The 72,089-nt window shown below is 36.0% G+C and overlaps 1 protein-coding gene across 1 annotated transcript; it reads right to left on the bottom strand.

Moving 5' to 3' along the window:
• Positions 1–3,071: 3,071 nt before the first annotated feature.
• LOC129273934 (rap guanine nucleotide exchange factor 4-like) lies at positions 3,072–43,971 on the bottom strand. Its single transcript, XM_064108691.1, has 17 exons — positions 40,882–43,971; positions 38,172–38,355; positions 24,239–24,384; positions 23,500–23,723; positions 22,370–22,488; positions 20,719–20,880; positions 19,383–19,536; positions 18,765–18,902; positions 17,039–17,108; positions 15,239–15,385; positions 12,670–12,767; positions 12,053–12,178; positions 9,813–9,991; positions 7,482–7,572; positions 6,384–6,587; positions 4,013–4,122; positions 3,072–3,227 (listed from the first exon to the last, which is right to left on the bottom strand). The coding sequence occupies exons 1-17, from the start codon at positions 41,000–41,002 to the stop codon at positions 3,155–3,157; spliced, it is 2,346 nt and encodes a 781-aa protein (XP_063964761.1). The 5' UTR covers positions 41,003–43,971; the 3' UTR covers positions 3,072–3,154.
• Between the last annotated feature and the right edge of the window lie 28,118 nt (positions 43,972–72,089).

Here is a 72,089-nt window from a genome sequence, read left to right on the forward strand (position 1 = left end):
TCAAGATAACAATCACAATCTCATGTTCTCGCAATTTTACTGGACTCGGTAAACAACATGCACTCATTAGACAAAAAGGGAATTGTTTTGATCAGAAGATATACGAGTAAAACAGTCTTCCAAATGCTTATCTTAAATGATTAGGAGAGAGCAAAATTTAAAATTTGAACAATGAATGCTAAGAGCTCAAGGAAAGACCTTCTTCTGGATACTGAGGCTTATCGTAGAGACACACTAGTTCCCTTTACCAATGAAGGCAAGCATTAGTTTTACAAATAAATTGGTTTCAATAGCTTTACACTATGAAGTACGAAGCAGATCAAGGATGTTAAAATAGAGGGGGGGGGGGCACAAGTAGCAAATTTTCAAATAGAAGCGGTGCAGATGACAACAATAATCGGGTCATGTGGTCCAGTGGTTAGAGCAATGGACTCACAATCGCAAGGTTGTGAGTTCGAATCCCCACTCTGCCATTGTCTCCACTTTGATAAAAAGGCCAGTGAGATATATCTGTCGTCTATAAGGTCAACCGTTATCACTGATTAACGTGGACGTAAAATGTTTCCTATAGGTAATTGGTTACCAGCTTGGCATTTACCAGCAAAATGCCGAGTTCCTACGGGAGTTACCAGAAACAGAAACAATGTCTTAGATTTGAGCTATATTAATATGAATGTTTAATGGGCAATCTCAAAATATAGGGGGGGCATATACCCCTTGTGCCCCCGCCTGCATCCCTGTATCTGCCACTATACTTTGGGAAACACCCCCTGAGTAGGTAATGGAATTGACCTCTATAACTTGTTGGTTTAAATACCTAATGAATGGTTCCTAAATGTTTCTACCAGACCTGGGTCCCGTAACACAAAGGTAAGCGATTGATCGTAAGCTTGATTTTCAGGATCGATCGTACATTGTAGCCAATGCAATCAATCGTAAAGATAATCTTCTACGATGCTTGCTAAGGTCTGTGTTACGGGCCCCCGGCAACATGTAAGTATTAAAGGCATGATATCTTGTACAGCTGCAAGTCAAATCTTATACATGTAGATGATATACAGTATCAGAAAACCAAGTTTTGTTTATATACAGTGTGTCCCATAAAAATGGAAACCAAGATTTATCAAAGGCAAATGAATTATGACATTTCATTTACATCATCATATAGTTCAATTATTCCTGATTATTTTGATACCGGTACCTAATATGAGACAAACACTTCACGCATTAATGAGCAAGACGAGTTTGAAATTTTTATTTCAAAACCAGCATGCGCAGAAAAACTGGACAAGATTGGTTTGTGATACGACGACCTTGCATATTCGACGATTGGCTCATTAGCATTTCTTTTGTATTCTTTGTTGAGCATCTCTCACTGATCCCTGAAATGAGAGTGGATTCAGATTCACGCGAAAGTTTCTGCGCAAATCGTTTCTTATATGCCTCAATATTCATTGTTTGTAATCTGCCATGCGTAAACGATTTGCTAAGCTGTTGGTTTCAAATGAGAGATGAGATTCCACTCTTGCCATGAGTATCAAATTTATAGTGAAAATATATTTAATTGTAAAATCTATCTCTCAAAACGGGTTTCCTCTTTTGTGGGACGCACTGTATATTGTACAAACAAATATGATGATTCCTGCCTGATACCAATTGACTATCCAACATCATTCTCATATGCTACGTACATTAATCCTTTGATCTTTATGCTTATTTAATTGTTCATCATGACAGGCTGATGTAATGATTTATTGGCTGTTCAAAAACATAATTCAGACGTTGTTTATATTTGTTCAACATTATTTTGATAAATGGAACTGAAATGAGGAAGTATAAGAAGATGTTATGACTACTACAACTGTCATGCTGTCAAGTATGTACCCACTTCAAACCTACAAGTCTAGTTTCAATATCATATAATTTATGTATAACTATAAAATATATAGGAATAAAACTGTCAATATGCTCTGATCGAAAGTTCCAAGTAAATCTGCCGATGCCTAGCTACAATAGGAACCAGATATTTCTTGCATAGATTAATGTGATCGTTTATCCTATGATAACACTCATGCATAGATTCATATACTATATAACTCTCACTCCCTTACGGAATTCTTTATGCAAAAATTTTGTTTCAATCTGACAATCTGGTAGGATTACATAATTTGTGTATTAAACCATGAGGGGGAGCATTTGATCCATTTGCTAGTTGGGGATTTATTAATAATTTTTATTTGATTCTTCTGATTTAATATGCAATTTGATTATGGCTAAGGTCCAATTAGAGCTGCAATGCTACTTGTACTTAAAAATAATATTATTTATGATGATGGCAGAAAGAAAGGTGACAGATGTGGTGTTTGGAATGGTAATGATTGTTGTGATAATGAAGGTGATGATGATGATGATAATGATGATAATCATAATTTTGATGATGATGATAATAATTATACTTTTGATGATGGTGTTGTTGATTATGAGGAAGATTAAATTTTAAAAAATGAGTGAAAATTATGAAGTTTATGATGATGAAATGGTTGATGATGATGATAATGATGATGATGATGATAATGATGATGATGACGACGACGACGACGACGACGACGATGATGATGATGATAATGTCATCTTGATAAAGATGTTAATGCAGAGCTGCCAACCTTAATTGTGAAAAAATTATATTCTCTATTTCTTTTTATCCTATTTTCAAGACTAAAATCCAATTTTTCTATAAAATTTTGAAAAAATATCCCCAAAATAATCATTCTTAAAATTTTAATAATGCTATTTCTACAGGAAAAAGTAGTTTTTAGTGTCCCCTAATTTCCCCTTTAAAATACCCTTAAATAGAATAAAATCTGACTAATTGGCAGCTGTGATAATGTTGATACAAATCAGATGATGATGATGATGACGATGGTTTGATGATGATAATAATGACGATGATGGCATTGCTATAGCTGATGATGATGAATATGACATAGATACTGTAAATGAAATTAGTAATGTTGATAGCTCATGGAAGATGACAAAATAAATAAAATACAAAAGTCTGCCAATGATCAATGCCCAAATACAGCATTCAAAAGATGGAAGCCATTTTCGTCCTGTTAAAGTAATACTATGGTGTCTTCAAATGACAAAGTAGATATCACGTTTTTGGAGGCTCCAGGTTATATGAGAGTTGCATTAATCGCTTGGTGTTATCAATCACTTGCAAATTCCTGGAAAGAAAAGAGGGACATTAAAAAAACAATTATTCTAATTAATTGTTAACATGGAAGGAAAGTAGAGATGAAGTTAAAGTCTTAAATCATATCTACAACAAACAAATACTTACAATATATCACAGAAGATTACAGAGTGTATGAACAGTATTATCATGACACAATATTTCCCCATTGATTTCATTTGCATTTATTTTGCCCTTACCATGTGGCCTTTATATTAAATACTAAAGCAAACAAAAATAATAATAACATAAAATTGAAAAAAAATATAATAATATGGAAAATATGAAAAGGAAGGTGAATTGTACGATAAAAAAATACAGCAGACCGCACTTATTACAAGCCTTTGATACAGACTTTGGATAGGTCTATGTTTTAAAATTAAGTAATTTAACCTCTTAAAAGTAGCTCAGGGCCATACAAACTGCTTTTGCTTGACAAATTCCTTAGGGTGTCGATCCAGTATGGTCAACTGTTTGTTGACAATGACGAGAACCAATTTTACAGACAATGCGGACTCCCCCTTCCAAAGAAAGTGAGCCAGTGGGTAATTTATAAAGCTTTTCAAAATTAAGAGCGACTTTACAAAAAAATATTGATCCTTTCTTAGAAACTATATCAATACCAATGAAAATATGGCATCATTTACCACAAGAAAGGATCACCAGTCATTCGTATAGTCTCTCGTAACTTACAAACAGTTTTATGAAATACCCACTAGGCTTGTAGCCATCAATTAATTTCTATGCAAAGACATCAGACCCCTTTTTATTTCCTACCTTACATAACTAACAATCTCCTTGACGTTCTTAACGGCTGGAGGAGAGTCTAGTTTAAAGTTTTCACTCCGACAGTACTTGACCACTCTCATTATTGATGCAACCAGATGCTTTAAAGAAATAACATGGGGAGACAATCAATGCCAAATGTCGGGTATGCTTTTAAAAAGTGTATTTCTGCATTATGCAATCGATATGTGAATATGTTACATGCCATCCCAAAGCAACAATAAGTCACCCAAATGCATTTGAGATTTTTATAATTTAGCTTGATGAAGTCCAGCCTAAGCTTTAAAATGATACATAACTTTTCAAAATTGATCAACAATCACCCATACTAGTACTTGATTGAATGCAGGAGAAATTCAGAGAGACATGCAGAGACTGCAGTAAAACAAGGTTTGGAGCTCGGGGTACGCTCAATCATGAGATTTGCACATATAGTAATCTTTTGGGCCCGTATTCTGAACTCGGGTTTCAATTAAACCCTGGTTTAAAGTTGTGGTTTGACTACGAGTAGCCATGCAATTGGAGCACGAGTCCCTAACACTAAACATTCAATTGATGAACTCACATGACACCCAAATTGTTCGTAATTGTCTGGGAATGATAACTGAAGTATTTTTCTTCGTTATGAAAGCAAAATGAAACAAAATAGTAAACACAAGAAATATACAGTATAAACAGAGTTTTTGAATTTTTGCACAGAGTTAGACCATGGTCTATGTTAAGCCTGACTTCAGAATACGGGCCTTTGAAGCTAATTTTCACATTTTTACTTTTGGAAGACCAAATTACTATTTTTGCTATGTACACATAATCTTCCCCAGCGACTTATTGTTGGTCTGGGGGTGGCTGGTCACATATGGTTTATTAATCTAATTATTTAATCATTTATTAAAATATATTTCTAAGGAGAATGCTAGTGCTAGACAAAGTGCAAACAGTACAACTAAATAATGATGAAGGTTAAGATTGTTTACCCATTGATATTAGTTGATCAATAAGGAAACGGAAAACACTTACAGTAAATTGACATTTATTTGAGTCATAATTATATGAAGTCTGAAAAACAAGCACAAATTAAAACAACACAGGATATTGAAATACATTCAAAGAAATCCAACATTACAGGATATGGCCTCAAATGGACATTTCACAAATATTGATAAAAGATTCAACATGCGGATAATTTTTCTTTTAAATACATGTACATTGTATTCTCGGAGTTGGGTCTCATCTATCAGATGGAAGTAAACTTTTTGACAGAATGTAAACGCTTGAGTGAACTCTATGTCCATTTTGGTAAAGCTCACAGAATAATTTGTGCAAAAATGTTCATTTTCATGCTTTGTCATGAGAAAAAGGCAAAAAACAAAGTGATTGTGCTATACATTTATCATATTTTTCTATTTCATTTTTATCTAGCAAATGAAAGATTAGTCTGATGGGTGTTTCATAAAGCTGTTCGTAAAGTTACGCAAGACTTTACACACGACTGGTGACTTTTCTTGTGCTACACTATCCCTTTGTAGCTCACTTAGCACCTAAGATCATGTTCCAGTCGTACGTACATGTAAAGTTGTGCGCAACTTTACAAACAGCTTTATGAAACACCCACCAGGTCATATTGTCATTTGTGCAAAGATGCCTATAGCAATGTGATAAAGCTGCAGGATATTAACAAATTTTCTGGGATTATTTCAAAGTGTAAACTTGTTTGAGGATACACACTGCATAATGGAAGAGGAATCGCCTCCAGTACAGTATGTTAATATCTTCAGTAGATTTTCAGAGGTGCCATATCACTCTGATTATAGACAAGAGATTAGAGGGACAAGCCAGGGTTTATTAATAGGAAGTTTTCGCAAATGCGGCACAGAACACTTTTGGGAACATATACAGAATGTGTGGTCAAACGCGGCCCTTCATGAAAATGGGGTCTTTGTTGAGGGTTGGTGAATCGAAGCAGCAGTTTCATCCTGAACTCTGACAAACAACAGTTGCAATTTTTCGTCAGCTATGTATTACGTAGGATGAAACTACTGCTCCGTTTTACAAATTTTCGACAAAGAACTCCCTAGCCCTTCAATGTGATTTGACTTTCATTTTCAATACATTTGCTGCATTCAAGGATCCATGGCCTAGCGTCCTTTGGCAAGGCGTTAATCCACACTTTGCCACTATCCACCCAGGTGTTAAATGGGTACCGGTAAGATGTGAAAGCCGATATGTAGTATGCCTAGCAATTGAGTCTTGGAACTCTTGTTCATCTTCTTTCCTCCTCTGTATTCCCTTTTTTCATCTTCTACTGATCATCAGTTTTATTATTAATATTAGAAATATTCTACCTGGAATGAATACAACTTACCATTTTCTCAAAGTTGACGAGACCTTCGAAGTAAGTCTTATTGCCCTCGTGCGTGAAGAGCATGTCTTTGATAAGCAGTGGCATGAACGGTATGATTGGGGGCCTCATTTTTGACAGAGCTAGGCGGTACACACGATGGTTCCGCGACGGATCCATCAATGCTTCAAAGTCGGAGAAAACTCTCTTCAACTTGTTGGGAAGCTTCTGCCAATTATAAATGATTTTCAAAATGGAGAACTTAAAAGTTTATACTATCACTACGACTAACAATGCCATATTTACCAAGGGTAGACACTTCAGTTTCAAAAACTGTTCTCCCAGCGGGGCCTGTTTAACATGATGACACTATTATAACCCCAATTTTAGCTGGGCTGCCTAGGCAGTTCATGACATACAAACATCTCTATGTACTCCACATTGGAGGAATGGTCACAATTTACATAAAGAAAAGTAATAACATTAAGGAATAAAGTTAAAGAAACATTTCAAACATGTTATCAAAGACTGTCTTGTATTTTTGAATACTTTAAAAAAATATTATATATCTTGTTATCAAAGACTTTTATTTATTTTTGAATACTTTTTAAAAATTTTATGTACCTTTGAAATAATTTTTGGAAGGCTGTAATCCATATAAATGCTGTTAACCTCATTACCATCAATACCGTTTGGTGTAACACATTTTTTAAACAGTGTAGTATCGTACCTTCAACACAGCATATTTTTAAACAGTTTTGTCAGTGAATTTCATTCACTTATTTGCTCCCATTCAGTCAGATGCAAGGATATTGTGAAAAACATTTGACAAAAGTCTTCCATAATATGCTTCCCAGAACTACTTTCTAAACGGGAGGATACAAATGTGATCAAAGTTGGCTATCAACACAACCATAATTCTGAATTTTCAACAAAAGCATGAACATAATTTGAGAACACTCATACCAAAATGTACAATTTCTAGATTCCGTTTTAAATATCTATATCATTTACCTCCACAAAATCAAACTTTTAAAAATGTGCAATGCATTTAAAGTTTGAAAATGTGAGAGAAAAGCAATAAAGTGAGGGAAAACAAAATGGGGGTGAGGGGCAACCTACCTCCCATGTTTGTGCAAGTCTGCTAACACTCATATGACTGAGCCCCATGATGATGGCATAGAAAGAATTCATATTTTGATACTCCTTACAGCTGGAGAGAGAAAGAAAGAGGGAAAGAAAGAAAGGAAGGAAGGAAGGAAGGGAGGGAGGGAGGGAGGGAGGGAGGGAGGGAGGGAGGGAGGGAGGGAGGGAGGGAGGGAGGGAGGGAGGGAGGGAGGGAGGGAGGGAGGGAGGGAGGGAGGGAGGGAGGGAGGGAGGGAGGGAGGGAGGGAGGGAGGGAGGGAGGGAGGGAGGGAGGGAGGGAGGGAGGGAGGGAGGGAGGGAGGGAGGGAGGGAGGGAGGGAGGGAGGGAGGGAGGAAGGGAGGAAGGGAGGGAGGGAGGGAGGAAGGAAGGAAGGAAGGAAGGAAGGAAGGAAGGAAGGAAGGAAGGAAGGAAGGAAGGAAGGAAGGAAGGAAGGAAGGAAGGAAGGAAGGAAGGAAGGAAGGAAGGAAGGAAGGAAGGAAGGAAGGAAGGAAGGAAGGAAGGAAGGAAGGAAGGAAGGAAGGAAGGAAGGAAGGAAGGAAGGAAGGAAGGAAGGAAGGAAGGAAGGGAGGAAGGAAGGAAGGAAGGAAGGAAGGAAGGAAGAAAGAAAGAAAAAAAGAAAAAAAGAAAGAAAGAATGATAATGGAAGGGAGAGGGAAAGGAGAGAGAAAAAAAGTAAAGTGGGGGAGGTAAAAATAAAAATATAATAAGTGATTAATTAAGCTACATGTAAATTAATGAAAACGGTAAAACCAAGCTCATAAAAATAAAATAAAACCAAGACCATTATTGACTCAAATATTATGTTTTTTCCATTATTTTTTTTATTCAAATATATGAGAAAAAGAATTATCCATAACCAATATTTAAAGAATCTCAGATAACACAAATATCTGTGATAGCGTGGCATTTTTTAATCAATTTATCATCAGTCTCTAATTTCATAAAGGCTTGTTTTGCTAATCAATGCACCATTTCTATAACATGTTTACTATCATTCATCAAATTGGATGATTTCATTAGTTCAAAACCATTATCACAAATCTGTTATTATAACACGTTTTATGGAATATGGGCACCAGTATTATTATGATAATAGCCTGATGATGTTCATAAAATATCAGAGATTTATGATGGGAGAGGTTCAAAGTCTTAGCATATGGAATCATTACAGAACTCGTTTCAAACAATACAACTATTGATGGACTTTAGAAATCATAAATTTATGGATTATTACTGGAAAGAAAAATCATTAACCCAAATTAAACTGTAAAACAAATGATGATACAGAGTTATACTCAACAATGGTGACCTACAAAGACAATTAATGTGATACTAGTTACACTAAAAGTACTAGGCTATTTCAGAAGGGGGTGGCATGTTGGCCCCCTTCCGATCTCAGCCGCCGTTCAGGCGATCGCACAGCAATTTGGCGATTACACTCTTTAAATCACAAACTACAAGCCATTATGAAACAAAAAAAACATATTTCTTTCTTTGTTTTCATCTTTATTCAATGATATTCAATGAAGATCATTACAAACCTTTCAGCAAATAAATTGATGATCATTAAATCATATAAAAAACAGTACCCTATTCTGGTAAATAAAGGATACATGTTTGGCATAGTTAGGGCATCAAAATTGCCAAAAACCCTCTTGGGTGAAAACAACTTTACTTGATTTGAAAATTGTTCAAATCATTTCAAACTTAAGTGAAAACACTTCATATGATGATGCATTGGGTGAGCTAGGATTACCAATTCTATTGTCCCGAAGAAAAAAAACTTACTCAAGATTTTGCTATTTGTTTTGAAAAAAAAATAACTTATGTCAGTCTGGTTACCTCCTCAAAGATATAACTTTCTTTGAAATGCAAACAAATATACTGAATTCAAATACAAGACAAACAGATTTAAAAACATGCAGTGCCCTCCCTAATCTTGTACGTGTGCTTAACAAATATTGCAAATCATAACTGAAATAATTTGAAAATTCTTAAACGTTTGATATATATACATGGTTAGAAATTGTGAATTCTTTTTAATAACCATTGACTTATTGTATTTTTAAAAGTTTTTATTATGAATGATTTTATCAATCTATCATATGCATTCTCCTGTTACCCGGTATTCATTCATCTTTATCAATAACTTACTGTGCAAATGTATGTGAATAATTTTAACTGTCTGTATTTTTTTACCATGTATTTTTAATTGATACCCTGTAAAGCATGTGTAATTCAGTTTTTACTGCGATACATGTCTATTGAATAAACCATTAAATGAATGAGGTAATACATCTACTCACTGGGCAGCTATTTTGATGAACTTCTTGAGGAGGTGAACCCGTTTGCTGATATTTGACGTCAGGCAAAGTTCAGTGACAACCCAAGATTGCACTTCATTAAACCGGCGTAGGAAGACATCTAGATTTGCTGTGATGCGCCGGTATTTGTGCCTCCCAAATGTGTGATAGATAAACTCACACTTTTCATAATGTAAAAATAAAAAAAGATAATATAAAAGTAATTTGATCAGTTAATCTAAATATATTTTTGTCAATATTGCACTACATGTCTATTTCGAACAATAAATTATGGATGTTCAGTTTTTTCATTTTCATTTTTCATTAGCATGATACTTTTATTATTTGAATTTGACTTGACTAGAAGTTACCAAAACAGTATACAAGTACATGTACATGCATAATAAAAAATATGTTATGGCATTATTCTTATTTCCTTGGTCAAATATCTATAGATTTCCTCCTTAAAAAATTAAGAAATTTTTGTTAATTATCATGTGGGACTTGTGCCTATACAAGCATTCTTTCTAACAAACTTGGGTCTCGAGCTTTCTTAAGGCCACCGCACACCTTACGACTGTTCGCGATCCGATTTTGGAACAAATTGCATTTTGCTCATTTTCTGAAAATGTGAATGGAACATATCATTTTATTTGAGGTTAAAATTAATTGAAAGAATGCTAATATAACCATTTTGAAAGATTGCAAGCCTTTATTTTGGAGTAAAGACCAAATTAGCTTCAAATCGTAGCCAATCGTACGACTGCCATGACGTCATTACGACTATATATTAAATTTGCTTTTATTCTAAGAACGATGATAGCATAGTCACAGATTTGAACATAGGTATTCGTAGAACATTACACAGTAAGATTTTCCAAGTGTCAATACTAGCATCAAATTCTACTACATTTTATTCTGAAATCGGGTCGCAGACCAATCGTAAGGTGTGCGGTCGCCTTTAGACGAAGCTTTCATCAACTTCTGTCAAAGAGAGACTTAATCCTTATCTTAACCCTTACTAGACCACAACTAGACTATGCAGTTTATTGCTCCATAGGACCCCTATACATCCAGAAATATGAAATATTAATTCTATTCTCACATAGACCAAGTGTATATTAGACTAAACGGTTATAGCCTAACTGAAAATTGGAACAGAATAGACGAACTAAGGGGGTGTTACAAGAAAATATTTGCGATCAATTGCAAATATTCTGTCGAAAATTTACAACTGATAGATCAACGTTAGCTGTAGCAAATCAGATTAAACTTCTTGTTTCAAGGAGCAATTAGCAATCAATCAATAATTTGCAATTAACTGCATGACATATGATTGATTTAGGGACCAAAATTTGACTTGCAATTGATCGCAAGTTTCTTGCAACACCCCATTATTATTGAGACTACTATACACCATGTGGGATGAGACAAAACCAAAAGAAAATAAGACAAATGAGACAAAACCAAAAGAAAATAAAACAAATGAGACAAAACCAAAAGAAAATAAGACAAATGAGACAAAACCAAAAGAAAATAAAACAAATGAGACAAAACCAAACGAAAATAAGACAAATGAGACAAAACCAAAAGAAAATAAAACAAATGAGACAAAACCAAAAGAAAATAAGACAAATGAGACAAAACCAAAAGAAAATAAAACAAATGAGACAAAACCAAAAGAAAATAAGACAAATGAGACAAAACCAAAAGAAAATAAAACAAATGAGACAAAACCAAAAGAAAATAAAACAAATGAGACAAAACCAAAAGAAAATAAAACAAATGAGACAAAACCAAAAGAAAATAAAACAAATCAGTCCACCCTTGCCTTATTTTCCCTCCCTTTTTTCTCAACATATTTCTTTCTTATTTTCTCTCTCTATATCTCTCTCTTTTTTTCTTTCATACTATCTATAATACAACAAATTGGCAACACTTATCATTATTCATTGGGAAACTATAAAATACAAGCTCTGCTTTTAAATAGTTTTCCATTCATATTCTCATTTTCATATGTGCCTCTCTAATCTGCAACTTCAAATGATATTACCATTGATTTATGTCTCTTGAATTATTGTATTGTACTATTTGCTATCAATCATTTATTCTTTCTTGTCGAACGTTATTAAGTACTATATTTTGTGACATAGGCCTACATGTATATGAAAAAGAAACCAAACTGAAACAGAAACTGACAAACCAAGTGGTAATTTAACTCTTCAAGGAGCTATAATACGTACCTCATGAGTACATAGAAAGAGCTGCCAGTCATACATTGTCATTTGATAGGCGAGCTCTCTTGAACTCGTTGGCTCGAGGAATGAGACGGAGCCCTCGCTTGGTCCCTCTTGTTCAGGCAATGGTGTCTGTGAATATCAGCATGAATTTAGATCAATGGAATATTTCAAAATGACAGTCTATGCCACTGCAAAGTGAACATTGCAAGAAAGGTGACACCAGGGTAGATTTTTTTTTGTGGGGATGGGGGGAGTGAGGTGAAACAAGGGTAGCATATTATTTTTCGCAATGAAATAATGGGGCAATTGATAGAGCTTTGCGACCTTATTGTAATACGGGTGATGATGAACACATATGAGCACTTTAAAACAAGATATTTTAACAGGAGGATGATATAAAATACATGAAAATATAATGAACTTTGCCCTCTGTGTAAAGAATACACTCATATATCAATATCCTTATGCAATAACAGTACTCTCTCCTAAATATTCACCTTATATCATACTGTTGGGAGAGTAAAAATGAAAACAATAACTGTCTAACCTCTACCCTACTCTCCCTCCCTTCCCCTACCCTCCCTCCCCCTCCCTCCCTCTCCCCTGGACTTTTGACTCACCAAGGCATCTAAGTGATCTCTAGGGGCTATAAATATTCTACCATTACAGCTCAAACTCGTCGCTATGCAGACGTCTTTCTGATGGAATGATAAACGTTCTGAAAATAAAATTTACAAAAGAGCAAAATAAATCATCATCATCCAAGAATGTGTTTTTACAGTTTCTCAGCAGTTTTCTACCAAAATCAAGGGTTCAAGGTTCAAAGTTTATTCACATCAATATTTCACACTTTCAAACAGCAACAATTCAATACAAACGACTTAATAGATGATACAATTTTTGTTTAGATAAGCGTAAATAAATATCCCTGTAAAAATAAAATATGAAATGCAAACATAATCAAATTACAATAAAAAAGTACTAGAAAGTATTCTTGTAGTTGGTTCTAAAATAATGACGAAGAAAGAAAATGAGAGATGTGGATACGAGGGAGCCAAAAAATAGAATCAAAACTTGTTGGTTTGGAGACATCACACATTTCTTTATTCAAATAAGCACTTGGTTGACTCATCGCATTTTGTTCAAACTAATATTGCATTACTACTATGCATTACGAAAATACACCGTTTGGGGTTTCACCGCTGTTGGGGTCGCAAACTGCGGTAATAGACCCCATTTTTCGTTTGAAACTCTCATTTCTCATTTGAACATTTCCAAGCCCCGATAAACCCATCTTGGCCAGGTAATCCCCGTTGTCTCAATTTCACCTCCACTGGCCAGTAAAGCCAAGGACGAAATGATAAACAACAGCTGTTTTATTACGTAATACTTCTCTGCCTGAAGAAGGAACTTCGGAATTAAATTATTGTCTTCGATATTTAATCACGTTTTCAAAGGCATATTGTATTCAGACATCCAATATTAGTCCTTTTTCAATTTCGAACGAAGAAAATCGACCTCGAAATAAGGAAATAAAGCGAATAAAAATTAGGTTATGCTTTGCATGCAGGGACTGCCCTTAAAGTGCTGCGCACACGATGCATTCACCGCGTGTATATACACGGAACTCCATAGCAGGCTCTTAGACACGTTGCAATCCATCGTGTGTGACCCCCTGCTGTGCTGGGCTGTCGCGTTATCTTCAGACCGAGGTCAAGAAACAGGTGTTTTGATACTTAAATTTCTTGCTTGGGGGCAGTTCGGGATTATAGTGGTTGGAGAAGAGAATTGGTGAAAACGATCTGGGGTATAGCCTTCTCAAACGGAGGTATTTCGTCATGGATATTATGTTTCACTATTAGCAAAATATCTCCTTGGTTTTTAACTGACATGAGATCAGGGAGTCATATTGCAAAAGGAAGTGTGTTCAAATGCAACTCAATGAATAAATGCAATTGATATTCAACCAATGAAATTAGCGGCAGATAATCACCAAAATATCTTCTCTGATTGTAGGAGTTGCACTATTGTTTCACCAACATACCTCTAGAGGATTGGACCTCAAACAGCACCGGATCATTACCTTAACACACCATCTCTGATTTTATGAGCTAAGCCAATGTTTAACCAACATACCTCCTGGTTAATGACCTGACATAGCACCAGGGCATTACTAAAACATACTGTCTCTCTTTGTATTAGTTATGCAAATGTTTAACCAACAATTAAAGCAATGACCTGACATATCAACAGATCACTACCAAAACACATCTGTTTTAAATAAAATGTAATTGTTGAGCTAGTATTTAATCAACGTACATCCTGAGAATTTGACCTGACAAAGCAATATTAATGTATCATTACTAAAACAAACTGTTTCTCATTGTATGAGGTATGCCAATGTTTAACCATCAATTAAAGCAATGACCTGACATATCACCAGATCACTACCAAAACACATCTGTGTTAATGTAAGTGTTGAGCTAGTGTTTAATCAACATATATACTTCCTGGTGATTTGACCTCACAAAGCATCAGATCATTACAAAGACACATTTTTTTCTGATTGTATGAGGTATGCTAATGTATAACCAACAATTAAACAAATGACCTGACATTGCACCACATCGTTACAAAAAATAGATCTTTTCTAATTTTTAAAGTTAAAGTAGAAGTCCACCTTGAAGAAAATTTTGTTGTAAAAATGGCAGATAAAAATAGTAAAATATATTGGTGAAGGTTTGAGGAAAATCCATTTAATATAAAGAAAGTCATTAGAATTTTAAGTATTGGATTAGTGACGTCATAAACAAGCAGCTGCCTCATATGTTATGTAATATGAAATGCATAAATTTCAATTTGTCAATGGTTCATGATGACTTATTTTTGTTTTTGTTTTATGAACAGCTGTGAAATGATTTTTCTATTGATATACTGAATGTACAATTAAACAAATTTTCAATTTTCTGAGAAAATAACATTTCATCGATTTTTAAAACCATATTATGCAGAAAAGCTGCTTGCGTTTGATGTCACAAATCAAATAATTTAAATTCAAATAACTTTTTTATTCTTTGATGGATTTTTCTCAAATCTTCGGCAATATCTTTCATTTTTTTTCAGTTATTTTTACAATCATCTTTTTGTCAGGGTGACCTTTCCCTTTAACCTGGTATTTAATCAACATACCTCCTGAGGATTTTACTTCACATAGCACCAGGTCATTCCCAAGACACATCTTCTCTGATACCGTCTGAATGATGTTTGTTACTGAGGTATCCATGGTAACCCGGAGTGTTGTGTAGGTGTGGTCAGCACAATAGACCTTGAATATTGCTGGAAATATAATAAAAGGGAAGTGCTAAGAATATCATTTATATCATAACAGAAAGTGCATGTGGAGTGAGTTGTGATCTGAGGCTAATTGTTCCTAAAGACATAAAATCCAGCAACTAGAGTTTCAATCAACCACATTTGAACTTTACCCTCATAAGACGGGGGGCTAATCAGCTGCAACCTACGACATTTTCCGCGATAAATCTGCTGCAGGAAATTTTTTACTCAAATTAATTTATCATGTTTTGCAGAATAAAGTTCCTGATAAATTCCATAACATGAGTAATTTTAAAACAATGAAATATAGTAAATTTGATCAGAATCCTACAAAAAAATCTGTGAATAAGAAATTTGCAGTTTGGGGGCATTACTTGGTTAATTAGAGGAAACTTTAAATATTTCATGCATAAGTTTGCATGATTGATTAGTTATGATACTTTTCGAAGAATTTTTGATGGCTGATATCATAAGCCCTTAGGTATCAAATCAGCCCAGTCTATTTAATGTTAAGTAAAATTTTCTTACTTTCCGTTTAGATGCAACACTTTCTACAATATATAGGTCACTGATCTGAGGTTTTTATGACTATTATACAGATTTATAATCTTATTTACATAAGAATGAAAAAGAAATGAAACCAAGATTCTTAAAGGTCAAGTCCACCCCAACAAAATGTTGATTTGAATCAATAGAGAAAAATCAGACAAGCACAATGCTGAAAATTTCATCAAAATCGGATGTAAAATAAGTTTCGCTTATTTTTAACAAAATAGTTATATGAACGAGCCAGCTACATCCAAATTAGAGAGTCGATGATGTCACTCACTTACTATTTCTTTTGTTTTTTATTGTTTGAATTATACAATGTTTCAATTTTTACGAATTTGACGTTTAGGACCTCCTTGCCTGAACCGCAAAATGTTAAAATAATGGAATTCCACGTATTCAGGGAGGAATGAAACTTCATTTCACATGACAATGACGAGAAAATCAAAATATTTCATAATTCATGTAATAAAATACAAAAGAAATAGTGAGTGAGTGATGTCATCAGTTCCCTCATTTGCATGCCGACCGAGATGTGCGTATAACTCTTTTGTGAAATGAAGCGAAACTTTAAATGTCATAACTTTCTTATTTTACATCCGATTTTGATGAAATTTTCAGTGTTATGCTTGTTGATTTTTTTCTCTTTTTATTCAAATCAAGTTTTTGTTGGGGTGGACTTGTCCTTTAACAGTCAAACTAATATATGTTCGTACATGTATAGGATGCAATTAAAGCAAATTTCATCCAATGCTCAAGTGACCAAGCGGTGCTTTTAGAAAAGAGAAACAATTATTAGACAAAAAGTAAACGGGTAATAAAAAAGAAGGATGACAAAGATTGCCAAAATACTTTGATCATATTCATAGTCTCATTTTATCCGACAGTTACCATAGTAACAGTGCTTCTCAGCTCATCAAATTCAAGGAAAGATGTCAGATCTGACGATTTATCAGACAAAAATGTTGATGAAACGCCCCGAGTAGTAGCATATGAACTGCATCAGGCTAATAACAATTCAATAGAATAGAATATGCATACAGCTGAACCTTCAAATAACAATGATAACATGAGAAAGGAATAAAATAAAGATAAACAGTATCTTACTTTCGTCTTTAGCTTTGATTGGTGTCCTATGAAGCTCATCTTCCATGTGGGTTCTTGATTCACTTAATACCTGGAATTATAACGGCAGTGTTTTTTTTAAAGCAAATCATCAGTAATTTTCACTGACTTGGTTTGTTTAGAGCAAATCAGATGCAAGAATTTCAGTAGCTTATAACATTTGCCAGTGAAAATCACTGATTAATTGTTTCATGAAATGCTCCAAGGGACTGAAAAATACAAGTGTTTTAACACTTAGCTTTCCATCATAATTCCACGCCGAAAGATATGGTAACACACTACCATTGAGAAAACAAGCCGGCACATTTCAGAGACAAAACTCAAATTCATCAAAAAACAGTTTCTATTATGGTAACTTTGCCATCCAATGGCAACTACATGTAACATGATGGAATGCTGATCAACAGCCAATCAAAATCAAGGATTTCAATCAAGTCACCATTGCATGGCAGAGTTACCCTTATGCTAACTTGTACATGTAGTTCTGGGTGTCACACGCGTAAAAAAATCCCCATAGGCTTGTGTGTTAAAATGGCACTTTAGAAACATTCATAAAAAATAAATGTGAAAGTAGAGGGTCAAATGTTTACTACCTTTGGATAGGATATCTGACATTCCATATCTAACCAGAGAAGGGTATCGTAGCCAGCTCATTTTAAAAATAAATCGCCATTTATGAAGATAACTATGATGCGGTCAAATTCATCAACCGAAACAGTAAAATAGCCCCAATTCTTCCGCCAGTCAAAAAATAGTTCCAAATCATTGATATATCTTCCCAATTTGGGCAAAGGAAGTTCAGTAGTTACCATTTCTAGAATCAGTGTTAGATTTTGAATCATATTCATACACTTTTGCCAATCAGCAATATCAAATTGAAAAAATTTGAATGGGTTGGGTCGAACGAATATCTTTAGCCCTCCTGATGTAATTAGGCTCTTGGCACCCCAGGGTTCTGAACCCATAATGCATCATTGTCAGCAGTGTAGTCTTGTTATATAAACCCACTTGAATGGTAACAAACTTCACTATTCATTACATTTACACTCCAATAATAATGTTCAGGGAATAATTTTGCTTTACAAACTTGAATAGCATTTTCTATCATAAAAGAAAAGCTCTTAATGGACAGTCCTATGATAGGCTATGTAAAAATATGCTATACAAAAGACTTTATGCATAGCAGTCTTTCAAAAATGTGGAGCAAATTGCGATGCGATACCAGGAAAATTATTCCCTGAATGTTACCAAGTAGCTATAAACAGGCACTTTTCTGAGAGAGAAATGTTAGTTTCTCTTTGCAACTGAAATTATAGGCTAATTTATTTTCTGGATTATCAAGAGATTATATCTGAAAGGTTCATTTTTAGACTAGATATTTGAAAAAATGAAAAAAAAATGAAAATCCATATTTTATGTTCAAAATATACATGAAATGAAATACTCCAAAAATTAGCATTGCCCAATTGATCGTGGGCCCAGCAGCCGCTGTGCAGCGCCAGATCAACGAGGCTCTATCCCTTTAACCATTGAACGCCAAACAGGGTAGCAGCAACTCCCATCTTTTAACATCTTTTGGTCTGACGTGGCCGGGGTTTGAACCCCAGACCTCCTGGTTGTCAGACGGACGCTCTACCTTCTGAGCCAACACAACAGACACCACACAGTTCACTCCTCCTTTAATATTTCCGTAATCGAGTGATCTCACCTGAGTCTGTACTTGCCACGTATGAGAACTAGAATCCTTGGTGGACTTGACGGCTTTTAGGACCTGTTCCAGACTGGCTAGAGGGTCCTGGAGACTCGGGTAGGCAGGACAATCATCACACACTGCTGAGAACAATGTCTAGAGGTGGATCGCATAAAGATAATTCATTAGGACAAAAATAATGCACTCTATGTTCATGTTCAAGTTCAAGTTTCAATCTATTCATTTTCACTTTAAAAAAAAATTAAATAACAAACCTCTCTCTATATTTACGGATATACAAAACAAATAAATGTCATAAGAAATACTTCATTTACAAACATATCTACAGAAAATGATTGTTTAAATACATGTTTTGATAATCAAACAAAATACAGATTATACATGTAATTAACATATGAAAATGAAAAACCGGTTAATATGAAAAATTTGCCATTGTTTCATGTGGAAATATTATAGAGTAAATTCCTTTTGAAGTCTATATTTCAGCTCTAAAATTATTTATTATGTCTCCATTTCAGGAATGATTAGCATCATTCAGGGTATAAAAAAATATCCCAAAACAAGAAAAAAACAACTTTGAAAAAAAAATTATTCTATTATAGGATGGCAGAATACCTCTAAGAACTGCATGATAGTTGTGTCCTGTTTGAAGGCATACCCAGCTACCACATGCCACAGACAAACCAGCTGGACCACTCGTCTCTTGTTGTTGACTATGTAATCTATCGTCTCTTGCTCGGGACCTCTCGATGTCCTCTCTGAGTGATAGGTATGTCCTTAGTCAAGGAACCCTCATTCTAAACATTTTAGTACTTTTCAACAAGAATGTTCAAAAAGAGATATTCTGGGTCCCATAACACAAAGGGTAGCAATCAATCGTAGGCTTGATTTTTATGATTGATTGTACATTGCAGTCTCTGTAATCAATTGCAGGAAAGTGTGTCTACGATCATTGCTAGGCTTTGTGTTACGGGCCCTGGATAAAGACTGTTCAAACAACGTCAAATTTTATATGATTTAGTGTTACTGGTTTTTAGGGAAATTATTTGCTTTATATTCCTGTGAGTTTCTTATTTTGTTTAATAAAAGTTATCTTAATTATTCAACCAACCTGCTATATTATATAGACTTATTAAAATAATTTTTCCTTTTTTTTCTTCAAATAAAATGAAAAGAACTCAGTAATAAGAATTCATGATAAAGAAAGAGAGACAGAAGTATAGAAAAGAAGCTTAGGAGTAAAATATGTACACATAGAGAGAGAGACAATGTGTAAAAGAAAATTTAAGGTTGAGTGATGCTGATGATATACAGCATTTACATTGCACCAATATTCTATTCATAGGTGCAGCCTTATCAAATTAAGTTCATGACTACACATTTCCTGAAATAAATGAGTTTTAAGGCAAAATTTGAAGAGTTCTATGCTAAAAACCTTCAAGAAGCAAAGTAGGGAGGGAATCCCAAAGATGTGGATCAATAAATGAAAAAGCAGTATCCCTATCCCCTTATAATAGAAGGATAAATGAGGTTTCATGGTGTAGTGGTGCTGACTCTCGCCTTTCAATCAGAGGGTCATGTCTTTTAATCCCACCCGGTGCTAGCGTCATTTGGCAAGGTGTTGATCTGCCTTTGCCACTCTCCATTCAGGTGCTAATTGGGTACCCGGTAGGATGCGAAAGTTATTGTATATTTGAATTTGCCAGCGCCATTATGAGGCTGCGATTAATGCAAAAAATGCTCCCCAGGGAGTGGAAATTGTGCAATTTCGTGTGGGATGGAAAGCGCGCTTTGAGCCGTATATGGGAAAAGCGCTAAATGAAAATTAGCAACTATTATTATTATTATCATAGATGAATTAGAGACAAATAAGGAAGAGGGGAGACCATCCATGCAATAAATTACAAGATATTTAACAAATGAAATATGACTTTAATTTGTTTGAGGATATTGTTGAAGAAGGGCAGGGCACAGCTTCTCGCTTGGCATGAAGACAATATGCGTTAATAAGAAATCTTCCAGGAATGTGTCTGTTGGGTCGTACTTGCTATCTATCCTTGTCTCTAGAAGATGCTCCAACATCTTCTCTGGAACACCGGCCATTACTGAATACCTACGAAAAAACAAACAGCGAAACCTGTGTTAGTGGCCACCTCTCTATAGAGCAGCAACCTACCGGGGGTGGCTGCTTCAAACCTTTTCCCTTGGAGGCACATCACAGCGGTGCTCAAAAGTTAGTGAACCCCACCACAAAAGGAACATTCTTAAAAGGATTCAAGTTATTGTATGTTTTATATATTTAATTGTGAAGTCAGGTGATAAAATGCACTTTGAATAGCTGTAATCCCCCTGGTCCTTACCCGATGCTCGGCCGTCATACCAGGCCAGCAGCGCCTCCGTTATGCATTCCCCGATATCTGCCTCACAAAGAAAAGTTGCGCTAAATGTCAATAAAGCTCAAGATTGGATCAAAATAATGCTGAATTATGCTGCTTTAGAGCTAGAATTATGATCAGAAAATACAATTTCGTCGCTGAAATGTTAATTAAAACCATTCGCAGATGGGGAAAAGGAAGTGACCTTGTGATTATGGAGTGTGCAGCCCAAATTCAAGAACCCGCGAATATGTTTTGAAGCCGCCAAGTGCGAAAAATTGATCCCGAGAAAATAACAGCGTTTACAGTATTCAATTATGAAGTCAGGTGATAAAATATCACATTCAATAAAGTTTGTCTCTCTGGGCTCGCTGAACATTGTAATGTTGTCGTCTACACTCAACACTTAACATGAAGGAGTTCATTGTATGTTATGGTTCACTAAGTTTTGAGCACAACTGTAGTTGTATTAGAACTTGTCTATAGCCTGTCTATAAATGCCACATTTTGTGTTTTCCTTTGTTGATCACTATTGACAGGTTACACTGTAGGACATTTTTGCATGAAATACACACAACTCACCACATATTTTTAGAAACAAAATGCAAAAACATTCATCGGTTAGAAAGGCAATAAAGGATATAACTTTATCCAATATAGATCCTTTGTATCTAAACATCTGCTGGGGTATAATAATAATAATGATGATGATGATGATGATGATGATGATAATGATAATAATAATAATGATGATGATGATGATGATAATGATAATGATAATAATGATGATGATGATGATGATGATGATGATGATGATGATGATGATGATGATGATGATGATGATGATGATGATGATGATGATAATAATAATAATAATAATAATAATAAAGATAAAGATAATAATAATTTAAAAAAATGATGAGGTACATGGGTACCAGCCGGATGTAATGCCTCAAAAAGCTGTGAGCACCGGAACTGGTAGACTAGCTTAGCCGGGGTAATATAGGAGCAACTCGAGCACCTAACAAGGTGGAAACGTGGCATTATTTATTTATTTCTATTTAAAGCATTGGAAATTGGAGAAAACCACTGTTAAAATCCTATTTGTGAAAAAGATTTCTGCTTCCTCAAAAAGTGACCACCTTTAACTGTAATGCAAATTTATATCATAACTTTTATATATGCTTGAATAATGACACATTTTTCAAACTGTATTGTAATACTTACCTATAACTGACATGATGATGCTTGTTGTTATTACTATGTTGCGTATTTGTTGGAATCTTCTCCAGAACCAGACTATCCTGTCCATGCTCTTTTAATCTGACCGTATTTGCTTCAACATCCTATAAAAAGGGGGAAAAAAGTTCCTACAATTAAAAAAAATATATCAAACTGAACTATCTACTGTAGATGTGAAAGAAGCCTGTATATGTATTTAATTTAATTTTATTCATTTGGTTTTGATCTGATCAATCATACATGTAACTATTCGATTCCATCTCTGTGACTATACCAGGGTCCATATGATATATTAAAAGCTCCTTGTAAATTACAAAAGGATTTAGGCATGCCTGATTGACCCTTCCTTGTGCTAAATGATAAACCCATATGTAGTTGACTTAGCACCTATCCTCAGACCACCATTTTTTTCTTGTGAAGTCATGCATAACTTGATGAAGTAGTAAATGTAAAGAGAAACAAAACAGGTACGTATTTCATAAAGCTGTGTGTGAAGTTTTCTGCACGACTTTACACACAAATAAAACATGTTCTTATGTTATAAGCAAGCAACATAGGTATATTTCGTATAGGTCATGTTACTATCGGAATATGCAAGGTAAACTTTCTGTGCCATAATCTTTTCCTATTCCTTTTCTACCACCCCACCACCACCATCATCAACATCATCATCATCATCATCAACATCAACATCATCATCAAAATCATCATCATCATCATCAACATCACCATCAACATCATCAACATCACCATCAACATCATCAGCTCCTTCATCATCTTCCTTTTCACCATCATTGTTTATTTTCCTGATTATATATTAAAGGAAGTGTTAATTGTTTGATTGTTTTCTTTAATTCTTTTTACTTAATTCATCTATTCTGCTCACTATTAATACATGTTTTGGTTTGTTATATTTTCAATAATTTTTTTGCTTACAATGGCAATCCATCTTCTGCAACTGATTTTATATTCAATGATAAATTTGTCTGATTTTTTGTCAAAATGTATTTGCTATACACTGTATCTATGTTATCATATCATATTGTTATGTAGAAGAAAAAAGAAAATCCCGAGAAGGGGTCACCAGTCTTTACGAAGCACCACCTTAGACTCACCCTAAGTATCCTATTGAAATCGTATTTATCGACCCTCAGAAACTGACAGTTGTCTTCTCGCAGGACGATGGAAGCCGCTCGCGGCGCATCGTTGACCAGGGCCAGCTTGCCGAAGTCATCCCCTTCGTGGAGGGTACAGACGACGCCCTTGCCGTACTTGACGACGTTGACGGATCCTCGCAGGATGATGAACCACGAACGACCCTCGTCACCTTGGTGAAACACTGACGAAATGATAAACAATGTCAGTTTGAGAAAAAAGTTGAACAAAAAATGGATATTAGGGTTTCTTTGTCACGAGCTTTTGCAGAGTGCTTGTAAGTTTCACACAGATTGCGCAACGTGCACCTCTTGTGCATGAGTGAACCAGGACACGTTTTCCAAACGTTGTTTTCTCCTTATTTTCAAAGCTCTTGCGTAATATCTTTCGAATTCTATCACGCACAAATGTGGGTTATTGTTGATCAACTTTGCCTAATTACATATTTCAATACTTAGGAAGAGCATTTTCAAACTTACTGAAAATCTCATAATTCATTTAAGGTAACTTAACGTATGTTTAAAGGTGGCTGGCCATATATGAACATAGATCTGTTTTACTCAACATTTTTTTTTCTCTTCTTAATCAACCTTTTATAGTTTTTGTACAAAATTGAGCATTCACTGTCTTGTCTTTAGACAGGCAAAATGAACCTTTAGTAAATGAATGACAATTCTGAAGAGTAACTTTCCAACTCACAGACTGTCCCTGCTTTCTCGTGGCACTCGAAGACGAGGACACTCGTGAGCTGGCGCTTGACCATAGTAGAAAGGTGAGCTAAGGCCTTGATATGAAGAAGTTCTTCATAAATGATCTCAAGATCGTCGACACTCCTTTCCTGTGGACTGAAGAACAAAAACAAAGAAAGAGAACATGAATTCAGGCCTGTGTTCTAAAATCTTGTTAATAAATAATAAATAAAATAGGATTTGTATAGTGCACATATCCACCTTGCTAGGTGCTCAAGGCGCTTCTATATTACCCCGGCTAAGCTAGTCTACCAATTCTGGTGCACACAGCTTTTTGAGGAATTACTTCCTGCCGGTACCCATTTACCTCACCTGGGTCGAGTGCAGCACAGTGTGGATAAATTTCTTGCTGAAGGAAAACACGCCACGGCTAGGATTCGAACCCACGACCCTCTGTTTGAAAGGCGAGAGCCAGAACCACTAGACCATATGCACCCATAAGTTAATCTCTGGTCTAAATGTGGGGTCGTCGTGGTCTAGTGATTCAAAATCACATCTTTCAATCAGAGGGGCGTGGGTTCAAAGCCCAACCATGGCATGTTATTCTCAGTCAGCAAGAAATTTACCAACATTGTGCTGCACTCGACCAAAGGTGAGGTGAATGGCTGAAGGGTACCTGCACCCTTGAATGCTTTAGCGCTACATGAATGGACCACAGTATCATTATCAATATTATCATAAATTTGTGGTTGAACTACCGATATAGCCTACTAGGACAGGTATTTCATACAGTATCAGTTCAATTTGTCAGATCAGTTGACAATCAAAGTAACTCGGAATAATTAAGAAAATAGTCCTCTTCATTATTAAAACATGGTGAAACACACAGGTAAAGACAGGAAGGTATAATATAAATGCAATTCTGAAATTTATTGCTTCCCATAATTTCAACACGAGTTAGACCATGGGCTAAATTTATCCGACATTCAGAATACAGGCCAATATGTTATTTGTGCAGCAATGAAAAGGGTGAAAACAGGAGGAAAAACCGACTGTCAACTGCAATTGTACAGTGACACTGACTCACACGAATTTAGAGGTAAAAAGGTAATATCAAATTTTCTGATGTACTGTATCTTCTTCCCTAATTCACCATTCACCCCTTCAGAAAAATCTTTCTATCTGCGTTGGGTTTCCCCTTTAAAGCTATAGTCTTTCATTCAACTTGAAAGAATATACCTGTCAATAATTTAGAATTGTAATAAAAGTTGCATTCTAGCCTTATGATTACAACCATAAAGCTGGTGACTGAGTATACATCAAATAGATTTTAAGAAAAAAAGTAAGAAGTAAATGCAGATTAGTAGAAGTGCTATGAAACTCACTTCACTCTTTTTCAGCATATAAATACTGTATATGTTAAGCAAAGTAATAAAGTTCACTGACAAATGTAACAATTAGATTTATAGTCAACACTGCATTCAAAGAAATAGCAGAAATAACAATTATGATTAGCATATTTTATCAGAAGAGAAAGATGGATTGATATATATAGGTTAATATAAAGAGGAGATCAGATTAAGATTCACCATTGCAAAGAAAGTGGATACAATTACTGGAAATAACACAGTGTCCCACAGTGTGTGCCACAGTGTGGAACACAATGTGAAATCACCATCAGACTGTTAAATTTGTGCATTACAACAGGGTGATCACATACATGTATTCACATAGTTGACCATGTGAACATGCCATGAACAGTCAAACTGTCGAAGTGTCCACAGTGTGAAAAAATATGTTCACACTGTGGAATTTGGCATTTTAGCTGTGTGATCACAATTTGACATAGTTGACCATGTGAACACGCTGTGAACAGTCAAATTGTAGAAGCGTACACAATGTAAAACTATGTTCACACTGTTAAATTTGAGCATTTCAACAGTGAGATCACAAATTCAGCACATACACTGTACGCTACCATGTGAACAAGCTGTGAACAGTCACACTGTCGAGGTGTCCAGTGTGAAAATATCTTCACACTGTTGAATTTCGGCATTTCAACAGTGTGATCACAAATTAACATACTCAACCATGTGAACAGTCACACTGTCGAGGTGTCCACAATGTGAAAATATCTTCACACTGTTGAATTTCGGCATTTTAACTTTGTGATCACAAATTAACATAGTTGACCATGTGAACAGGCTGTGTACAGTCAAACTATTAAGGTATCCACAGTGTGAAAATATCTTTACACTGTTGAATTTCGGCATTTCAACAGTGTGATCACAAATTAACATACTCGACCATGTGAACAAGCTGTCAACAGTCAAACTGCTAAGGTATCCACAGTGTGAAAATATTGTCACACTGTGTTGAATTTGAGCATATTAACAGTGTAAATCACAAATTCACATACTCGACTATGTGAACAGGCTGTGAACAGTCAAACTGTTTAGGTATCCACAGTGTGGATAATATTTCTTCATACATGTAGTCCACTACGTGAACACACTGTGATCACACTGTTGGACACTGTTTTCTTTCAAGCGGTTAATGCTGATTTAAATCATTTAAAAGTCGGGGGTGTACTTCTGGAGAGCTATTATTTCTTTTGTCATAACTTTTGTCATTATCTTCTAGATCGCCATGATTGTCATTAAATAATGGGTATTTTGCAGATTTTCTTTATTCTATCGTATGTATCCATGCAGGTACCCGCCCATCTTTTAATCGACAGACCAATCAATATCACCGGTTAGTTCCGAGTAAAAGACTTTGGCCCCAATGGGAATGCCCGGGGACACGTGGTTACGTATCCTCAATACAGTAACGAGAGATATATTAAAGAGACAGATAGCTGAGGAGTATAGAAGACAGGGAGAAATAAAGGAAAGATAGAGAGAAAAATAGAGGAAACAATATGTAGGCCAACCTAACTGCTTGTAGCATTAAAAAAATATTTGTGAAAAAGGGTAGTCATATGAATAATGAGTGAAACTATTATATCATTGTGTACTTCACAAATAGTTTGCAGGGTAAAAGGATATTATGACCCTTAAAGAAATTCAAAATTCTTGACTGCTGGGCAATGACATCAATTTTACATCTTTTGCATGTACATGTAATGGGATTATGGGCGTTTACAAAACCTCACATTTTTTGTGCTCGCTATCGAGAAGAGACAAAAGTTATGACAAAAAAATTCATGGAAGAAAGTGAGAAAACATAAGACATAAAAAAATACACTTTCAGAGCACCACTCCAGTATACACACAGCATAGGCGGATCCAGCTTTTTGCGAAAGGGGGGGCGCACTGCCGAGCGGCGCACAATTTTTTGCACTTCACCGGCGCCATAAAAGTAAATGTTGAAAAAGGTGTATACATATATATATACAAATATACATATATATCTATATGACTCATGAGATAGAGACACATATCTCACCAACAAATTAATGCGGGCGCAAAGCGCGAGCTGAAATCTTTATAGTATACTGACCTGAAAAAAGGAAAAAGGTGCCTGTTTAGGACTGTTTGTAGTAACTCATGAGGAGGATACATATCTCACAACACAGATAATGCGAGTGCCGAGGGCGAGCTAAAATTTCTTTATATTCTGACCAGAAATGTTTATATTCTAAGCATTTTGGTACTAATGATTAAGATGGGTATCTAAAAAAACAATAGATGCGAGCGCGAAGCGCGAGCTTAAAATTTTGATATTTCGATCTGAAAAAAATGACAGTTTAATGGACGTTTTTAATAGAGAACAATATTATATCCAACAAAAAAAGATGATTGCAAATCGAAGCGGGAGTTCTTTTGATTAGAACTGAAAACAGGACACATATATTTAATCATACAAAGTATGGGGTTTTGCTACAGAAATGATGCGAGCGCGAAGCGCGAGCTGAAAATTTTTAAATTCCAATCTGAAAAGCGGACAATTTGCACGATTTTAAATAAAGAACGAGTTGTGTAGCTCTATCTCACTTGCTGATTTCTGTGTAACATTACCATCTTATTTTATTTTTGCACATGCGGAACTAATCTTATGCAATTTGTAATGATGAGTAATTTTTATCTAGTCACTTTGATGAAACTGGATATAATGCTTATGAGCTGAATTCAGAAAGAGACCTTTCAAGACAGAGCTTTGGAAAAAGTTCTCCAGTTTTATAGGTATCGTTATCTTTGTTTTAAACTTATTCCTGAGTGATCAGATGAATAATATATTTAACTTTAATAATGGAAGAAATTTTGTGGCGTAAACATTTAAACGTTAAAACAAAGGTATTGAAAAACTGTATTTATACATTGAAAATGATATTCAGTGGTTTAAGGTCTAACGAATATACGTCTGCATGGTTGCGTAATTATACACTCCCGGTATAAGCAACGTTTTGGACTAAAATATCGAATAATCTTCATAAAACACTAGAGTAGCTGTCTTACACTAAAGGCCATAGAGGTGCCACAATGTGGAATGTGTAAAGAAGAAAAGTGACTGACCTTTTTTACAAAAGCATTGGAAAATAAGATCAAAATTAAAGGATTTGCTCTACACTTTTGTATGATTCTGGGATTTTTTAAAATAACAAGTTAAAGATTTCATGACATCTGAGGGCAACTTTCCCGCCCCAGTCCACTCTGTAAGGGCATGCGATAAGCTTCGTTATTCGTTATGACCATTCAACAATACAATGTATAACCAGCTAGATGCCGCTGATCATTCTTGACCAGCGCCGATCTAGATTTGGTTGGCAATAGGCCCTTCTTCATTATTCTACCGGCGCCTATTTAGTGGAACCAGGGAACGCTGATCATTCTTGACCGGCGCCGATTTAAATTTAGGTGGCGCCGGTTAAGACAAAAGCAGCGCCGATTTGTCTTGACCGGCGCCGATTTAAACAAGTAGTACTGATTATTTTTACAGAGGTCACGTAAGATTCAGGCAGCGGCAATTCATAATCGACTGGCACCGATTTAGAACCAGGAGGCGCCGATTATTCTTGACTGGCGCCGATTTGGATTTAGGTGGAGCTGATTATTCTTGATCGGCGCCGGTTAAGAACTCGGGCAGCGTCGATTTTTCTTTACCGGCGCCGATTTATAACCAGATGGCGCTGATTATTCTTGCCCGGCGCCGATTGAGATGTGGAGCTGATTATTCTTGATCTGCGCCGGTTAGGCCTCTATGGAAGCGCCGATTTATAACCAGATGGCGCTGATTATTCTTGTCCGGCCCCGATTTAGATTTAGGTGGCGCTGATTATCCTTGATCGGCGCTAAGAACTCAGGCAGCGTCGATTTTTTTTTTTTAACGGCGCCGATTTATAACCGAATGGCGCCGATTTTTCTTGTCCAGCGCCGATTTAGATTTAGTTGATGCTGATTATCCTTGATTGGCGCCGGTTAAGACTCTGGCAATGTCAATTTTTCTTGATTTGCGCCGATTTATAACCAAATAGCGTTGATTATTCTTGTCCGGCGCCGATTTAGATTTAGGTGGCGCTGATTATTCTTAATTGGCACCAGTTATATGCAGGCAGCGCACTTTATACCGGCGAAGTTGTTGGGAAAAAAGTAGTTTTCCTTTCTTTCCTTTATTTTTATTTTTTCAAGCGGCGCCTTTTCTTTATTTTACTTTTTTTGAGCGGCGCCGCTCAAATATTAGGGGGGGGGGCGCGCGCCCCCTGCGCCACCCCCCTGGATCCGCCGATGCACAGTGACTGAATAACTTAATATTAAACAGTAATATCGTTGGTGGTCATCCGAACCGTCATATTGCTATACGACAGTGCAAAACCCAATTCAGAGAAAAGAGATTTGATAAAGAACTTGTAATATTAGCATTCAAATCTAACAAAAGTGTAATGTCCATCATAATTGTACTCTTTCAGAGTGATTCTTTGAGAGACTTTTGTTTCGACCATTATATGAGATTAAAAGCCTACTATAAAAAAACAATAATTTCTTTTAACAAGGCACTTCAAATACAATAGGTTGGATTATTGATTATCAGAAAATTACATACAAATAAACTGAATTATAGCCTACAACTCATTACATATAAATAAACTAAATGACGTAATTCATTACATACAAATAAACTGAATGATATATTCCATCCTTGTTTCTTCAACTTATTACGTTGAATATTGCTTTGAAATTATAATAACAGTATAACCTACATGACAGACTAAGGCCCTGTGTCAAGAAGCAAAGCAATTCACCTGGGCCCCGTCTTACAAAGAGTTGCGATTGATCCAATCAATCACAACTATGGAAAGCCAGCAAAGTCAACATATAAAATGCATGTTTGTTCAAAAAAATTTCTAGATATAAATGTCTATCCATAAATTCATTGATTTCTAGATTATTTGGTGCGTTCTCCGTTGTTTACAAAGGACATTTTGCAAATTTCTTGTAGAAAAAATTATGACATGGATGGATTTTCCATAGAGTTACGATTGATTGGATTGGTCACAACTCTTTGTAAGACGGGCCCACACATATTATCAATGCAATCAATCGTAGAAATCAGCACTGCAATCAATACTTAGGCTTTTTGTAACAGGGGCCCTAATTATCTGTAACGGCTGAAGGATCCTACATGTCTTAGATGATGAGATGAGTTCCTCCATTACATTCTAAGTACCGTAGTTAATGAAGCTATTTGGCTGATATTATAATGTACCACTTCTAGGTATACAGGGGCCCCCACATGTAGTTCCAGGGTTGAAATAGAAGATTTAATAAGTACTGTATACACATACATGTATGACATTCCTAGCAGAAGACAGACAGAAGGACCATTTGTAATCAAAGATTTTCTCCTAATTCTTTATTTACTTCAGACTTATGAAACTATACTAGAAATAATACTGTGATGTGATAGTTACAACATTCATGTTTTATGATAATGAATTTGTAAACTGCAGATATACATGTATATCTACATCAATTAGAACTCACATCTGTATAATAATAATGTTAGTATAAACTTATGTTTTTAAGCATTGCATCACGCAGAAATGCAGTGTGCAACTACTCAGACCAACAGGCAATCTTGTATGTAGTTCACCCTACCATTTGTAATTGAATCAATTAACATCATTTCCCAAGATATTTGTAAGAGCTTCAATTATTCATATCAGATGAGTTTTCCAGGAATATTTTGTTTTAATGAATCACTTTTATTAGTCACACTTGCAATCATGCACAGAGCCATAACACTTTATCTATTAATCATTAATGATAAAACATGCATAGAAATACATACATTCCAGAATTACAATTGATGTTAGTAAATTACATGCAAAGAGAATAACTAAAGGGACTTTAAAAATAAGGTATGCAAAATGATATGAACAGAATGGGACTATGAGAAAAAGCAGATGGAAGAAAGAAAATTACTGAGAAATGAAAATCAATTTAAGATTTTATGAATAATCGCAATAATATCGCTAAGAAAGTGCCATGCCGTGGTGCAGATTTCTTTCCACAGAGCAAACAATGCAATTCCATGCAAATTTTAACAATGCCAATTGTGCGATCTTTGCATCATCGTGATCATGGACATTCCAAAATATACAAAAACGGAGAAAGCTTTTCACATTGCAAGTACATGTATTTTCGAAATTTTTTTTAGCCTATTTTATCAAACCTTCTCTTATAATAGATTCACCAAAGAATTATTTGAACTAAAAGGGGTTTTTTAAACCAAGTATGGCAGTATAAATTTTCTGTTTACAGAAAAAGGATCTGTCCAAGGAGATAAAACACAAATTCACCAGAATCATTAGCATGCAAGGCTTTGAGAGGGAGCATTCCACAATTGTTTTTTTTTTAATCGCATAAATTATGCTCATACAGATGGAACGAGAGAGAGGGAGAAGGAGGGGAGGGGAGGGAAAGAAAGGGTGAGTGAGAGAAATAGATCGGGGATTGGGGGAGCAAGAGATAGAGGCTGTTCTCACTACGTTCCTAAAACTAGTTTAGTGGAACTAGTTTAACGCGTAGTGAGAACGGTCGAAGCGGTCTTGGAAGTGATCTTCCAAACCAGTTTGGAAAACCACCTCGCGATGTAGTTTTCAAGATCGCTTTGCCTCGTTAAACTGGTTTTAGCGTAAGTGAGGACACAACCGTTCTTCGGGAAGCAATATTCGTACATTTTGAGCACGCTACTCCACACAACAGGTGTAGAATGCCTATGCTGCGGTTTCGAATTTCGCGCGAAACGTGTCACCCCACTGAGAGCGTTTCCATAGCAACAATAGCGCTTTACGTGAAGTGATTTTGAAAACCACTTTCGTGTGATCAAGTGGGAACGCTAGCAAAGCGATCTTCCAAAGTGGTTTCCTGAATCGGTTTCCAGTAAACTAGTTTTAGAAAGCGTAATGAGAACGGCCTCATAGACATGTGAAAAATTAAAAAAGGTTAATAGTTTAAATCTGATTCTATATGAATAAATCCAGTGCATTTGTGTATAGATCTCTAGTCAAAAGCCGTGAATGGTATGCCTAATCACGTACAAAGCTCTAAATTCAGCCATTTTGAATTTAAAAAATCACCATGGCAACATAGCGATGTACTTACTCGAACCCCCATGCTCGGACAGGAGTGCTATATGTGAGTATAAGAGTGTGAAGACAACAAGAAACAAAAAAAATATGGGGATGCTTTATGTAAAGCAAATCAAAAGAAATTCATATTAAAGTTATATATTGTATGCAACATGCAACATGTCTATGAATGTGAACTTATATATCAAAGCCCCATCTTACAAAGAGCTTACAAATGCAATCAATTCACATACAGCCCAATTTAGGGTGTAGATATATGGCGTACTCAAGAAATAAGAGTTAAGTTCAATTATAATTTGAATCAATTACAGCCCTTGATTAAAAAAATGTTCACGGTATACTTTAATTAAACATGTATCCATGGCCTTGTTGCATAAAATTCACCATATTACCACATCAATTCAAAGTAAAATTGCAACATTGTCAATCAAAATCACAATGTCTATGATTTTTGTTGTTTCGATAAAGAACATAGTTACAATCTCATTTTATGTGCATGCAAAAGGCTATGTTATCTTTTCACAAAGTTTAAATGCAAAGTATATCAAATAAATAAACTATGAAACAATTGAAAAGAATGAAGTCAGTCATGGAATATTGGCCCCTTTGTCTGTAATTAAATTATATAATACTGAAAAGCGAGGGATATCCATAACATTTGTTGGTTCAAAATGTATTTTTTTTTAAATAAGGAATAGAAAGCTTTTATGAATGTGCTGTGATTAGCATATTTGAAGATATAAGTGTCATGAAGAAACGATCGCTACTTCCATATTTCAATGAAAGAGGAATACTTTCTCATCCTTCTAAACAATCTTCGAGCTGTTGAGTATGATTGATTGTATTATATATATTTCCCGTAGATCCTAGTTTGATCCATCTCAGATAAAGGGTTCATTGGGTAAATAATCACTAATAATCAGAAAGTGTATGTTGATATATATATATTAGAGGAATAAAGATGCTAATGCTGATATCTGAACATTGAGAATAGCAGGACACATTTAGGTGGGAAAATAAAGATGGAAATGATGCTTCTCCTTTTCTTTATTCATAAAGTGCATGAGTAAATTATGATGGATCTCGTGCTGACAAAATTTTGACAATCACAGGTTAAATCAGAGTTCAAATTTTGAGGGTTACGATGACTACGATGATGATGATTGTGATGACAACGATTAGGACAGAGAGAGTGATGATGGTGTTGAAGATGACGATGACGATGGCAAAAATGATGGGCTGAGATGATGAAAATTATGATGATGATAATGATGATGAAGATGATGATGTTGGTGGTGGTGGTAATGGTGATGATGAGGATAATGATGATGACGATGATGGTGGTGGTTGTGGTAATGATGATGATGATGATGATGATGATGATGATGATGATGATGATGATAATGATGATGATGATGATGTTGGTGGTGGTAATGACGATATTGATGATGATGATGGTGATAATGACATTGATGAAAATGATGATGATAATGATGACAATGATGATGAGGAAAATGATAATGATGATGATGGTGGCAATGATGATGATGATGACGATGGTGGCGATGATGATGATGATGATGAGGTTAGTGATAATCATGATGATGGTGATGATATTGATGATGATGATGATGATGATGATATTGATGATGATATTGATGATGATGATGATGATGATATTGATGATGATATTGATGATGATGATGATGGTGATGATGATATTGATGATGATATTGATGATGATGATGATGATATTGATGATGATATTGATGATGATGATGATGATGCTGCTGATGATTATGTTGATGATGATGATGGTGAGGTTAGTGATAATCATCATGATGATGGTGATGATATTGATAATGATGATGATGATGATATTGATGATGATATTGATGATGATGATGATAATGATGATGGTGATGATGATAATGATGATGATGATGATAATGAGGTTAGCGATATCATCATGATGATGGTGCTGTTGGTGGTAATGATGATGATCATATTAATGATAATGATGATATTGATGATGGTAATGATGATAATATTGATGATGATGATATTGATGATGATGATGATGATTGTAATGATGATGATGATGATGATGATGATAATGAGGTTAGCGATAATCATCATGATGATGGTGTTGGTGGTGGTAATGATGATGATATTGATGATGATGATGATATTGATGATGATGATGATTGTAATGATGATGATGATAATGATGATGATGATGATGATGATGATAATGATGATGATGATGTTAATGATGATGATGATGATGATGATAATGAGGATAATGGTAATCATGATGATGATGGTGTTGGTGTTGGTGATGGTTATGATCATGATGATGATGTTATCAATGATGATGATGATGACGATGATATTGATGAGGAGGAGGAGGAGGTGAAAGAGGATTATAATGATAATCATGGTGGTGGTGGTGGAAATAATGATGATGATGACAACAATGATGGGGATAATGATGAAAGGGATGATGATATTAATGACGATCATGATTATGACGGCAATGATGATAATGACAATCATGATTATGATGGCAATGATGATAATGACAATCATGATTATGATGGCAATGATGATAATTACTGTCTGATGAAAATGACAATGAGTGTGATGCTGATGACATTGATAAAAGTGAAATCGAAATGACATGGTTTTCATGAAGACATTCATGATCACCGGACAATTTAGTAAAACACGAGATTTTTTTTAAACCAAATACCTGACCGCAACCATTAGAAACACAAAACAAAAATGCCTCACTTGTTATGAGAGAACAATGTGAACACTTTTTTTCCGATAGAACAATGACTACCTGCCTAAGTGCAAGTGTGACTAATTTATAGATTGCATGAAATACATGTATCTGCTAATACTCCAGATAGTATCACAGCCTATGAGATATACATGTACCACTTTTCCTTCTTTTTCAGATAAAGTAGCTAGTAATTTCCTTCAAAGCTTATGCTTCTAATCTCCCTAAGTAACTGATCTAAATTACATAATTCAAAATTTATCATTATAAAAATAAGGAAAACACCCCTAATCATCTTGATACTTATTCATATCAAACCAAATTCTTCCAAAGCAAAAATCAACTGATATTATAATGTGGGTTACAAGTAACAGTAGCAAACAAGCATAAAACTCATGCACGTTATTATAAGGGGAAAATCATTATGTTACCATAGCAACAACACTCAACAAAAACTCACAGAAACAATTATTTGACAAGCACCACACATAAAGCAGCAGCCGAAGCAACGTTGTAGCTGGCCAACATTGATAATGTCATGTAGTGATATAGTTTGTAACATTTTTAGAATTGTAGGTAGCTACTAATATTGAACAACAATTTATATCTTATTCTATTCTTATATTACTTCTGTGCAATAGTCTTTATTCTTGAAATGAGGATAAGTTTATTTCCTGTTCTTAGAACACTTCTCCCATTCGTAGAGAAATGCATATGACTTTTTCCCATTATTTTTTTTAATATTTTTTTTTACAATACTTGGCATGGAGGGGGAGGATGAAACTATATTTGCATAATAACTTCTTTTTTTTATTGTATTATATAATCTTCTCAACAGGACAATATTCACTTTCAGGTCTCTATGAATTAGCAAAATATGGGAGGAACAAAGGCATTCATGATTTTTTTTAACTTATTTACATATTTCTTAATATGAAAGGAAATCTTTCTAGTAAAGTCAACTTTTCATAGTGTTTGTTTGGTCATTTAGCAGAAATCCCGCTACTGGGAGCTATGCGTCTTTTTATTGCAGCTTTGCCAAATACCTCTTTACTTCATCTATGATGAAATATGAGAATTGGTCATGAAAAGGTGATTCCTGAAAAAAAGACGCAACTGTGACTATCGACAAGGTGCCTATGATGACAAATCATGGATTCTACTCTGTATCTCAACGCATGACTGCATGAGCTTGAGAAGAAAAAAGACAGCAATTTTTTACCAATCCAGTCTAGTATCTATAACTTCTCATAATTTCAGACAGAAATAGCAGTCTATGGTTCACTGAATCCTAGTTATTTTCATTATTCTGAAGTATTCTTTTTCAAATGTTTTTTTTTTGGTCAAATGACATGTAACACTGTTTTTTTATGTTAAAACATAAGCAGTTAGAACATGGCAATATAAATGGAAGTACGCAATATGTTAGTTTGTCAGGTTACTCAGTCTGATAAAATATAGGTTATCCTTGTGTTAGAAATCGGTTAGATATCAGAAAAAAATCTTAGGTAGTTCTAAAAACCTTACCCATCTAGAGATGTAGATAAAGAGGAAGAAATAAGATGAAGAACATATGAACAACAAAGATATAACAGGATGTTAAAATGAGAATAACCAACTTTAAGATAACATAATCTCTTCATATAGCAATCATCTGAAAGTGTAAACATCTTTTTTAAGTGTGTTCAAATGGTATTATGAAAAATAAATGTCATAATTTTTTTAATTTGATAATATCCTGTAAACGTGGACACCACCTATTTGATTAACCTATTCCACAGTATGGACTTGGCTGAAAATTGAGGATATTAACTTTGTTTGCAGTTTCTTGATATCCAATCCCTACAATTGTGAGAAAATGCTCAAAGAGCCCTTTTAAAAGAAAAACATAAAATATTGCTGATAAAGGGCACTAGATATGTTTGATTTTCATGTTTAAATCTAGATAAAAATAAAAATATTGCTGACAGAAGGCACTAGATTTTTTTATTTTCATATTTAAATTTAAATGAAAATGAAAATATCGCTGGTAGAGGACACTAGAAATGTTTGATTTGAATATTTGAATTTAAATTTAAATACAAATAAAAATATCACTGACAGAGGGCACTAGATTTTTTTTTTTTCATATTTAAATTCAAATAAAAATAAAAATATCACTGACAGAGGGCACTAGATTTTTTTTATTTTCATGTTTAAATTTAAATAAAAATATCACTGACAGAGGGCACTAGATTTTTTTCATATTTAAATTTAAATAAAGATTAAGATATCACTGACAGAGGGCACTAGATTTTTTTTCATATTTAAATTTAAATAAAAATAAAAATATCACTGACAGAGGGTGATAGATATGTTTGATTTGAACATCTAAATTTTCAGAGAATCAGCAGCTGATAAAAGATCAAATCGCTGCTACACGTTTTAAGATAAGACAAGAATGATAGATGATACTTGATTCCATTTCACATCATTGACCTATTACCAAAGCTAAAGACACTAAAGATACTTTCCTAAGAATGATGATTTGGGTCAGTAAGAGAGATCAAAGTTCAAACTCACGGTTTTCGTAGAATGAGTCTCATCATGGCGTCCGGCGCCACCTTGGACAGCATCCCGGCGATCTCCGGTAGCTCCTCCTCCGCGGCTTTCTTCTGGGATGACGTCGGGGTGCTGGTGATGCCGAGATCGTCCTCTCGGAACCGGTACTGGTGCTCGGCGTCTTGGAAGGGGTGCTCTCTGTTTACTGCGAGAGAAGAAAGAGGATGCATTTACATCTGTAGAATTATTCTGGTTTCTTTTGAAGCAGGGTGTTATCGATGATGACCAATACGAATTGAAAATCGACAACATCTATAGGAAAACTCATGATGTATTTGCATCCATAGTTTATCTCATTGTTTATTTCAAATCAAAGTAAAATAGAACAAGTAGCTGAATTGGATGAGCCTGCGCCTATGAATGTTTTTAAAAGAAATATGGTGCAATATACAGTGCGTCCCACAAAAAACGAAACCGAGATTTATCGATGATTTATCATAACTTAATCGCAAATACAATAGACAAGTGACCTACCATTTTAAAGCTTAGAATCTCCTCTTTCAACTGAAATTACTTAGATTATATCTCATTCACGCATGAGTGAGCAAAAACAATTTGAAAAGGGGATACCAAAAAGTCATTTGGCGGGCCGTATCTGGGTTTTAAAAAGAAAACCACATTTTTAAAAAGTTCAATATCTGCTCTTTAATTTGATACCTCAATTACAGAAAATGGTCAAGAAATAACAAAGTTCTGGTTATTTGAAATAAGGCTTGAATTTCAATAATTTCATAAAATGAAGAGGTTTTACAGGCTAGCGTTCAAACTCACTCGACACTCCGTTTTGTTAACGATCAGCCATGCATTAAGTCTTTTGTTACCGCGCGATAGCTTCAGTGGGAAACCGGTGAAAACACGTTTATTTAATGAAATTATGGAAATACAAGCATTGTTTCGAGGGATCATAACTTTTTTACTACTTGACCATTTTCTGTGATTTAGGTATCAAAGAAAAGAGAAGATATTGAACTTTTTAGTCATGTGATTTTCTTTTTGAAATTCAGATACCCCCCGCCAAATGAGTTTTTGGCATCCTTTCTTCGAATTGTTTTTGCTCAATCATGCGTGAATGAGAAATAATCTAAGTAATACCAGATGAAAGAGGAGATTCTAAGCTTTACATTGGTAGGTCATTTGTCTATTTTATTTATGATTAAGTTATGATAAATCATCGCTAAATCTCGGTTTCGTTTTTTCTGGGACGCACTGTATAGTGTGTTAACACGCTGCATCGGCTCGCGGTGCAGACACAGCAATTTTCTTTCACCAAAATAGTAGGATCAAGCCCGCGAGCTGGGGCAGACACAGCAATTTTTCTCTGTGTAAACACAAAGTCAAATGCTGTGGATTATCGGTTACACTTCGTAATTCCGAAGGTTCGTAATTCCGAAGGTTCTTCATTCCGAAGATTCGTAATTCCGAAACACGTAAATTGCCTATACCTCGATGTTCGTTAATCCGAAAACGTAAAAGGGTTCGTTAATCCGAACATTTGTGGCGTTATTCCGAAGGTTCGATAATCCGAAAACGAAATAAGGTTCGATGTTCCGAAGGTTCGTTAATCCGAAAACGGAATAAGGTTCGTTGTTCCGAAGGTTCGTTAATCCGAAAATGAAATAAGGTTCGATGTTCCGAAGGTTCGTTAGTCCGATAAGATTCGTTAATCATTTCGTTTTCGGACGGACGAACCTTCGGAATTACAAACCTCATTTCGTTTTCGGATTAACAAACCTTCGGAATTACGAACCTCATTTCGTTTTCGGACTAACGAACCTTCGGAATTACGAACCTCATTTCGTTTTCGGACTAACGAACCTTCGGAATTACGAACCTCATTTTGTTTTCGGACTAACGAACCTTCGGAATTACGAACCTTCGGAATAACCGAACCTTCGTAATAACGAAGCTTCGGAATTACGAATGTATGCGGGATTATCATCATTGTTATGCAGATTTAAGCACCTGCAAAGTTAAATTCAAGTTCAATCATTGCTATAAAGTCATCACTTGAATTATAACTGTATACATGGTAAAGTCCATACCAAAGTTTGATTTTTACTACAATTAATATCCAAGGAATGCAAACAAGGTGTTACTATACTGACATTTAAACAATAGAAATAGTACATTGGCAATCGATCTCTGATCATATCTGAAGATATTTTTTTTTATAATTCTGTTTTTATTATACAAATTGAAATAAATCACAAAATTTACAAATGATTAATAGGTGATTGCAAATCACATAAACACAATTTGGTTACACAAAAAATAACAACCATAATAATAATATAAAAAAACCTACCCACTTATCCTCCCCCACCCCCCCCCCCCCCAAAAAAAAAAGGAATGTGGCAATGTGATGACTTAATATCAGTGTTATCTAAACAAAGATAGGTGATTTGGTAAATAAAGTAGACAAAACAAAATATACAAGCTATGATTATATGAAGTGGTTTCCAAACAACTATTCATAGGATTAAAAAGCACAACATATCTGAAGATATTTGACATTTCAATAATCACTTTTCAACCAAGGAGTAAACCCAAATGAATTGAAAAATAAGGGTCCCAAGTATAAAAGGGTATGACTTATTACAAAATAGAATTTATACATAGGCATGCATTCAATGACAGTTTGTGATAATATTGACAAAATAAATCCACAAACCTTCAGTTATAACGCCCTCTTCGAGCAGAGCTTGCCACATGCCGATAGCCTGAGGTCGCGACCTCACCAACATCATTTGACCCTGCTGCATTAACCAATCGACCATCTCGGATCCCATCATGCATTTGCGGTAGGTTCGAAGGTTGTTCTTCCTGTCTTTGATGAGGTTGGGTGACTTGGCTAAGATCAATGTTCGGAAGATCGTACCTGCGTGGGATAGCCTTTCTGATGGAACCTATATGGTAAATGAACATTATTATTACTACTGCTATTATTACTATTATCATCATTATCTTTATCATCATCATCATCATTATTATTTCATTTTGAAAAACTTTTGCCTGGGTGGTGAAAAGCAAACTGAATCACTATGACCCACAGGTCTCTCCTCCCAATATAACTGATTGAGGGAGTGCAGGTGGACCACTACACCAGGGTTTCCCTCTACTCTTATACGAAGAGTGCAGTGGACTCTTGAATGTGCCATTTCCGTGACTCTACGCTAACTGGGGTCTCCATTTGATGTCCTATCCGAGGGACCGAGTGTTTTCCACTGTTACATAGAATGAATTGCATAATAGTCTTCCTTTCATCCTCGCTTTCAAGAAAATGAAGTGATGTGATCCTCACTCTTTTTCAAGGAGAGGTAGAAGCAATAAAAACATCACAGAGACTTCTGCAATTGGTATTTAACATCAAATAATATGGAATGACTGTTTTCTTTTTGTTCAGCCATCAATAGCTCCAAACGTGCAAAAAAGGAAACATATCATGTACATATTTGCGCTATACAAGAATAGGTTTCTATAAATTATAAAAGAGATGCCTTAATAACACATGAGAATATAGATGGAATTCCATCTCAAAAGAATTTCAATACCTCTATCGTGGTAAGTGATAACAACATTGATGTAGGTTTTAAAGATACATGTAACTATTCTAGCTGCAAGGCTACAGTGCTTAGTTGGGACAAAGCCTGGAGGATAAGCTTTGAATTTCACGCGTACTTTCAGAGGTTACAGTCTTATATAAAAGGTATTATCCACTTTGTTTAATGGCAGTAAATGGGATTACATTTTGTATCCCAGGGGGCTCTTTCAGAAACCCCTTTGCAAAGTCGAGAACGAATTTAATATCGAGAGCCAAAATAGGTGGTTTCAAACCGCCTCGATCACAAGAATCCCCGTTAAATTACGAGAACTTTTTTAGGCTGAAAAATACCCATTAATTATTCCTGCATTCACACCGCCCTGAAACAAACCCTTCGGGATAAGTTCCTGAAGTTACGAGCATGCGCAGTATGGTCTGATAAGCAGCAAGGCGCGAAATTCAAAATCACTAGCCCAGCAGCAACCCATGCACGGCGCCGCACCCAACGACACGCTGGGCTAAAAGTTCCCGTAATTTGCTTTCAGACCGCCAAAATACCCACGACCTTGGAAAAATCTCCGCGAAAGTTCTCGTAATTTCGCCAAGTACCTACTATTTATCGGGTATTTTCTTTCGGGGATATTACGCGTAGTTTGCTTTCAGACCGCCAAAATACCTGGTATTTTCTGATCGGGGTATATTTCCCGATCAGAGAATACCTGGAACTGGCGAACTTTGAGGCGGTCTGAAACCACCTAGTGGAAGCTGAATTTGGTTTGAAATGCTTGCACGACTGTATTTTATTCATATGATTTCATTTAAATTTTAGGTGAAAAAACAACATTTTGCAGTCGAGTGTAGGCCTAAGGTTGAAACATTAATCTGTATGCATTTGCATACTTCAAACCCAGGTGGTGTGGCTAAATATTTACCATTAATTTCAAATGATTGAAAATGGAATCAATCTATTGTAGGTCAGTCAGAGGTTTCATACTTAATTTATTGAGAAATATCAAAAATTAAAGGTAAATTCCAGTTCTGGTAACGATCTCAAAATGACTTTTTACAGAATCTAATATAATGACCACCCAAGTGTCTCGTTTGTATGAATACAAAATATGTGCCAAAGGATTCTGGAAGAAATTGTGTAATTGCTGAGAAATAAGCAAAATAAGCGCATATTCGGTCACTTCCGTCGGGTCTTTATTCCAGCAATAATAATACACTGTCCCACGTGTGCCTATCTGTGTTGGCGATCTTCAGTGTGATCGTATTTCAGCTTAGATTTTATGATTTCACAAAGTTCAGTTTATGTAACTGTACCGGATCTAGATCCACGATGATATAGTCATACTTAACCTTGGTTTTACAGACTTTCTCACGAAATTAGTGTTTTACTGCAACTACTGTAATTTAGCTTTAAACTTTGTTGTTTATGATTTTAAACACTTGTTTCATAATCCTAAATGAGTTAGTAAACATATTTGCAAATCTCTTTTCAATGAAATTAACTTGAGACTTGACATTAAAGTGTTTATTAAACAGTTACATGTATAATGGAGATTACTAACAAAGGAGCTTTGAAATGGATTTTATGCAACCCTTGTAGGATTATGACATTATAGGCATCTGACTTCATTCGTTGCATTCATGCCTAACTTTGGCACAAATCAAAATTTACATCACTGCAAAGAATGCCTCCTGATCATCCTAGCGTTAACACATACCACATAAATATGGTATCAAATTATTTGGGAGAACATACTCTTTCAGGCCATATCTAATAATTATGTGTTTATGACATATTTTTTCCTTAAAATGGGGATATGTGTGGTGTCAAGATTGTTTTTCGACTTACACAGTTGTTCTAAATCCAGTCACTGTGCATGGTATCAGACACTCAAAAAATATTGGGTAAAAATGCTCCATGAGGGTAATTATGTGTCCAACCAACATTGGGCATTTCTTTTGGGCATTTTTATTTATCCAGTGTGATGAACATTTTGCCCATTCTTAAGTGATTCTTGCTTATTTGTTAACCTTACTGGACAATATGCTTCCCGCATTGGGTAAAATACTGCCCAAATTTGGTTGGAGACATAATTACCCTCGTGCTGTACAGTGGAGTATTGCCATAATGCATACTAGCTTCACATCTTCTACTGATGTAAGCACCAATGACGGACAAATATATTCCATTTTCATCCAAGAAATATATACCCTGTTTGTGGGCTCAGCTGTTTCAAGATTAACAATGTCGTTGCAAAGACCTTGTTTTCTTGCTTATACAAGTTTTTTGCACTGATTAAAAGTCTTGATTAAGGATAAAGATGACATCTATTTTTCATGGATACTCCTACCAATGCAGCCACCAAACATACCCACCCCTCGGGCGTTCTTCTATCATTCTATTTCCTCTCCTCATCCCATGGCTACATCCAAGGAGAACACGGCATGAACCTATCCACTTCCAAGCCAAGCTTACATCCCCAAAACAAAATCCCAGCTTGAATTATTAATAACCGAATATTAGCTGCCCGGGAAGTCGCTCGCGGGAGTGGAAATATTGATCTGAAATATTAAACACTCAGGACGCCCACCAATGCGAGGGTGCGATAAACTGTATCAGGGGTTAAACATGGGGGGGGGAGGAAGCAGAGTCATTTCTGTATATCGCGTTATTTCGGATTTATTTTCATTAATATCTCAATGATTGATATTATTAACGTGTTCCAATTTCATTACGGTGATTCATTGTTTCCAACAGTACTGCCACTTCCACTTGGGTAATAGGCCAACCCACCCACCCCCCCCCCTTTATTTTTCTCTTTGGAAAAGCCATTTATCATTGGTGTAAACATGATGATATAGTACCATGGATAAGTGAATCAGTGAGCCCCACTAGGGCCTCGGATTATCTTTTCCATACAGTGCATGATACAGAGATATACAGGCCATACACTCTAAAAACACGAAGGGTGAAAAGCAGTGGTGGATCCAGGGGGGGGGGGCACTGCCGACCTGTACCCCCCCCTCCTTTGAGAGCCATAATCAAATTTGTAAAGTAAATGTAACGTTTTTACCCAAGTGTGCCCCCGCCCCCTTTGAAAGTGATTTCTTTTTTTTCCTGGGACGAAATAGCCTTCAATTTTAGATGAAACCCCTTTTTTTTTTGGGGGGGGGGGTTGTTTCTTGTGTTTTTGCTTGTCAAATTTTCGTCTGGAAAATGTGTCCCCCCTTTTGGAAAATCCTGGATCCACCCCTGGCAAAAAGGATGGAAGAGGGTGGAGAAGGGCCAAGGAGTGACAGCATTTTCCATCCTAGTTAAAACTGCTGTCACTTATCGGATATTTTAAAAGGTGATTTACCCCTCTCCACTCTTTCATCAACCAAATTCATTTCATTTTTTTTTTATTTACTTATACTTCATTTATCCTGTTTTACAAGTAAATAGCACACAATAAAAATGCTGTTTAAAATTGTATACAATGTTGTTTACTATATGGTCGTGGGTTCGAATCCCAGCCATGGCGTAATTTCCTTCGGCAAGAAATTTATCCACATCGTGCTGCACTCGACCCAGGTGAGGTGAATGGGTACCCGGTAGGATTTATTCCTTGAATGCTTTAGCGCCTATATGGCCGCTCAGCTACAGCCGGGGTAATAATAATATACCAAGTATATTTCAGCGCCTTGAGCACATAATCAATGTGGATTTGGCACTTTATAAATACTCTATATTATTATTATTATATAAAACATAGCAGTAGTTGTTTAACAGTTTAAACAACCATGGGTTTTTTTACAGAGAATTATCAAAAGTTAAACTTTGTTTTAGAAGATTTTAAACACTTGTTTAAAAACTGTTTAAACAACTACTGTAATGTTCATATATATTAATCATCATTGTATAACAATTTTAAATAGTGTCTTTACTTTGTATGTCTGACATAAATGATAATGATGATGATCCACAGCATTTATATTGCACCATATTTAGTTAAAAACATTCATAGGCACAGGCTTATCCATTTAAGCTACATGTAATTACTACACATCTGCTGAAATAAGCAGGTTTTGAGAGATGATTTGAAGATAAAGATGCCATTATGAAGATTATGACAGGCGAGTTTGTGTATTTAAAGTTGATGTGAAATCTTTGCAAGTAATTTGAATGACTATTGATCTGCTTGCTGTTAGATCCTCAAATATCAAAAATATCTTGGTTTAGACACTCATTTGATGAAGACAAGTACGCTTTGACAGTTGTATATATCAACACCTTACAATTTTTCACGACAGAGCAGAAGAAGATCTATTTCAGAGATATGACATTATCAAAGTAGTGACCCTCTTTTGAATGGATATAACTCTCTAACAGGAAGGAGACGGTTTTCAGACAACCTGAGGGTGTTACCTTAGCACAATTCTAACAATTCTGATTTATAAAATGTCTTTTAAAAAAAAGGAAATACAAAGGTTAAACAGACCACCAACAAAATAGAACATTATCAAAAATCGTTATACTAAATTTGTTTACCCATTGGAAACTGTGCCCAGATAAATGTGGACTGGAGTCTGTGGAAAACAGGTGTATTGACAAAATGATTCAGTCTTCAACGGATAAAGGTGAATACGTATAATTTGGAGAAGAGAGATAATAATCTATTGTTTCTTTTAACAATTCCACTTCATGCCATTCAACTACTTGCTAGCCTAGCTGTTAACTAACAGTTACTGAAACTCAGTAGCCATTGTATCAAACATAAAGCAATTTACCACCGACTGGTGTATCACCAAGTACAGCCCCCCTCCCCTCCTTCCCCCCCCCCTCAATCCCTCCTTGGGGAAATATTATTTTCCGGTATAATGTCCTTTCCACATAATTACACATCATTATGTATTCATAGATCCATCTCTCTCGGTGGAATCTTTAATCATTGCCCATTTTGAATACGAGACTGACCTACATTCAAGAGTGTTAGAGCTTCATTATACTTGGTGGGTATCATTGTCGACGAGCTTTTTTAAAAACCAACGGTAGCTCAGAAAAAACCCTGTATATTTGGCAACAATGACAACCTCATATTGACTCAAAACAGTCTCCAGTTTACCCACTACTACTTGTAGTAGTTGGTCTTGTTCCAAGACTTGATAGCTAGGCAAACTACATATGCTTTTGCATTGTCACAAAATCTTTCATGCACTGTAAACAAGAGTGTCGCTGGGGCGATCATGCTGTAATATACCCGCCTGTAATGCGGAAAATGGAGTTATTGCTCAAGCAAGAAATGTGGAAGGTGGCGACTTCACCTTTGACCGTCTGACCTTAAAATCAATTGGCTTCCTGGGATCCATGCTAGTACCATACACACCAAATTACATGAGCCTAGGTTAAGTTAAACTTAAGTTATCACGATTACAAAGAAAAGTTAACGGACGGACACCAAGCGTGATACCATATAGTAATATAGGCGTATAGAAAGCTGTATAAAACTTTAAGCCTGTGACAGCAACAGCTTTTATTTAAAGTTTTAAACAAGTTGATAAATAACTTTAAAAAATAATTGTAAAAAATATAACCAATTGTTTGAAACTTTAAACAGCTTGTTATAGTGGCAGGCTTATACAGCATGCTAAAGATTTTTTGGCAATGCATGTCTTTACATTGTAAAATTAAGAATGAATTGTAGGAAGGATCCTTCACACTTGAGCAACATTTGCTAAAATGAAGATTCATGTTGACTTTTGGTGATTAGTGATTGGAGAGTACTGAAGAAATTAAATGATGTGATATATCACTATGTAATAATAATAATAACATTCCGCATTTATATAGCGCTTAATACATCGGAACGACGTCTCTAAGCGCTTTACAGACATATTATTACCCCGGTCATCGGATCATTGCATGCCCGCATACAATGTATGCACCTTCTCCACTCCCTGGGGAGCATTCCAACAAGAGTTCCAAGACTCAATTGCTAGGCATACTACATATAGGCTTTCACATCCTACCGGGTACCCATTTAACACCTGGGTGGAGAGTGGCAAAGTGTGGATTAACGCCTTGCCAAAGGACACTAGGCCATGGTGGGATTCGAACACACGACCCTCTGATTACAAGGCGAGAGTCAGAACCACTACACCACGACGCTTCCATGCACCATAGTCAATGTACAATATTGCAATAGATTTAAGCTATTTTTATAATAGCAGGGCCTGTTTCATAACTTTGCCATCCAATGGTAACTACCATGGCAACGATGTTCACTAGCCAATCAAAATCCAGGATTCCATGAAAGATACCATTGAATGGCATAGTTACTATAATGGTAACTTTGCCCTGGTCCGTCAAGATGGTCACTCAGCGATCACTGACCAACTTTGACCATTCCTTTCAAGTGAGAGCACTATTTAGCTGTCATACCAGCAACATACTGTATATACAGCCGTCCAGCCAAGTGGTCATCTCACTGCCACTAACGGCAGTGTAAACACTAGCCCTGCATGAGTCAGTGTACCACCGCATGGAGCACGTCTGAGCAGTGTGAACACGCCCCATAAGTACCCATTTGGCTGGCAGTAGAGTCCATTGGCACTGTAGTTAATGCACGCATACATAATGATATACATGTAGGATCGTAGGGGGGGGGGGGTTGATAGTTATAATAATCATGTCCGGTCATACATACATGTATACAGGGGGCTGGTCAAGGTAAAGAAAGGTCTCCGTACAGTCAACTTGTCCAAAATCTTATTTTGGAACAAATCACATTTTGCTTATTTTCTGAAAGGGTAAATAAAAAGCCATTTCATTCTAGGTTCAAATTATCTGTAAGAATACTAATATGACAATTTTGGATGATTGCAAGCCTTCACTTTGGAGTAAAGGCCAAATTGGTGTCATATTGTAGCCAATCTTATGACATCATTTCTAAGACTACATGTAGATATTCAATTCGCTTTTTTTCTCACATGGATGGTAGGATAGTCACAGTTTTGAAGATAAGTATTCATATAAAACTATAATGATTTTATAGGACAGCAAGATATTCCATTTCTCAATATTTGCATCAGGTCATGGCAGGTATTTTCTTTCGGGAATATTAGGCCTCATTTGCTTTCATACTGACAAAATTACCTGGTATTTTCTGATCAGGGTAGATCAGCACAAAATTCCCAATCAGAAAATACCTGGAACTTGGCAATACCGTGGTGAGTGCGCCTTACAGCTGTCCTTCCACTGCTCTTGCAACTTTCACTTTATTTTTCTTGTTCAGCTGGAATTTGGTTATAAGATTGTTACCAGTTTGACTGTACAAGTTCTCTGACACAACAGGACAATTTGGGAGTTTTATTGTGCTTGGTTTGATTTGATATTCTGGTTTCAATTTTTCAAGTTTTGGGCTGCACTATACCCATAGCACTGACTTGGAGCCATACCTTCACTTCACTACAGTCTATTGTGGTTCACCGAGGGGACATTGAACACAATGAAAGATCTCAGCATTAGCACCTTCCTTTCACTGGTTCTTTTGTGTTTGTCCAACACCTTGAATGAGGATCTTGTTTCTTCATCTATTCATACCTGGTCTGTGAATAGAAGTCATTACTACCACCATTGTCATCACTATACAGGGAAGAGGATTTTATACTACAGCAATTCAACCTGCACATTTCGCACTGAGTTGACAAAAGCTGGTGATGTACATCCCAATCCTGGCCCTGGTGAAAATGCTGAGGATAATGGAGTTTCTTCTTCATCTTCTACACGGAGTGTAATAAATAATAGTAATACCACCCGCAGAGTTGTGTATAGTAGAGCTGAACTGTTGGATCTACGCTGCATGCATCGAATTGACCCATGTACTTGGAAAGCAATCACAACACTTGGGATCTCGAGTAGACGCCCTAGGCACAGGGGCTGCAAAGGAGGCAGACGCATACGAAGGCATGCTGAAACCTTCAACAAGGCTTCCAATTCCTCCCAAGATCATTCCGTTCCATCTCTGGGCTCTGGACATTGTCATATGGTGCTTTGGAATGCGAGATCTCTTAAGAAGAAAATGCACATGGTGACTGACTTAGTAATGTCACAACATGTGGATATCCTGGCACTTACTGAAACATGGCTGACAGGTGATGAACGTGACGGCCGGGTCTTATCTGATTTCTCCAACGACCTCCCATCTCACCAGTTCATTAGCTCACCAAGAATAAAGAGATCGGGTGGTGGTGTCGGTGTATGCCTTCATCGAAATTTCACCATTCTTGGAAAGGACTTTGGCACTCTTGAATCGTTTGAATATCTCAATGTTCTCATTTCAGCTGAACATCAAAAGCCTCTTCGCCTGGTGGTGATCTACAGACCACAGAGAACTATAGATCGACGATCAACGTCTTCAATCTTTCTTGATGAATTTGCTACCTTTCTTGAAGGACTGGCTTCTGAACCCAACCATCTTGTGATCTGCGGCGACTTTAATTTTCATGTCAACGATGATAGAGATCGAGAGGCAGTTTTGTTTCTGGACCTGATTTCATCTGCCAACTTGATCCAGCACATTGACTTTCCTACCCATCGGAAGGGTCATACTTTGGACTTGATTCTTACAAGAGCATCTGATGATGTAATTTCTAATGTGTCATCATCAAACTTTCTTCCTTCTGACCACTCATCTGTCAGCTGCCAACTTAACGTCAAGAAGCCGGATTCAATCAAAATTGAGATCAGTTTTCGCAAACTGAAAGACATTGACATCCAAGCTTTCCGTGCGGACATTCTAGAATCTGAACTTTACAGATCACCTGCTTATGACCTTGAACAGCAGGTTGTTCAGTATAACATGGTACTACAAGCTCTACTTGATAAGCATGCTCCTCTGATTACTAGATGTGTAACTGCAAGGCCTCACTCACGTTGGTTCACTGACGATCTTCGGAAAAGTAAGCAGAGGGTTAGACGACTAGAGAGAAGATATCGTCACTCCAAAGCAGAAATCGACCGCCAGATCCTGAAGGATGAATGTCGTCTCTATAGCAACCAACTTGCCGAGGCTAAAACAGAGTATTACTCTGAACAACTTGACGACTGTGATGCTCATCAGCTTTTTCAAAGAGTTGATCGTTTGTCGTCTACCTCAGCAAGGAAAGTCCTACCATCAGATGATGACCCACATCGATCTCTTGCTGATCGTTTTTCAAATTTCTTCAGCGTGAAGATTGATGTCCTTGTACGGTCCCTTGAGAGTCTACCATCAAGCAATCTCGACCACGTCAATTTTCGAAGCACCCATCATCGGTTTAATGCTTTTTCTCCTGTAACACAGGGCCAAGTTCACAGAGTTATCAAAGAATCTCGTTCAACTTCCACTCGACTCGACCCAATACCTACTTGGCTACTTAAGAACTGCATTAATGAGTTAACTCCTGTTATAACAGCTATTGTGAATGCTTCCCTCATCAATGGTCATTTTCCTGATTCACTCAAGCATGCTCATGTAACTCCACTCTTGAAGTCCACAAAACTGAGTTCTGATGATCTAAAGAGCTACAGACCTGTCTCCAATCTTCAGTTCCTGGGAAAGACTGTAGAGAGACTTGTGTTAAAACAACTCCAGGAGTATTTGTCTGAGCATAATCTATATTCTGAGAAGCAGTCAGGATACCGACCGCATCATAGTTGTGAAACTGCCTTGCTTAGAGTTTCGAACGATATCCTTCTTTCCCTCGATAAAGGCGATGAAGCGATTCTGTTGTTGTTGGACTATTCTGCAGCCTTTGACACGGTGAGTCATGATGCCCTTCTAAGTCGTTTACATGAAAGATTTGGACTTGACAACTCAGCTCTGGAATGGTTTCGTTCTTACCTCGCTAATAGAACCCAGTCTGTTTTTGTTAATGGCTCTGAATCGATTGTCAGCTTCTCTAACTTCGGAGTACCTCAAGGGTCCGTCATCGGTCCGATAGCATTTACACTCTTCTCATCTCCTTTAGAGGATGTCATCAAACACCATGGAATATCATGTATGACTTATGCAGATGACACTCAAATTTACCTAGTGTTGAAGAAGGAGGACCACGCTGTGGCGCTACAAAGACTCAGTGCATGTTTTACAGACATTAAGAATTGGTCCATACAGAATGGATTAAAGTTAAATGAACGTAAAACAGAATGTTTACACTTTGTGAGTAGGCATAGGACTTGTAGTCCGATTGGCGATATTTCTTTTGATGGTACTAATATAGAATGCTCTGCGGCTGCTAGAAACCTAGGGGTCATGTTTGATAATAATATGTCTCTAAAGACCCATGTGAACAACGTATGCAGATCTGCCTCGTTTGCATTGCATAAAATCGGCAGCATCCGTCAATTTCTTACAAAAAAGACCACCCAGAGGCTTGTTCAGGCACTGGTCATGTCTCGCATTGACTTTTGCAACAGTCTTCTGTATGGTCTACCTGATACACAGATTAACAAACTGCAGAGAATACAAAATTCAGCAGCTAGGCTTATTGCTAAATGTCGTTCACGTGAGTCTGTCACTCCACTGCTAAGGGAGCTTCATATGCTAAGGGTTCGTGAACGAATTGATTTTAAGATCCTCTTGCTTACTTTCCAATGTTTGATAAAATCAGCTCCAGTTTACCTTCAACAATTAATATCAGAATACTCACCCTCCCGCAACTTGCGCTCATGCAAAAAATCACTCTTAAAAGTTCCTGCCATCAACACCCAGTCTTATGGTTCCCGATCTTTTTGTTCAGCATCCCCTCAACTTTGGAACAACCTTCCTCAGAGCATAAAACAAGCAGACTCAACTGACAAATTCAAATCTATGTTAAAAACTCATCTTTTCGTTAAATAGATCATCCTTAGCATATGCGGCTTCAACTGTCTACTTTCAACTGTTAACATGTATAATTTGATTTTAGCTGAAATTTCTTGTCTTCCTATGTATTTTCCTTAAGCGCTTAGAGACATTCTTTGTGATAAGCGCTATATAAATGATGTTAATTATTATTTAATTATAAAATACCTGGAACTGAAAAACTTTGAGGCGGTATAGAAAAAATTGGAAAGAAAAAGGAAATAAATCATAATGATAATGAGAGAAAGAGTATTACCTTAACAATAGGTAGTGCTGGATGAATTGGATCCAAGCCATCATGGGTTCTGGCTGGTGATGATCTCTGAAACAAAGAAAAAGAAATAAAAATAACCAATAAACAGACAGTTTATTAAACATTCATTTATACTTCATTACTTAAATATTTAGAAGTATTTGTAAAATGTGCGATAAGGCATATAAACGTTAAAGTCTTCAGAGCTTTGAGTAACTAAAATTATAGGTAGTTAGCTTTTATAACTGAATGTGGGTAACTCAGAGTTGAAATTATTTTACATTTTGTCTTTCAAGCCTTTTGTGATCATGCCATCAATTATTGACATTAAGTTCAATGTGTTTAACAGATTCCAAACATTTTTTCTGTTAAGTCAAACTTAATTTCAATTGATCTTCACCGGAGGTAGAAAGGAAGATAGCCCATTATAAAAGAAAAAGAGAATTTAGAGAAAAATTCTGAAACGGGTTCATAGCTATATACTTTTAAGCAACCAAGTATTCTTGCGATCATTTTGTAATTGAAGAGTTAATTTGTTTAATTTGAAAGATCATCTTTATAAAAACAGATAAAAACTGATGAATAAAGTTATAGAAATATCAAAGACTTTGAACTGATTATTCTGAAGAAAAAAAAACCTGATATAAATATTGATTGTGCAGTAAAAATCCAATGAATGAATGGTCATATTACTTTGGGTAGTGCAGCCACTTAGAGCTAGAAAATGGAAAATTGAGATAGGAACAGAAATCAGATTGGGATAATATTTCACCGCTCATTGGTTATTTGTCATCTGAGAGATATATACCAGTCCTGAGATTCTAAGGCTCACGTTTCGTCTCTATTTTAAAGATTTTTTTTATTGTTGATCTCCCCTAGTGACAAACTTCTGTATCAAATTTCCTCTGATTTTTGTTTTGTGATATAATATTCCAAGTATATCATTAAGTAATAACAAATATATTTCTAAATGAAGTGCATGCAGAATATCTAATTTCCTGAAATAAATTCCTCAACAATCATGGCTTGTGCTTATATCAATAATTCTCCCTTTTTTTACAAATTGTGTTTTGTTTAATCATGAAAACATATTATAGGCATATCTTGTTTTACACTGTTTGTATGATTATATTATTATATGCAAATGTCAATGTGAATACTATCGTTTTATTATGTTCTAATGGACATAAAAATGAACAAATTTGGAATGTAAAAAACAATATCATCAACTTGAATAGGAAAAATTCCATATATGAGAAAATAAAACAATACTAGTGTTAACAGCATTGAATCAGTTTAAATGAATTCGGGGTGTTTTCAAAGAACATCTTACATATCTATTGATTACGATACCTCTAATAACCTTTACATTTCATTGCAAATAATTGTTTGAAATTTTTTTTTGTCTTTTGAAACTTGCATTGCTTGATGCACACACATGATAATTAATAATATTCTGTTTTTATATAGCACTTATTACATCGTAACGTGTCTGACTGCATTACAGATATTATTATCCCGGTCATCGGATTCAATTAGTCATTCCCGCACACAATGTATGCACATCCTCCACTCCCTGGGGAGTTTTCCAGTCAGTCGCCGGTGAGGTGCACACAGTAGTGGATGCAAGCTACAATGACTTTCACATCCTACCGGGTACCCATTTAGCACCTGGGTCGAGAGTGGCAAAGTGTGGATTAACGCCTTCCCGAAGGACGCCAGAACGCAGCGGGATTCAAACACACGACCCACTGTTTACGAGGCAAGAGTCAGAACCACTACACCACGACTCCTCCACTATAAACACAAACAAACATTTCCCGTCCTCGATCTCGCCACTAATGAAAATCCATGCATAGCTGAGTAGCAGACCCCCCAACCTGATAGGATTAAACGATTTACCCTTCCTAAATCACCAGCCCTTCCCCGCACCCCTCCCCTTGATTATTAATTCACAATTTTCCGTTCAGCGTACGTTAAGTAGATAAAGTAAAAACTTGCTTAGCAAAGTAATTGAATCGGAATTGATTTTCGGCAGCCGCGTGCACGCGCAGGCAATAAGAACGCCATTCCAAACCATACGAGACTACCGCGGGAATGATTTGATTTCTAAGTAGTATTAGATTAACCACCCCATAACCTTATCTCTCAAATGAAGAGAAAATGAGGAAACTGTCTGGCTATATTCGTCTGCCGGGGTATTTTATTGCAGCCAATCTGAATGTGCATGAGTATCAAAATTTGATTTTGTCAGCAATGATTGAGCAGAAGATATTTCTGACTGAGATATGGCCGTACATATATGACTATACAGCAATCGATGCATTATAATGATAAGAAGGAATTACTTTAATTATTTATATCAAAATATATTTTTTTTTAATCAATTCACTTAAAAATACTCTCTAAATGCAAAAGAGCTAATCTAGTTCCTAATCACACTCCTCTTCAAGTGATACTAAGGACTAATCCCTTTGGAGTGAATTGTTCATCCTTTTAGAGTGCATTATGACTCTTTTTGGAGCAAACTGCAAGAAGAGGCACATGCAGTTCACTCCAAAAGGAGTCATAATGCACTCTTAAAAGGATGTACCATTCACTCCAAAGTGATTGGTCCCTATAGTATCACTCCAAGTGGAATGTGATTAGAGACTAGATAAGCTCTTTTGCAGTTAGAGAGTATATTTGGTATTTAAACCTCACATCTAAAAATTTGAGACAGTTCCGAAAGCTTGATTTGAGTGTTATGACATAAAGAAGTACCCTTCCTTTGTGTAAAAAGAGTTCGCTACAGGAATTAGGACTGTTTTTAAAAATATATATATATTGGTGCCAACATTGCCATATCTCCTAAATACAACATGGCATGACTTGCCCTCAATATTATTTTTTCTGTTTGAGGTATAGGTTTTTAAAAGCCCATGTAGCAAAAAATAATGTAGCTTACAACAAAAAAGTCCATTTTGAGAGGACTTTAAAAACCAAGTTGAACTGTTCTAAAGAACTATATAAATTCAAGCAAGTTAGACCTTGCATAATAATAAAATTTAGTCAGAACTTTTCTTAAATCTAGCACTCTGAAGCTTGTTCAGATAGAGATACAGACATGACACATGTCAAAATTACAAATTTGAAAGAAATCCTTAATTACTGAGCAATTACATATATTCTGCCAGAGTAAATCAAACAAAATTCACTATTTTTACCTTGTGTGCAGAGTATGAGTCATAATACCTATTTTAAACTGATTTTTTTTTGGGGGGGTAGAAAGTCCTGCCTAGAAAAATGAAATAGGATACAGCAAAGTATACACAGTAAAAAAAAGCACATTGTTTAAGCCTGTAACTCAAACAAGTTGTTTAAACTTGTTTGTAATTGCTTAAACTTTTTAAACAGTTGATTAAAAAGTTTAAACCGTTGTTTAAAAAGATTTAACAACAGTTGTTGGAGTGACAGGCTTAAACAACGTGCTTAAAATATTTAAACAGTGTTTTTACAGTGTAAAGAATAAACATCAATGAGAAAAAAAATGAGTGGGTATAAGAGAAAGGGGGACGTGAAGAGAGAGACACACAGAGAGAGAAAAGACAAGGGGTTTACCAGAGAAGGAGAGTGATATTTGCTCATTTTAATTGCAGAAAATCTTTGAGCGCAATTACGGTCCGATTACAGCAATTCTTGCTGTTAATTAAACGAATATGTGACAAACATACATCCCTTTATTGAATCTCCAGAGAAAGTGTAATCAACATCCTAAAACTACGAGCCAAATGGACAAACACCATATGGAAAATAGTTCAAGTCTTAAACGATTATTTCTCCATCACAATATTTCACTCTTAGTAAAGAGAGGGAAAATGTGCCTTTCAGCAATGCTGCAAACATCATTCCGGTATTTCTACATTCTTAATCGTTCCCCAGCGCCCCAATATAAATTTGCTTGCTTGCATGAGTTGACAGGTTTGAGATGACTTTAGGGAAACGTGAACTCTATGCCCTGATTGAAGGAGAAAGGTGCAATATTTTGCACTATCGCCCCATTGAAGATGATAAAGGCGGATAAAAAGTTGCTATTTTGCCCTATAACCCTTTTATCCAATGTGCAATTGTGTGATTCCATGGTTTCCTCAGCGAGACAGAACTTTAGCATCTGTCAGGGGTGGATGCAGGATCTTTCGAAGGCACATAAAAAAATACATGCACAAACAAAAAAATTGGGAAAGGGGAGGGGTTCTTAATCTCTGAGGGCGATTAAATTTATCTAAAAGACAAATTTGACAGTCTTTCAAAACTTGATCTATTTTGCCTCTTTACTTCAAGTCCAGAGGTAAATTATGTCACTTATATATCATGCCTTTTTTTTTTTCAGGGGCTACTTTTCACTGCCAAATGGCCAAATCTGCAACATTGGAGAAGATTTAACATTGCAGTGATTTGGGAGATTCTGTTTCCAGGGGGGTGTTTTACAAAGACTTAAGTATGACTAAGAGTCGCACTTAAATCCCGACGCTAACATGATATGCAACGCGCAGTCTTGCTGATCAATACGCAGTAGTGCGCGTCATCTTGGCATGATCTGACCAATGCGGTCATGGCTTTTATACCACATGCAACTAGGCATTTAAGTGCAACAATAAGTCATACTTAAATCTTTGTGAAACACCCCAGGGCTCTTATGAGCATCACGGGGGAGGGGGATTGTTCCAAACCCAAATATTTTTCCCCCTCTTATGTCATCGTCTCTATGGCTTTAACACATTGATCAGCATTAGATATGAAACAACTTTTCATTTTTCTGTCGCTCTGAATCTGATTATGAACAATTGAACCAACCAACTCTCTTTTATCAAAAGGAAGTTTTATGATGCCCTAATCCAAGCTACATCTGCATTTCATCAATATATTTGTCCGACAAGTTGTCAGAACGTGGCCGTTTCACAAAATGTTGCTATGATAGCAAATCTTGCCCGAATGTCAACTGCCATGAAAAGAGTGAAAATTCTTCTTTTTGATTGGCTCCTCAAATGAAAGGTGATATTCCAACAAGATTTGCTATCATATAAGATTTCTTTACATAATGGGGCCATGTGGAGGATTTCATCAACATTTTTCATCTGAGTTTCAGGACAAATGACCAAGGTCGAAGGTCATTTGGGGTCAATAAACGTAGACTATGTTGGGGGAATCAATATCGAAATCTTAACCAAGGTTAGGTTTTTGAAATGTCGTCATAACTTCAGAAGTATATAGAGCTAGTTCATGAAACTCTGACATGAGAGCAACCATGCATCCCTGAATATCCTGTGCATGTTTCAGGTCACAGGAACAAGATCAAAGGTCATTTATGGTCAATGAACTTTGGCCATGTTGGGGGTATTTGTTGAATTGGCATCATAACTTAGAAAATTTAAAGATCTAGTAATGAAACGTAGACATAAGGGTAATCAAGTATGAATAATTGTTTTGCACACTTATTTAGGTCACATGATCATGCATCAAAGGTCATTTTGGGTCAATCATATGAATAATTTCTTTTGTGAATAATTCATTCAATAGCTTTTTCAAAGCCAGCACTGCTGCTATATCAAATCTGGTAATGCGAGACTGCCAGAAGCATTCCACTTGTTAACTCATAAGGATGATTATAATGATGAACCTACAGATTTTGAAGTTTCACAAAAAAATATTAAAAAGAGGATTTCTTAAATTCATCACAAACAATTTTTTTTTTACAAATATTTGTCTGGTTTATGTGTTAATCAAGTTAAAATCTTTTTTTCTAAATTCAAGATATATAAGTAAGACATTTCTCATCCAAAATACCAACCTTTCTAAGTCAGAAAATCTTGGCTATTTAGCCCTTGAAACTGATTTTAAAAACCCAATAGCACACAAACTGCAAGGTAGCCTCCTTCCTATATTACCATGGGATAAATGTGAATTGGAATGAGCGTAAAATCAAGAAAAATCATCCACAAACAATTTTTTTCCCTGCTGCAAGTCAAGCCATTAAAATGCAACAATGTAAGAAAAGATATTGCTGAATTCCCCCTAAACCAACGGAGTGCTTTATCGATCATGCCCTTATTACTTCGGGAGGAGAATAGTGGAGAAAACGCAGGCCCTCTGGAGTCTCGTTGCAAGCATCAGTCTTGTGATCGATGCTAATCTAAGTCAAGGATGCCTTGATTTGGTAACTGTGGCGATACGGAGGCGAGTGCTCTGTCAATGTTTAGCCTGGAGGGTTCAAAGGCTCTCACATTCTACTTCCTCCCATTCTCCATCTTTATGTCTACCTTAACGATCATGATTCTCATAATGCCTTCTACGTTTACATTTTCTTTCTATTTTAAGCTTTTCTGGCTTCTTCAAAGAGCGCATAGGGATGCATTAGGCAGTGATATTGCACTATAGCATGTTGGTATAATGATTACATTATGTAGATAAAAACACTGCCTAAAGTTCTTGTCTTATTACAAAACAAACTTTACAGCATTTATTTTTAACAGCCTATACAAGTGTTCTTAAATTTCTAAAAATGTTAAACTCATAGAAGATATTAAAAATCAGGCATTGTTGTTTAAGATTTAAACACGTTTTAAAACTGTTATCTGTTCATAAGCTCTTATATTTTACTTTATTTGACTTCCCTTCTTCAATATTAGGGAGGTCTTGTTGCAAGGGTCACTGTAAAGGCCTGGTGCCACTGGCCGACGGACACAAAACGTATTCATAATGGATACAGCAGACAAGCAACATTTTGAGGTGGTTCTATCCATTTTCATCCGCTCCAGACAAGGGATAAAATGGGCGAACAATGAAATCACAGTGGACGGATGCTCGATGGATGTAGAGCGTCTGAGACACGTGTGCAAAGAATATACAATGTCCAAATTTTTCCAATGGATGGCAAGATTCTTTTCTGTTTTACATCCTCTCTGCATCCGTAAGTGCAGTGGGACCAAGCCTTTATTAAGCATTAATCAGGTCAGGGTCCAAACATAAAAAAATATTGATACCTATATGTTTTTTGCAATAGGTTCAAAACATGACTGTAAATTCTTATGTGGATAAACTCAACTGCGCAAAACAATACAGACCAGGCGAACAGGAAACAATCATTAACAAGATAACTAAAATATCATTTAACAATATCATTAACTTTGCACGTGAAAGAGTGATACAATGTTAAGCTTGATCATGCGCACTGAAATCGCAGTCATTCAGGGTTGTTGTTTTCCCAATGACGTCTTTGTACAGGGAAAATCTAAACCCTTCAACCAAATTTACAAACATGTAGCTCTTTTGCGAGATCTTCTCTTATTCTTGGTTATAAAAATGAAATTATCAATGTCAAGCCAAAGTCTTGGTCTTTCCTACCATGTATTTTTCTAGCAAGAATCTTGTACGACATGGGAAAAGGGGCAAATCATAAAAACATTGAAGTCGATTATTTCTGAAATGGGTTTCGCACTATCGTATCACGATGCGACGGTTCAGATGACCGCCAACGATATATCATCATGCAATTCAACAACTGAAACAAATGAAATATCAATTTCTTCTATCAGACCTACTGGACATGATACTCTGAACAAGTAACCATTGTCCGTATCATTATCACCGCCTAAAGGATCGTTCAGAAACATTAGTATGTTCTCCAAGCAAGCTTCTCTGGAACTACCGGTACAGGAGAGTGATATCAAATACGAGTATTGGATAATTAATTGGGATACCTTTCATGCAGGTAAATGCAACCAATCTATACATCCCATCATTCAACCCTATTCAAGCCAAGCCCTCTATCCCTTACGGTATAAGGACGAGATTACTGTCTTTCCGCTGTACAAACAGTTTCTATGAATATTCATCACAATTTAAGAATAAATCATCAATCAACCTCATACCCTGGCTCAGGGGTTTCGGTAAATGTCATTTTACAATTTTTTATGAGGAATAATCCACAATTTCATATGGTAGTCTGACTACTGCCACCGTTCGTCACAATCATATACAGCAAAAGCGCTGTTTAAAACTTTTATACAATTCTATTTACTATATGAACCTTACAGGACTTGTTTAAATTGTTTAAACAAGTGTTTAAAATCTTAAACAACAAGTTTTATTTTTTAATAATATCAATAATATTTAATTCTCAATAGATTAAAAAAGGTTGTTTAAACTGTTAAATAACCACTGTGAGGTTCACATAGTAAAAAACATTGAATAAGATTTTAAACAGTGTATTTACTGGTATTTCATGTTATCATACCAAATTCATTGTTATGAATAAAAAAAAATTATTCAAATTTAACATTATCTCCATTTCTTTTCCCCCTTTTTTTCCCCTCTTATGTGCTACCTTTTCCCCATCATATTTCATTTTAGCTCTATCGTTCTATCTTGCTTTCTCTCAATCTCTCTCTCTCTCTCTGTCTCAATCTATCCCCTCCCCTTGCCTCATTCAACTTATACATTCATTGTTTTCCTTACATAAATTCTTCATATAATAGCTCAGTGATCCATCTTAATTCAATTAGCAACTTCCGGACCCTGAAACATGAAAGCTAAGTGATTGATTGTAATGCTATTAAGTGATTGATCGTAGAGGTGATATGAACAACTGATCATACACAATAATCAATGCAATCAATCGTAGAAATCAGCCCATGATCAATCTCTAAGCTTTGTGATAAGGGCCCGGAGGGGCCACTTCCATTGACGAGTGGATACCATGCGCGACCATGGGGTCTTGAAAAGCACCCTAAACACGTATTTTCCATATTCTGAAAATGCACCCCTTAACAAGTGTTGGCGTGTGAAACCCTACCCTTAACAAGTATTGGCAAGTATTCCCAGAATTGAGCCCCTAAACAAGTAGAGCAATGTATTTTCCATATTCTGAAAATGCACCCCAAAACAAGTATTGGAAAAAAAACGATAATTGGCAAGTATTCCCTGAAATGAAGCTCTAAACAAGTAAAGCGATATCACGGGTCCGTCGATCGTCGGTTTTTCTTTACACACCATTATGTTAGTTTAGTGCGGCCCGACCTTCCACACCTCGCGCAAATCGGACTCTAAACACTTAGTGTTGGGGCAAAAAGGACATCCTTTATAAAACATTTTGATTTTGTTTTATCATCCCCGCATATTTGACCCTAAACACGTATATTTTCCGAGCGAAATAGATACCCTTTTTTCAATATTTTTGTGTTTTTGACACCCTTATCACGTTACGTACGTAACGTGCCCTATCTTGAAAAAGACACCCTTTTTACGTGTTTTTTTGGTCGCGCATGGTATCCACTCGTCAATGTAAGTGGCCCCCCCGGGGATAAGGGCCCCTAGCCTGTACTGTTTTCTTCAATTTCTACTGAAATGTGGTGTTTTAACATTCACACACAAGGAAAAATCAATTGCAATTTTTTTTTTAAATCCATATTTTATTATTCGAAATAGACATGAAATGAAATACTCCGAAAATTTGCTTTGCCCAATCGATCGTGGGCCCGGCAGCCGCTGTGCAGCGCCAGATCGAAGAGGCTCTATCCCTTTTTAATCGTTGAATGCCGAACAGGGTAGCAGCAACTCCCATCTTTTAACGTCTTTTGGTGTGACGCGGCCGGGGTTTGAATCCCCGACCTCCCGGTTGTGAGACGGACGCTCTACCAACTGAGCCAACACACCGGTGTTATGTCTTAATCAATGAATTTCAAAGATGAATTTGAATCTAATTCCTATCTATTAAATAGAATATTGTAGTGTGATGCTCTCTATATTGAAACAAAGTGAAATTGACTTGAATTAATGTCTTTATCAATTAATTGTGAAGATAAATGTCAATGTAATTCATATACATTGTCTACATAATTGCATTCTAATGTGATATTTAAATCAATTGCAATTTCTGTCTTTATAAAATAATTACAACTATGACTATTGATTCAATTGCAATTGACATATTTATTGATTACAAAGAGGAATTTCAATCTAATCCGGATATATAAAAAAATATTTAATGGTATATATTTTGACAACTGAAATTCATGTCTTTACCAACCAACTACCAATGATGAACATCAATTCAATTCAGATTTTAACATTTAAAAATCCATGCATCTATCATTACTCATTTGCCATAATTTACATTATCCATTTACGCACCAAGGAAGAAAACAAAATATGATTTTTTTTTCCATGCACTGAGTGTTGAAAAGTGAGACGACATTTAAGGTCTCTGTTACCTGATCATGTTTGCATTTTAAACTAGCCCTTCTCCGATACGGTGACATATGATCATTGTATCATCTAACTCCTTTACATGCTGTCCTCTCGAGTTCTTCCTCTAACTAACCCAGATCTATCAATCAATCTGTTTCTGTTTCTGGTAACTCCTGTCCGAACTCGGCAGGACAGCGTTTAGCTGGTAAAGGCCAGGCTGGTATATGACCAATTACCTAGTAAATATTTTACGTCCAGGTTAATCAGTCATAGTGGGTGACGTTATAGACAACAGATAGCACTCTAAGGGCCTTCTTATCAAAGTGGAGACAATGGCAGAATTGGGATTTGAACTCACAACCTTGCGATTATGAGTCCATTGCTCTAACCACTGCACGACACAATCTGATTTTCAAAATGTTGCATGTATTTTTAACAATGATAAAAATGCAATATTCGTGTGCAAAGACAAGCAAGATAGTATTGAAGAGAACAGACAGATTGCTTAGCAAATCTTTACAACTTATGTAAAAAAAATTAAACAAGAGTATAACTGACCTGTGGGCTCGGTGACCTAGATTTTCTACTTGACCTCCGTGACCTTCCCTGGCTTCCTGTAGATGGACTACTTTCTGTTTATACAAAGAAAATATTATAAAATATAATGCAATATACATATGAAAAATAAAAACAAAATAAATAAGTAACAATTGGAAGCGCCATGGTGTAGCGGTTCTGACTCTTGCCTTGTAATCAGAGGGTCGTGCCCGGGAGGGGCACTCGACCAAAAAAGTGGTAGGGGTGTGCCGCGGGCGAGGCAAAAAACGGGGGCCTTGGAGCGGGCTTATTGTAAAAAGGAGGGTCCTCGGAACGGGCTTCGGAACTACAAATGTTTGTGAAAACGGGGGTCCTCGGAACGGATCTCCGTATCTCTGTGAGTGCGTATGCATCCCTATGGAACGGGCAATCGTGCATGACGCAGCTAGCGCGGCCTCCGCCTGGTGCGCTTGCGCTTAGGCGATGGTCAAAAAGCGCTCTACGGCCGCTTTTCACCAAAATTGTAGCAGATCAATGCGACCGGAACGGCGTAACGAAAAATATGCGAAGCTTTGGAGCGGATTTCTTTCTTCTTTTTTCTCGATAAGAAGGAAATGCTATGCCTTGGAGCGGCTTTCTTTGTTCTTTTTCTCAATAAGACAAAAATGCTATGCCTTGGAACGGAAATTTGAGTGTAAAAATGGGGGTCCCCTCCGCGGCACATACCCACTATGCATTATATACTGAGTGCCCCCCCCCGGGGGGTCGTGTGTTCGAATCCCACCATGGTCTAGCGTCCTTTGGCAAGGCATCAATCCACAATTTGCCACTCTCCACCCAGGTGTTAAATGGGTACCCGGTAGAATGCGAAAGCCTATGTAGTATGCCTAGCAATTGAGTCTTGGAACTCTTGTTGGAATGCTCCCCAGGGAGGGGAGAAGGTGCATACATTGTATGCGGGCATGCAAGGATCCGATGACCGGGGTAATAATATATCTGTAAAGCGCTTTATAGAGACATCGTTCCGATTTGTTAAGCGCTCTATAAATGCGGATTATTATCATTATTAATCAGACCATAATAAAAGATTACATCACATGTGATGTACAAAATTGCAATCAAAATTCTAATATACAGTGTGTCCCAGAAAAAACGAAACCGAGATTTATTGATGATTTATCACTTAATCACAAATACAATAGACAAATGACCTACCATTGTAAAGCTTAGAATCTCCTCTTTCATCTGAAATTACTTAGATTATTTCTCATACAGGCATGAGTAAGCAAAAACAATTTGAAGAGGGGATACCAAAAAGTCATTTGGCGGGCTGTATCTGGGTTTCAAAAAGAAAACCACATTTCTAAAAAAATCAATATCTGATCTTTACTTAGATACCTCAATCACAGAAAATGGTCAAGAAATAAGAAAGTTCTGGTTATTTGACATAAGGCTTGAATTTCAATAATTTCATAAAATGAAGAGGTTTTACAGGCTAGCGTTCAAACTCACTCGACACTCCGTTTTGTTGACGATCAGCCATGCATGAAGTCTTTTGTTAACCATGTGATAGCTTTTGTGTGAAACAGGTGAAAACATGTTTATTTAATGAAATGATGGAAATACAAGCATTGTTTCGAGGGAACGTAACCTTTTTACTTCTTGACCATTTTTTGTGATTAAGGTATCAAATTAAAGAGCAGATATTGAACTTTTTAGGCATGTGATTTTCTTTTTAAAATTCAGATACCCCCCGCCAAATGAGTTTTTGGGTATCCTTTCTTCAAATTGTTTTTGCTCACTCATGCGTGAATGAGGAATAATCTAAGTAATATCAGATGAAAGAGGAGATTCTAAGCTTTACATTGGTAGGTCATTTTTCTATTGTATTTGTGATTAAGTTATGATAAATCATCGCTAAATCTCGGTTTCGTTTTTTCTGGGACGCACTGTATATATGGAGTTAACTTGATCAAAGAAAATAATTTGAGACTCGAATTCTTTGCGTACTTGTTCTTGTTTTGTAGAAAATGACTTGTCAGGAATGGCAAGCAACAGAATTACGGAATTTCACATTTGAACATTTTTCTCAATTAGTAATCAATATACACACACCCTTCTCCATTGACATTTAAAAACGATTATGTAGAAGCATTAATATTGTCTAATACCCCTTTCATAAACCCAATTATGCGGCTAATAGCAGCATAATTTGGTCGTCAAATCGGAGGAGGACCAGAGTTATCCGCATTATTTTGATGCTGCAATTATCCGCATAATAGCGGCATCGGGACCAGATTTTGACTTTATGAATACATTTGCAAAGTAATGCGGATAATTGCCATGGTGCGGTCACAAGGTCACCCTTTTCCAACACAACCGCATCGGAGGGGGTGTGTGTGGTTGCCATGACGATTATCCGCCTTTTTCAGGACGGGCGCTCGTAAAAATAGTGCGGATTATTTTCGGAGTTTGTGAAAGCAATTTTTATTGAATTATCCGCATTACACTTAGGCAGCTAATTGGAGGATGGGTTTATGAAAGGGGTATAATACAAAAGCCCCCCCCCCTTTTCATAACATCCAATAATTTCAATGGCACTTTCCATCTATAAATTAGTCAGCATAAATATGAGAGTCATATACTGATGCTCTCACTAGGCGACAGTAAAATGGCAAACATGGATATAAATCTCATCACACTTGAGAATGTTATTTAGGATGGCTTTATTGAACAATTAATTAAATGCTGAAAATAGCTGTATCTTTAAATGTGCATTGGCAAAATAAGATTGCCAAGTGTTTGTTGACGCAATCCAATGGATAGCGGACAAATAGGTTGTAATAAACAATATCATATATCATTTAATAACATTTATTGTAGAAGTATTGTATAAAGTCTACACAAGAATAGCCAGTTTAGTGTAATGACAATTCTTGCTATCAATTAAATCTTCTTCAAACTTTTTTTAATTTCTTCTTTGATATTTTTCTTATGAATTCAACTGTCAGGGTCTTAATCTCCTCAAATATTCATAATTTTCTTACTATTCATTCAATCTTTCTCAAATGTTTAGTGATGTGTTTCTTTGATTTTCATCTTTTATATGAATTCAACTGTCAGGGTTTTAATCTCCTCAATTGCTCATAACTTTCTTACTATTCATGATCCATCTTCCTAAAAACATACATTAACCCATTTCTTTGATTTTCCTTCATAAAATGATAGCTCAGTACTCACAGGAGCTCTAGATAGCAAACAAGGACACCAGCCCCCTTAAGAAGCTAGTCAGACCAATGAGTGGTGACAAAACAATATTTAGAGTGTATTTTACTTTTATAAAAAAAAAAAAATTCTAATGAATATGGATTTAGTTGTATTTATATATGAATTCAACTAGTTCTAAGAGTTTCAATCTGCTTTAAGAAAATATAACTCCCGTGGGGCCAGTCAAATATATTGGGGTACACACGCATGACCAAAAAACGTGTTTAACGGGGTGTTTTTTCAGTTTTGGACGCGGGTCGCGAGTGCACTCGTTAAGGGTATCAAAAACACTCATTTTCAAAAAAAGGGGTAGTTTTGAAAAATTGGTCAATGGTCAATCGTAGGGTCAAACGCATTTAGGGTATGTTTTTTTTCCAAAGCTTTTTTTCTTAAGACTAGCCAAACGTGTTTAGGGCATGTTTTTTTCCCAAGCTTTTTCCCCAGGGTCATATTCTGGCGACAACTTGTTTAGGGGCCAAAATGTGTACTAAGAAAGCCCGCCAAAAACTTGTTTAGGGGGTTATTTTGCACAAAGAGAAAAACTCGTTTAGGGGGTGTTTGGAAATAATTTGGCCACGCGTGTGTACACCAGCAATACATTTGACTGGCCCCTCCGGGTATAACTCCTGGTACCACTCCAAATGATATGTTCTTCCGGACAATGAGATATAATTCTCCCTCCATTTCAATTTCAATTGAATGCAATACATTGCGCTAATTAGTGCCTGATGAGAATTCATTTCACTTTAAACGAGTCATTAAAGCTCTTAATAAGGGATGTTGTTGCTCTTAATCTCTCCTAAATTTGTTTTGGTGATGAGTTCGTTCGATTAAACACGCCGGACTACGAGCAATGAAAGGGAGAAAGAATCGATTAAACTCGCGATGAATGCAGAGACTGATGACAATCTTAATTATAGGATAAAGCTAGATATCTTTAACATGCCTCCTTTGCTCTCTGTGTGTCTTTCTCTCTTTTCTCATACTAACTCTCTCTATTTGTGGAAGCGCCGTGGTGTAGCGGTTCTGACTATCGCCTTGTAATCAAAGGATCGTGTGTTCGAAACCCACCATGTCCTAGCGTCCTTTGGCAAGGCGTCAATCCACACTTTGACACTCTCATCGAGGTGCTATTTGGGTACCGCTAGGAAACAACCGTCATTGTGGTTGGTTTAGCAAGTGTGCGCCTAACAGGCTGCATGAAATGCTATGAATCCAGTGACCAGGTAATAATAATTGTGAAGCACTTTGAACAGTCATAGATTGGTAAAGCACTATATAAATGCCAATTATTATTATTATTCTTTCTAATAACTCCCCCCCCCCCCCCGTGCATTAATTTCCTTCCCTAATGCTGTCTACCTTTGGTCCAATATCTCACACACATGACACAAATTCTATCACCCTCTGTGTTTTCCTTACTGGAAAGAGCAGTATTCCACAGTGTGTTCACACGGTGTGGAATACAATGTACGTGGTCCAACATAATGTGAATTTGCTTTCACACTGAAGGTGATTTGAGCTTTTCAACAGTGTGAATCACATATTCACATAGTCGACCATGTGAACACGCTGTGAACAGCCTCACTGTCGAGGTGTCCACAGTGTGAAAATATCTCCACACTGTTGAATTTGAGTATTTTAACAGTGTGAATAATATTTTCACATAGTCCACTATGTGAACACACTGTGATCACACTGTGTGACACTGTGTTCATTCCAGCACAGTTGCTCTGCTCTCCCATTATCCCTTTTCTTATATGTTGCATTATTATCCGTTATTCTGTTTTACCCTTTTTAATTTTCTTTTCAGCACACAGGGGCTTAAAATTAAATGTTGGTGATATGCACTAAAAAAAGAATGTATCATTATCATTACAAGCATTGATATAATTACAGATTTTATAATTCTACACTTTTTGAATGCTGAAATAAATTTGAGGTAAAGGTGTTAACAATTGTTCTTTTTTGTGTGAATCCCTTTAGACAATGTTTTCTTAGAGCAGTGATAAAATGTCCATCACTCTTCTATTTATCATTTAAAGCACACTTCCTAACTTTAGACAATGTGAATTAACGAGTATAAACAAACATTACAATATTACAATAGTGTAGTTGGCCATAAGTTTTCGCATTTCTTAATACTTTAGCTTGAATTTAATATAGCATCTAGCGCCCTTTTTGAGGAATGCGTTTCATTTATTAAAAATAGCCTTTTGAGTACATTTTTTACAGATTTAGTATAAATTGGATATTTGAAAGCTATACACACAAGGATTATATTCTGAAATTTTCAGCACATTCTGTGGTTGAGAAGGGGTTTCATATAAACACAATTATAAATATGCAAATATTTTATTTTAGAAAGTCAAAAGGGGCCTAAGCTTTCGATCCTAGCAGAATCTTCGTCGGAGGCAAAATGACAAACATATAAAGTGTTTTATTTTGATAGGGAGCCGAATCGAATTAAATTTTGACATAAAATCTGTAAATATATCAAACAAAACACATTTTTAGTTCATATCCTTCATACCATACCCATTTTGAGGCACATGCATTAATATTATCTAATGAAATGGAATAGTGCATTGGTCTTTAAGGGGATTTCACCAAAGCTAAAGATACTTATTAAAGGCAAATTCACCCTGACAAAAAGTTTACTGTAAAATAGCAGAAAAAATAATAAAACATATTGCCGAAGATTTGAGAAAAATCCATAAAAGAACAAAAAAGTTATTAGAATTTCAAATATTTGATTTGTAACGTCACATGCAAGCAGCTTTCCTCCATATTGTATGGTAAAAAAATTAATGAAATGTCATTGTTTCAGAAAATTCAAAATGGATTTTACTGTACCTTCAGTATATCAATAGACCAATCATTTCACAAAAAATAAAATTGATGCATTTTATGTGACATAAAATACAGGTCAGATGCTCGTTTATGACATCACAAATCCAAAACTTTGAATTCTAATAACGTTCTTGATCTTCAATGGATTTTCCTCAGACCTTTTCTTCAAGGTGAGCTTCCCCTTTAAAAGCTAAAGCTCACCTGGATGTAAATGAGCTGTTTTAGTAGGAGGAGGAGGAGGCACTGTGATTGGTCGATGAGACAGGAGAAGCTCCATTCCAGCTCGATTTTTCTACAGCAAAAAACAAATGAAAAAAGAAAATCAATGTTGTTATGTTATGACTGCACATTTGTACATACTCGTTGGAGACAAAATACAATTTTGGTACATTTTTACCTGATAAAGATGCAAAGAGTTAAGTGTAATAAGGATATAAACAGGGTGAAATAAATCTAAGAAACAATATAGAAAGACAATTTGATAAAGGTTTAACAATTGATGCAAAAATAAATATTGGAATACAAAAAAAAATTTAAAGTGCATCTGTGAGAGACAAGACAGGCAGGCAGACAGACAGACAGACAGATAGAGACTGAGAGAAACAAACAGACAAGGATACAGTCATACACACAGACCAAACAGACAGGACAAGAAACAACCAAAATACAAGATTTATACTCCTACATCCTGGTGAGTCGGGTACATAACATGCAACTCTATTAGAGCATTTAGTGCGTGCAGTTTGAAGCCGTCCGGCCAATTAGTGTTGCTAATACTGCGTGGGTGTTTGTTGAATTGACGAAGAATAGATGTCAAACTGCTCTATTAAACAAGACCAATTGCCAGTGACTAATTACTACCTTAATGCTTAGGCTTCACGAGTGATCTACCAGATTTTTAGATGTAATGCTCGTGAAACCTTATGTAGGAAATAGTCGAGTATCAAATCGCTACATGCAGGTGGCCCGATTACTAAGCCGGCGAAAATGTAAAGAAAAAAATCATCATCTCTAATCGGTCATAGCTAGTGTGGGATTCTAATATACAGAATATATGGGGGAAAATTGGAATCCAGAAGATTTCATTTCATCTTAATTAATTCATTTCTGACAAAACACAAATCAAGTAAATACATTTTTTATACAAAATCAGGGCATTAATTATAATAAACATTGTGTCAATATTACAGCTTAAGTAAGAAAACTGAACAAAAATCTTTAAATGTACACAATGTACTGCATGAAAATGGAAAGATGAAAATGAAAAATGAAAAAAAAAACAAGATTACTTTGTTGGCTTCTCAAACAGCAAGGCAGTCAATGAAATTAACTAATGTGAATAAGACAATTCTTTCTTTTTTCATTTGGCTTTCAACAGATGACATTGTTGGATTTAGTCATTCTCATTTTAAAGATAAATACCAGTTGTGGTAACGATCTCAAAATGAGTTCGAACAGAATCCAATGAAATTACCGCCAAAGTGTTTGTGTGTATGGATAAAAAAATATGTGCCAAATAACTCTGGAAGAAAATGCTGTAATTGCAGAGAAATTTGCAAAATAAGCACGGAATTCCATCAAATGTTGGGTATTTTTTGAAGCAATATTAATACACTGTCCCACATATGCTTTTCTGTGTTAGTGATCATCAGAATTATCAATTTGAGCTAAGATTTCATGATTTTACAAAGATATGTTGACATTAATGTACCAGATCTAGATGTATGATAATATTTTGACAATTAGCCTTGCTTTAAAAGACTCTTTCAAGAAATAATTGTTTGCTGCAACTACTGTATTTTACCTTTAACTTTAGTGGTAAAAAAAGTTTAAAAACCCTGAAAGTCTCATACAACAAGATTCACCAAAGTATACTTTTTAATGATGACAAACCAGAGCCATGAGGGCTACAACATTCAATTCAAATTCTGGTTCACATGCTGTTACGATTTTCTTTTGAGATTTCAAAAAGAAGATAAATATGACACTTAGAAATGCATCAAGTACATGTACATGTAGTAATACAAAATATACATGTAGTAATATACCCTCACAGAAATTTTCGAGCTTGCGGCATGCTAGTAACTAGCATGCGGCTAGCTTAATAAGCATACAATGCATTCATTCCATTGGAAGTGAAAACACTAATGGTTGAAAATGTTTGGATTTTGTTGCATAATGAGAATATCTGTTTGCAACTTATCCAATGCATTAACAAAAAATAAATGCTTGCTTCGCAGCTTTTGAGTAGGAAATGATATTATGCAAAAGCATAAACCTGCGAAGCGGGGGTGCTGGGGGTGCATGCTGCGTGTATTATTCTCAATAGG

This window comes from Lytechinus pictus, chromosome 13 (genome assembly GCF_037042905.1).
Source record: "Lytechinus pictus isolate F3 Inbred chromosome 13, Lp3.0, whole genome shotgun sequence".
Lineage (NCBI taxonomy): Eukaryota > Metazoa > Echinodermata > Echinoidea > Temnopleuroida > Toxopneustidae > Lytechinus > Lytechinus pictus.

Excerpts from the sequence above, each read along its gene's own strand:
- LOC129273934 (XM_064108691.1), bottom strand. The coding sequence starts at position 41,002 with ATGATGGGATCCGAGATGGTCGATTGGTTAATGCAGCAGGGTCAAATG. Across the intron at positions 20,881-22,369 it reads CATCATCATGTCAGTTATAG|GTATTCAGTAATGGCCGGTG; the intron begins GTAAGTATTACA and ends GTTTTTTCGTAG. Across the intron at positions 4,123-6,383 it reads TCGTCAACTTTGAGAAAATG|CATCTGGTTGCATCAATAAT; the intron begins GTAAGTTGTATT and ends ATTTCTTTAAAG.